General features: G+C 42.8%; 1 protein-coding gene across 1 annotated transcript; it reads right to left on the bottom strand.

Moving 5' to 3' along the window:
* Positions 1-14,162: 14,162 nt before the first annotated feature.
* Positions 14,163-44,069, bottom strand: LOC137503287 (hemolymph lipopolysaccharide-binding protein-like). The gene is made up of 5 exons (XM_068230831.1): positions 44,055-44,069; positions 40,316-40,441; positions 30,740-30,875; positions 23,744-23,968; positions 14,163-14,308 (listed from the first exon to the last, which is right to left on the bottom strand). Exons 1-5 carry the CDS (start codon positions 44,067-44,069, stop codon positions 14,163-14,165), a joined length of 648 nt encoding a protein of 215 aa, XP_068086932.1.
* Positions 44,070-72,089: the final 28,020 nt, after the last annotated feature.

Genomic DNA, 72,089 nt, shown 5'->3' with positions numbered 1-72,089 from the left:
TTTTTATGTGCATTACTCCGTAAGTGTCCCTGAAAATGCGAAGATGGTACATCAGCGTTACAGTGCTTGCAGTGAATAGTTTGAAGTTCATTTTTCCTAGGTCTTTTACTACTAGTACTTTCTACAGCTACATCAGTAGCTGCACGCTTTTTCCCTACTACTACTTGAGGGCAAGTAGATATTTGATGTACCTCTACTAAGTGAGCCTCGTATCGCTCTACGTTAGCGAAATACACACTACAAACTTTACTTAAAGCAGATGTTATGCTAGGGTGTTTTGATTTCATATGGCGCATGAAGTTATCTCGCCTTGTAAACGTTACATTACATTCCTCGCAGCAGGGGAACATCTGAAAAGAGAACGGCCGATTGAGATTAGGCGAAAGTTACGATGTTCGGAAGAAACCAAGTTTCAACTTATAGAGGTCGGACATGGCTGTGAGTTTGAAATTATAAGATTAACCTCTTCTATAGCATGAGGATTGAAGAGAACGACTATTAATGAATAGACTAAAGTTACGATGTTTTAGAAGAAACCAAGTTTCAGCCTGTTGAGGTCAGACATAGCGATGTGTGTTTGAAATTATAAAATTAACCAGGCCTATAGCATGAGGATTGAAGAGAACGACTATTTATCAATAGACTAAAGTTACGATGTTCGGAAGAAACCAAGTTTCAATGTATAGAGGTCGGACATTGCTGTGAGTTTGAAATTATAAGATTAACCTCGTCTATAGCATGAGGATTGAAGAGAACAACTATTTATGATTAGCTTAAAGTTAAGATATTCGTAAGAAACCAAGTTTCAATGTATAGAGGTCGGACATTGCTATGCGTTTGAAATTATAAGATTAACCTCTTCTATGACATGCAGATTAAAGAAAATAACTATTTATCAATAGACTAAAGTTACGATGTTCGGAAGAAACCAAGTTTCAGCCTGTTGAGGTCAGACATAGCTATGTGTGCGTGTTTGAAGTTATAAAATTAACCTCGTCTATAGCATGAGGATTGAAGAGAACGACTATTTATCAATAGACTAAAGTTATGATGTTCGGAAGAAACCAAGTTTCAGCCTGTTGAGGACAGACATAGCTATGTGTGTGTGTTTGAAATTATAAAATTAACCTCGTCTATAGCATGAGGATTGAAGAGAACGACTATTTATCAATAGACTAAAGTTACGATGTTTTAGAAGAAACCAAGTTTCAGCCTGTTGAGGACAGACATAGCTATGTGTGCGTGTTTGAAATTATAAAATTAACCTCGTCTATAGCATAAGGATTGAAGAGAACGACTATTTATCAATAGATCAAAGTTACGATGTTTTAGAAGAAACCAAGTTTCAGCCTGTTGAGGTCAGACATAGCTATGTGTGCGTGTTTGAAATTATAAGATTAACCTCGTTTATAGCATGACGATTGAAGAGAACAACTATTTATGATTAGCTTAAAGTTACGATGTTTTAGAAGAAACCAAGTTTCAGCCTGTTGAGGGCAGACATAGCTATGTGTGTGTTTGAAATTATAAAATTAACTTCGTCTATAGCATGAGGATTGAAGAGAACGACTATTTATCAATAGACTAAAGTTACAATGTTTTAGAAGAAACCAAGTTTCAGCCTGTTGAGGACAGACATAGCTATGTGTGCGTGTTTGAAATTATAAGATTAACCTCGTCTATAGCATGAGGATTGAAGAGAACAACTATTTATGATTAGCTTAAAGTTACGATGTTCGGAAGAAACCAAGTTTCAACGAATAGAGGTCAGACATACCTTAAAATCTTCGCAGTGCAGACTGTTACTCGGATGAATAAAATGCGTACTTTCAAGCCTGTAACTCGAATGATAATATTCTGGTTGTGCCTAAAAGAAAAGAACAAACATATATGAATGTAGTGTAGGGTACATCAGTTAACCTAGCTATCTTTACAACTCAATGTTCGAAAACATACCTTAAAAATGCACGTGCTGCAGACTGTTACTCGGATAAATAAAATGCGTACTTTCAAGCCTGTAACTCGAATGATAATATTCTGGTCGTACGTAAAAGAAAAGAACAAACATATATGAATGTAGTGTAGGGTACATCAATTAACCTAGCTATCCTTACAACTCAAAGTTCGAAAACATACCTTAAAAATGCATGTGCTGCAGACTGTTACTCGAATGAATAAACTGCGTACTTTCAAGCCTGTAACTCGAACGGTACCTAAAAAAAGAAAAGAACAAACATATATGAATGTAGACGTCTATTACCTAGCGTAGAAGTTGCTTTGCGAACAGTAACTAACAGTTCTACCTTACCTTAAGATAAAGGCTGAAGAATAATATTCACAGCAGACAGTACTTAGACGGGAGATGTGTGCGTGATAAACGCATACAGAGAACTGTGAGCGCTTCACGCAGACTGCAGCGAGTACATATGCTGCTTGTTACCAAGCGGATGTGAAAATCGCTGACAACTGCAGTACAGTCGGAACGAAGTGTTTATGCAACAAGAGCTCTCCTGAAGTCCCGCAGGCTGACGTATTTAAGCCGTAATCGAACCTCCTGTTGATGCCGAGGTGTCAGAATTTAAGAGTTCTGCAGCGGATCGAGCCTTGGAAAGTTAGCGCGCGATCCTCGACTTCTGGACTTAAACGGGAGGGTACTAAGCTACATCCGCGGTATTCCTTACATGTAGGTACTTAAAGGTATTGAGCTAAAACTACATTTATCTAGATCATGTTATGACGAACGCGCAGGTCCCCCTCGCCTAGCATTTGCTATTTTTTTACGGCTTCCAGTTCGAACCTGCTATCTCCCGAAGTAGCGGGAATGATTGAAGAGTGTTGAGGGTGATTCATTTGTCGGATGGAGGCGTTAAGCTGTGTGCAGGCTTCTTCGGTAGGAGAAGGCTACGTGCCGGCACTGGGATATCTAGTTATAAAACCCGCTACAACAAATTTATCGCGTATACTGCGATTTAAAATCCTAGTCAGGAAGGGTAACCGGTCGTAAAACTATGGTGTATGATCTAAGAGGCGGGGTGTGCAAAAAAGCCTGCATTAAGTGAGGGCTGTTGATAGGGGGACGTTAAACCTTGTGCAGACTCCTTCGAAAATGATTGTGAGTACAAGAGTGTTGAGGGTGATTCATCTGTCGGATGGAGGCAATAAGCCTTGTGCGGGCTTCTTCGGTAGGAGTAGGCTATATGCCGGTACCGAGATATCTAGGTATAAAACCCGCTATAACAAATTTATCGCTTATACTGCGATTTAAAATCCTAGTCAGGAAGGGCAACCGGTCGTAAAACTATGGTGTATGATCTAAGAGGCGGGGTGTGCAAAAAAGCTAGCATTAAGTAAGGGCTGTTGATGGGGACGTTAAACCTTATGCAGACTCCTTCGAAAATGATTGTGAGTACAAGAGTGTTGAGGGTGATTCATTTGTCGGATGGAGGCGTTAAGCTGTGTGCAGGCTTCTTCGGTAGGAGTAGGCTATGTGCCGGTACCGGGACATCTAGTTATAAAACCCGCTACAACAAATTTATCGCGTATACTGCGATTTAAAATCCTAGTCAGGAAGGGTAACCGGTCGTAAAACTATGGTGTATGATCTAAGAGGCGGGGTGTGCAAAAAAAGCCGGCGTTAAGTAAGGGCTGTTGATAAGGGACGTTAAACCTTATGCAGACTCCTTCGAAAATGATTGTAAGTACAAGAGTGTTGAGGGTGATTCATTTGTCGGATGGAACGCGTTAAGCTGTGTGCAGGCTTCTTCGGTAGGAGTAGGCTATGTGCCTGTACCCGGACATCTAGTTATGAAACCCGCTATAATAAATTTATCGCGTATACTGCGATTTAAAATCCTAGTCAGGAAGGGTAACCGGTCGTAAAACTATGGTGTATGATCTAAGAGGCGGGTGTGCGAAAAAAAAAAGCTAGCGTTAAGTAAGGGCAGTTGATGGCAGTTGTTAAACCTTGTGCAGGCTCCTTCAACAGGAGAAGCCCACATGCCGGCGTCGTGCAGGCTCTTTCGATAGGAGTGGGCTATATGCTGGCACTGTGTTTTAACCTCTCCGTACAATCATGTTAGGAGCTTACACGGTGAGTTACAAGTCGCTCATCAGCACACCGTGTCTTTGTTCAAGGTTAGTGTAGCCGGAAGATACGTGTACAATTTCAGCTAACACATGCATTCCGCAGATCGCTCTGAATGACTGCGCCGATACAACTTCAAAGATAGTGTTCTATGCAGTAGAACAGAAAATGTAACCCGTTCCTAAAGCTTAAAACTGTAAATGTTTGAAGCTCCTGTTTTTACAGCTAGATGTGGTTCCTAACGTAGCAGGGCCGGGATTAAAAATATGTTTTTAAGCCGAGTGCCTCCTCCTGACGCAGGAATTTAAATCGCAAGAATTCGTTTTACGACCGGTTGCCCTTCCTGACGCGAGATTTTAAATCACAAGAATCCGTTTTACAACAGGATGCCCTTCTAGGATTTTAAAAAGCAGTATCTAGCCTCTTACATCATACACTATTGTTTTCGACCGGTTGCCCTTCCTGACGTCAAAGAACTGGGATTAAGAATCTGTTTTACAACTTCTAACACGAGAATCGGGGTTTCACAGCTAGATGCTCTTCTTAGATTTTAAATCGCTGAATCATGAACTATTGTTTTACAGCCGGATGCCCTTCCTAACGCAAAGCTAAGATTTTAAATCGCAAGAATTTGTTTTAAGACTAGTTGCCCTTCCTAACGCAAAACTGGCAGTATCTAGCCTCTGACATCATACACTATTGTTTTCGACCGGTTGCCCTTCCTGACGTTAAAGAACTCGGATTAAGAAACTGTTTTACAACTTCTAACACGAGAATCGGAGATTTACAGCTAGATGCTCTTCTTAGATTTTAAATCGCTGTATCACGAACTATTGTTTTACAGCCGGATGCCCTTCCTGACGCAAAACTAAGATTTTAAATCGCAAGAATTTGTTTTAAGACTAGTTGCCGTTCCTGACGCAAAACTGGCAGTATCTAGCCTCTTACATCATACACTATTGTTTACGACCGGTTGCCCTTCCTGACGTCAAAGAACTCGGATTAAGAATCTGTTTTACAACTTCTAACACGAGAATCGGGGATTTACAGCTAGATGCTCTTCTTAGATTTTAAATCGCTGTATCACGAACTATTGTTTTACAGCTGGATGCCCTTCCTGACGCAAAACTAAGATTTTTAAATCGCAAGAATTTGTTTTAAGACTAGTTGCCCTTCCTGACTCAAAACTAGCAGTATCTAGCCTCTTACATCATACACTATTGTTTTCGACCGGTTGCCCTTCCTAACGTCAAAGAACTCGGATTAAGAAACTGTTTTACAACTTCTAACACGAGAATCGGGGATTTTGCAGCTAGATGCTCTTCTTAGATTTTAAATCGCTGTATCACGAACTATTGTTTTACAGCCGGATGCCCTTCCTGACGCAAAACTAAGATTTTTAAATCGCAAGAATTTGTTTTAAGACTAGTTGCCCTTCCTGACGCAAAACTAGCAGTATCTAGCCTCTTACTTCATACACTATTGTTTTCGACCGGTTGCCCTTCCTGACGTCAAATAACTCGGATTAAGAATCTGTTTTACAACTAGATGCACTTTTAACATGAGAATCGGGGATTTACAGCTTAAAGATGGCGGATGACAGCTGTCAGAAAAGCATATAGGTTTGTAAAGCACGTAGAATTTACCGCCACCACATTTCAAAGGTGAGTAGCTAAAGAGGGGGCAGCACGGTGATTAAAGATGGCGGTTGACAGCTGTCAAAAAAGCATGTTGCTTTGTTTCCAAACAAGAGCACGTGGGATTTGCCGCCACCACATAGAGGGTAGCACTGTTCTCTCTGGATTAAAGATGGCGGATGACAGCTGTCAGAAAAGCATATAGGTTTGTAAAGCACGTGGAATTTGCCACCGCCACAAAGAGGGCAGCACGGTGATTAAAGATGGCGGTTGATAGCTGTAAAAAAAAGCATGTTGATTTGTTTCCAAACAAGAGCACGTGGAATTTGCCGCCACCACATAGAGGGCAGCACTGATCTCTCTGGATTAAAGATGGCGGATGACAGCTGTCAAAGGTAAGTAGCTAAAGAGGGGGAAGCACGGTGATTAAAGATGGCGGTTGACAGCTGTCAAAAAAAGCATGTTGATTTGTTTCCAAACAAGAGCACGTGGAATTTGCCGCCTCCACATAGAGGGCAGCACTGTTCTCTCTGGATTAAAGATGGCGGATGACAGCTGTCAGAAAAGCATATAGGTTTGTAAAGCACGTGGAATTTACCGCCGCCACATAGAGGGCAGCACGGTGATTAAAGATGGCTGCTGTCAAAAAAGCATTTTTCAAATTATCCGCCACCACAAAGAGGGCAGCACTGCGCTCTATAGATTAAAGATGGCTGGTGACAGCTGCACGTGGCTTTGTTTATCTCACGCTAGTTAGGTTAAGTTGGTAACACTAAGGTATTGGCCCGTCAAGATGGCAGTACTGAGGTTAGTGATGCGTTGTTGTCTGTCAAAAAGCACGTGGCTGTCAAAAAACACGTGGCTTTGTTTACCTCGCACTAGTTAGGTTAAGTTGGCACTACTGAGGTTTAGGCCCGTCAAGATGGCAGTACTGAGGTTAGCGATGCGTTGTTGTCTGTCAAAAAGTACGTGGCTGTCCAAAAAAACACGTGGCTTTGTTTACCTCACGCTAGTTAGGTTAATTTGGCACTACTGAGGTTTAGGCCCGTCAAGATGGCAGCAGTGAGGTTAGCGATGCGTTGTTGTCGATGACAGCTGTCAAAAAGCACGTGGCTTTGTTTACAAATTCAAATCTCGCGCCAAAATTCAAATTTCCCGCCAAAATTCAAATTTCCCGCCAGAATTCAAATTTCCCGCGGGAGGAGGCGCCCGAACCATCCAATTATACTACTCGAAATGGTGAAAAAAATAGTTGACTGTACTAACAATTACATAAGTAAAATTCAGCCTCAGTTTGTCAGAGAAAGGGATGCTACGCCCACTGATTCCCGAGAAATTCGTGCAATGATTGGTATATTATATCTTGCTGGGGTTTTGAAGGCTGGAAGAAGAAGCGTATTTGAAATGTGGGATAATTCACACGGCACGGTAGTAGAGGCTGTTTATGTAACCATGAGGTTTCGATTTCTTTTACGTTGTCTGAGATTTGATAACGTACACAACAGAGATCAAAGAACATATTTTGACAAACTAGCTGCTTTTCAAGAAATCTTTGAGATGTTCCTGCTCAATTGCAAGAATGCATACAAACCAGCCGACTATCTTACCATTGATGAACAGCTAGTTGCATTTAGAGGAAACTGTCCCTTCCGGGTGTATATGCCTCGTAAATCTACAAAGTATGGGATAAAGATCTTTGCTATGGTTTCCACAACAACCTTCCATGAATTCCCAACTTTCGCTAGTAAGCGGCAGCCCTAAACCTTCTCCTCAGGAAAAGTGTCAGGTTTGATTTGGGTCTTCGCAGCAAGCTGCGTTTAAGGATCTGAAATTAGCTCTGTATAACGCATCGGTCTTGGCAGTGCCATATTTCCCAAGAATTCAATTTTACAGACAGACGCCTCTTCATCTCAGGTCGCGGCGGTTCTGTTTTAGGAATATGAACTCGGAAGGTGGCGAATTGCCAATGCGTCTAGAAACTTGTCACTTCAATAGGCCAAGTATTGTATAAGTCCTATACGAGTTTAGGACTGGCCGTACTATTTGCCTCAGAAAAATTCCATCTTCACCTTGAGCGCGTTAAATTTGATTTGGAGACCAACAAACAGGCTCTGAACTGTGTTATACATACGCCCCGTCGTACCGAGTGCATCGCACGATGGGCAACTAGGATTTCAGCTTTTCAGTTTGACGTGCGACACATTCGGGGGTCCGAGAATGTAGTCGCAGGTGCCTTAAGGCGAATGTTTTCCGGCGATTCTAATTATGTTGAACCGGAGGAAAGACCTTCACCTTCTATTTTCAAACCAACTAGCATAAGTGCCATTTTGATTGATGCCTCTTTCTTATTTCACGATATAGCCAAATATCAACGTGAAGATCCGGTGCATGCTCCTATTATCCCTTTGTTGCCTGACGGTACTTTAAAGTATCATCTCATATTTCATGGCTTTGTAATTATTCAATAAATCATACCCTTGTATTTTCCTCATGGTACTTTCAAGTACCTAATTCTTGAAAGAGAGATATTTCATTTTTGAGGTTGGTATTGATGAAAAACGTGGGAGATCGTTTTATTCTTAGGAGTGTAGTCAGTGTTACCACTGTATACAAGTGACATTTTGATTGATTATTTCTTAGCTCCTATTGTTACATTCGACCTGCAAGTAATCTTAGTACATGTAAGTTTGCTTCTGTAATGCAATAAAATACCCAATTCGATGAAATTTGCAACTGGTGCGGATATATAGCTAATAAATGGCGAGGTACTTAGAAGTACCGTTAGGTCATATTGAGGGTCTCCTGTTAGTCATATCCAAAACCGAAAGTAATGCTCTACTGATGCAAAATATTCGGCATTTATGAAGTTTTCTAGATAATTTAAGAATATTTCTCGAAATATTAAGACATACTGCATCTCAAATAAAAGTACTAGTATCTATTACATTACAGGTTTGCAATATGTGTGACAAAGCAGCCAGGTTGACTGATGACGATATCTGTAAGATAAAAATAGAGGACTTGCCCGAAGGTGATTCGGAAAATACTGATGTAGAGGAGGAGGAGGAAGAAGAAGATGATCCTAGTGCAGTTACGACCAATAGTTTTACTTTATTTGATGCCATTTTTTATAATGAAGTGGATGCGATAACTTATGAAGCTGAGGACGGAAATGTTGGAAACTTCCCACGAGAATCGGACGTAGCCTATCAAAGCCATTCTGGGGACAACACAGAAAATTGTACTTTGATAACTATTTTACTCCTCTCCCACTTCTTGAAAGGTTGAAAGAGGAAAACACTCTAGCATGTGGTACCATTAGAATGACTAGAAAGGGAATCCCACAGAATTTTATGCCTGAAAAAGAAATGAAAAGCGATGTTCTGACCATAGAATTTCCTCGATGGACATCAGTGTTTTTCTATGGAAAGATAGTAAACGTGTGTGCTTAGCATCTAATTTCCATGGAACAGAAGGATGGAAGTAATGTTACTGTTGATTGCCCCGTTGTTGTGCACACATGGTTGGAATGGACCATGCTGACAGATGGTTTGGACCGTCGATCCAAAAAATGGTGGCAAAGATTATTTTGGGGGATGATTGAGATAGTATTTGTCAATGCCTACATCATATACTGTAATATGAATGAAAAAGTCCCTCTAATGGCATTCCGGCGTAATGTGGCGTAGGACTGACGAATCTGAAAGAAATTCCTCTTCCAGGAAAACTTTCACGTGATATGAGGTCACCAAAGTCACCAGAGCAAACTTGTCTACCAAAAAGGAGGAAAACAGAATATTCTGTGCCCAGTGATGTCAGACTAAGTAATCGTGGAAATCATTTTGTTGTTTTTTCAAAAAAACCATGGTCGGTGTGAGGTGTGTTCGAGAAAGAAGATGCAGTCAAGGCCGCATTCAAAGTGTACTACATGTAGTGTTTTTCTTTGCTGCAATGAAAAAAAGAACTGCTTTGCAGAGTATCATAATGTCTCAGTTGTATAGGATGTATGAAAGATGTTCTACATATGAACAATAATATTAGGAAACTTCACTCTTATTACACATATTTGCTTTAAATTTTGCTTTTACATTTTTGTAATAGTTTTGGGTGTGAAAAACATGTTCTACTAATATTTTGAGACAATAAACGTGATATAATTTCAAAATGTGAACATTCTTATCTACCCGAATATGAAGCCTCCTATATGCCTGACGGTACTTAAAAGTACCAGTCCCCCCAAACATACCAAAAATTAAAATTATGATTTGAAAGTATTAGCATTTATTATTTGAACATATTCCATTAGAATAAGGTGAAAAAATCAAGTATACATAGTATTTTTCACTATTCAGGCAACAAAGGGTGAGGGAACCCTTTCACCTGGGGAATATGTCGTCCCTTGCGTTTTGAGGAATGGAGTTCTGTGTTGCCCTTCGAGGCACGATCAGGATATGAACATTTTCGTTCCAACAGTGCTATTACCTATGATTTTGAAGTACTACATAGAGACCGCATTAGGGGGACATCTTGGCATCTATAAAACAAGATAGAAGATAAGAGGGACGTTTATCTGGAAGAGTATGGATGGCGAGATTTGGGAACTGGTCAAAGCATGAAAGTCTTGTTTGTTTAGCAAGCTCACGTTGTCTTCCTATTTAGGACTATTGTCCTCACACCAAGCATCTCGCCGTATAGCGCGAGTGTACATTTATTACGTCGGAATCTTCCCTTAATCAAAAAGGAATGGGAATAAATTAATTCGTGTGTGTGTGAATGGTTTCACACGGTTCTCATGGCTTTTTTCCGAGTAGGCTTGTCACTGCTCAGTCCTCTATTACTCAATGCTGTTTCGTCATCTTTTGGACCCTGTCAATATATTGTTTCTGATAACGCTGAGACGTTCCCCTCTAATTTATTCCCTAAGTTCTGTTTCGATCTCTCTATCGCACATGTCACGACGTCTGCGTACCACCCACAGTCACAGCCACAGCTGAGCGGGTTAATCATAATCCTCGATCTACCCTTATTGCTTTCATCCATGAAGATCACTCTGGTTGGGACACTTTATTACACTGGTGATTATTAGCATTTAACTCGGTCGTTCATGAGTCCGACAAGTTTTCTCCACTTTCACTTATGTTGAAGTTTGTCCCAAATACTCCTTTGTCAAAATTTGTAGTCGATCAAAGAACTTTTGCCAGAGACAATAGATCCAGAGTATCCGGGATTTATGGAGAAAAGCTAGAAATAATCTTAAGGCCTCTCATCAGAGAGTAAATATGAAGTATGATCGTGGACAAAGACCCACCAATTAAATTAACTGGAGATCAGGTTATGGTTAAACGTTTTGTTCCCGCGGGCAAGCTTGCCCCCAGATTTCATGGACCTTGGATTATCCTTGATTTCTTTACTCCTGTCACCATTTTGGTGAGTATCCAGGTGTGTGCAGTGGTCGTCAACCAGCGATCCCAAATCAAGAACCTTTAGGGCTACTTTTAGACGTCTCTTACGAAAGGTAGGATTAACTTGGTTGTTATCAATCGCCTCCACCCACAGGGGGTGTGACCCAACCAGGCCGTTAATTCTGCCATCTGACTATTGCTATGCCAATAAAAATTGAAGAGTGTCCTTTTAGTGTCAGATGTACATTGCCCCGCAGAAGCTCAAGAGGTTGTAGCAAAGCTGCAGAGTGGAAGTCTGTTAGCTTACTGATAGAGAACCATCCTAAACCCAGCAATGTTCAATGTCAAAAAGACGGTACAAAATTCCTCTAACGAGAACATTCCGAGAGTTCAGTCAGCGGAACTGTGCATCTCAGCACCTGTTTACTCAAGCCTAACCGCATCAATCCAAAGAGGAAACATAATTCTCCCGCATGACCACTGTCTACCTGAAGGTCAAGGAAAGGCTTCCTCAGGTTCCTCAAGGCTCCATGGAACCAACTGAGTCAGTAAGTGGCAGGAAAACGGAACGACAAGACCAACAGTTCTAACTTCGTTTTAAGTAGAAAAGTAGAATTATTTCATCTCTTTCATCAGTGAACAGCGCCAGCCCTCACTTTGGGAGACCTGCAGATTTTAGTGATGCAAGCAAACGATTAGGCAATTTGCTGAATTTAGGTTGTGCTACTTTTGTCTTGAAACCTGAAGTACGTAATTCTTCTTGGATTCCCTGTAGTCACACTGGAGTACTTTCCAGTTGCGTTCCTTCCCTAGCTCTTCAATGTAACGCAAACTCAGATAACATCACCATAGCAAATGGATGGCGGTAACAAGACAGTCCGAAGTGCCGAAACACGGCCTACCTCGTGGGAAAACTGGCCGTAATTTTCCAAACGCCAAGTGATTGCGGGTCTGTTGAAAACCACGCTGGGAATTGCGACTGCGGCAGAACAAACAAGTGTTTCCTCCTCCGGCATCTCTCGCAATTAGTCAGATGACCAGACATATAGCAATTAAACACCTACGGGCTAAAGGATTCGAGATGGCAGGTATAGTATGTGTCATACGTGACGGCACATACTCCATCATCGCAAGTGTGGGCAGACCTCCCGCGTATCGTCGGAGTACACAATTCACCTACTCATCTCCATCTCCCGTCACTTTCGGCAGGTATGTTCAGTTTTGGCCATAAAGCGCGACGTTGTGGCACAGCATCTCAGGCGCCCTTCATGGAGATGGACTCGAGGAGTGCAGCAAAGCGACTCCTGGGCCGTACAAAATCCATAACCATTTGAGTGACTGATCAACAGCATATGGCGTAAGGGCACTGGGATTCCAATTGCCGAGCCAGGTAAAGATTATTGCCCAACAAATGGCCTCTGAAAGCTGCCTGTAGGGATGGATAATGGAAGACACTTGCGGGCCTTCGATGAGCGAGGTTTCTTGACGTGTGTGACGGTCTGCCGTGGATCACAATTCAGGAGGCTGCTCTTCGGCAGTAGCACTTAGTCGCCGTGTTTTATTTTTACCTGGGAATGTCTTAGAACGGTACCTGGTGGTATTTTCACCTTAAAACAGAGGGGATTGCGGGGACTTCAGGTCCCTCATGCGTTTTCCGGTTCGTGTATCACGTTCAAAATCATGGAGATCTTTACTGAGTGCCGCTCTGTTCGCAGTCGTTCCATCGCTGTGCGTAGACTGTCAGCTCTACATTTGAGCTCCAGAATGATGACGGTCCCTGAGTAAAGTGTCGAACGAGTCGAGAGTCAGTAGAGAAAACCACAGTTGCACACTTCTATCAACAATGGCGTGAAACCTCAATGCCCACTACATTTGCCAGATGGCCTTGTATTTTATAAAAGAAGGTAACCCATTACATGTCTCATAACTTTGTTGTTTTTAAGGGAAAGCTGAACTTTACGTGTCTGATGACCTTGCTGATTTTCAGGGAAGGTAGAACATCATGTGTCTGGTGACCATGTTGTTTTTAAAGGTTGATAGAGCATTACATTTCTGATGACCTTGTTGTTTTTAAGGGAAGGTAGAACATTACATGTCTCATAACTTTGTCGTTTTTAAGGGAAGGCTGAAAATAACGTGTCTAGTGACCTTGTTGTTTTAAAGGAAGGAAGAACATTATGTGTGTGATGACCTTGTTGTTTTTAAGGGACATAGATAATTGCATGCCTGATGACATTGTTGTATTTAAGGGATGGTAGAATTTTAGATGTCCCATGACCTTGTAGTTTCTAACAGAATATAGAATATCACATGTATAATGACCTTGTTGTTTTAGGGAAGGTAGAGCATTACATGTCTGATGGCCTTTTTTTTAAGGGAAGGTAGGACATTACCTATCTGATGACCTTGTTGTTTTTGAGGGAAGGCAGAACATTACATATCTGATGACTTCGTTACTTTTGACAGAAGGTAGAACATTACATACCTGGTGACCTTGTTGTTTTTAAAGGAAGGCAGAATATTACATGTCTGATGACCTTGCTGTTTTTAAAGGAAGGTAGAACATTATATATATGGTGACCTTGATGTTTTTGAGGGAAGGTAGAATATTAGATGTCTGATGACCTTGTTGTTTCTGAGGGAGGGTTGAACATTACATGTCTGGTGACCTTGTTACTTTTGAGGGAATGTAGAACATTACATGTCCGATGACCTTGTTGTTTTGAGGGAAGGTAAAACTTTACATGTCTGATGACCATGTTGTTTTTAAAGGAAGGCAGAACATTATATGTCTGGTGACCTTGTTACTTTTGAGGGAATGTAGAAAATTACATGTCCGATGACCTTGATGTTTTAAGGAAAGGTAGAATATTAGATGTCTGATTACCTTGTTGTTTTTAAGGGAACGTAGAACATACACGACTGATGACCTCGCTGTTCTGTGAAGTTTCCCAGTAGTTAGTGTTGAAACAGGAGAAAGAAAGTCACGACTAATTTACAAGTATCTTTTTATATATCAACACTGTACATGAGATCTGTTTACAGCGGGATCTCGCAGATGAAGTGCTGGCGTTCTGCACAATCGTAGTTATACAGCAGACCTGTGTTGTAAGCACGGGCGCACTTCCTACCAGCACTGTTATCCGGGTAACCATCCTGCCACCAACTTCTGAGAGCAGGCTCACCTGAAACACAGGAAGTGTCGTACAGTAGATCCATAACACTTTATCTTTCTTCAGATTATACCAGTTATTTCCGATGTCACTGGAACACCCCAGGCTCATTTTGGTTTTCGCCTCAGATTTACGGCCAGATGGACTTCCTGACAACACGCGCATTTCTGAAAATATCAACCCAGTATAGAGCGGGATTCGAACCTCAGCCTTCAGGACCCCCAGTGGATTTGGGAGTTAGAAGAGCATCCACGTTATCCCCTGTTTGTCGTAAGAGGACACTAAAAGGTCAACCACTGAATCTCACTTGAGACCGTGGTTTGACGACCACGGTTCCTCTAGCTGAGCCTGGCGTTTTCCCCACTAAATTCTTGTCAGGCTCCTCTCTCTTATCTTCCTTGTGCGACCTCTCTGGGTCAACACTTGTTCTAGTCCGACACCGACGGCCTTGGGAGTCTTTCATAATCACGACCGTCGTGGGGATTCTCTATCTTTCCGGTACCTTCAATTTTTAGAAGTGCCGGACCGCTTCTCATTGGTGTTAATAGAGGATGGTCTCCCAGTGGTATTCCTATTAGAACAATATTCACTGATGTTCTACTTGACTGCACTGTTAAGCCACCAGTAATCTTATTCTAATAATAATTTCTATTGATGGCAACAACTTACCACGTGAGTGGTTCGTCAAACTGGTATTACATATTGCTATCATGAAGTCAACCAGGTCCGTGTAAATGAGATCGGAATATGTTCACAGATCCACGAATTGGAGCGATGTCAATTTTATCTACGCTTTTCACAGGCAGTTGAAGCACTTTGTGGAAATTTATAAAGAAGTCTTGGATGTTATTTCGTGCTCCAGTTATCAATCCGATAACTTTGATGTTACGAAGCTGGTACTTCATGTCGATACGTCGTGTGCTGCCAGTCAACTTCTTCCTGCACCTGGACTCTATTACGTGCATTCCCACATTCTGTTCCGCTCTTCTGTATTGAATTGTATTCCCTATCATTACGCACCGCGGTATTTCTATTCTGATTTGATGTACTTATTCTTACAATTCTATTAATAAATAGTCTGTCCCTTATAAGACACATTCATCGCTTTCGGTATATTTTCAACATTTTCAAGTTTCGTAATTCTTATCCGTGTGTTTTGAGGTTGCGACAACATTGTTGTTTTATTTTTCCGATAAGTACGACCCTGTGGGTAGGGACCATAGGATACATCCATGGTATTCCCTGCCAATCGTAAGAGGATAATAAAATGCGCCCCAAGAGCTCTTCATTTTGGAGCGTGACTTAGTGACCGTGGGGAAGTTAGCTGAGTCCTGGCATTACTTCCACATAATTTTGTCAGGCTCCTCACGTTCATCTATCCTTGGTTAACTCTCGTTCTTGTCCGACCACGGCGATATTACATTTTCGTTACCTGAGGAGACTTTCATCTCCCCCTTCCCTTTCTTAGGCCGATACCTTCATCTCTACCTTCATCTCTCGAAGTGTGAGACCTTTTCATTCTTTTGCTCCATTAGTGGATGGCTGCCAAATTTTAGTTCCTCATGAAATACAAATACCACCATACCACCACCCAATAACTGAAAATAGTAATAAGTAACAAATGCCGACATGAAATATTGACCGAGCTGCCTCAGAGGCGATGAAGTCTTGTCGCTATAACGTACCACAGTGGTTCGAGTGATTGAATAGGCCAGAGAAGAAGTTGAAGTACATGCTGATGCTCCTCAAACCAAGATCAAATCCACTATGCCTGGAGCACTGTCGTCTGAAGAAGATGTGGCACTGCCTTGTTATACATCTGTTGACCTAAAATGTCCACTTAGTAAGAATCGCGGCGTTCTGTCAGAAACTCACAACATTATAAACGACTAGTGCTGTATGACAAGTAATTGGAAATAAGAACCACACATGTTAATGTATTTATGAAACAAAAGACAGATAGTCGTTACCCCTGGAAGTACTGAACGCTGAAAGGCATAACAGTCCATAATGATAATGTATGTATTTTAATAGTCTTTAATACATACTATGGAGATAACATGGTTTGCATAGTGCAAATGATCAATTCACTGAGAGATAGTATTTAACACGTAACAGTTCGAGATCTTGTAATGTGTAACTGGTGCCAATGATTCCCGTTTCCTCAGTAACATTGTGTAAGGCAACAGAAGTGCCGTTGTAGCTATGTACATCATCACACGAGGCAATCACTTCGCAGAAATGAGCGTCTGTATAGACGATATAACAGTCTATAACTGTTGAAACATTCTCATTATTTCAATATCGCCCTGAATGACAAACAAAATAGGGATTTAATACATGAAAGATCTGGCCAAGGTATCCTTACAGCCACCGATCTCTAGCACTCGGCGTGCTGGTAGCACCTGGATATCGTAACGTGCCAGGCTGTGTTCCACTGAGTAACATCAGAGATAAACAAGACTCCTTCATGCGATGCTTTTTTGGGAGGTTCCTTCCCATCCGTAATTTTTCTACTTTCATTAAGCACGCCCACTGACGAAACTATGCCCATCCCGATCTGTCACCCGTAGTACACATTTTATAACAGACACGAACATATCTCAAATCAATACAAACCAGTGAACCACCCAAAAGTCAGCCAAAGTGAAGCGATGAGAATCATAATTGCGACGAACGAAATACTCAAAGGCACAGTGCAAATATCACCCCCAGTGGAGTGATAGTGTCAGACTGTACTTGTTGGTGGCTGCAGGGAATAAAGTGATGCGAAACGTGCAAGTCGCAGACTCAAAGAGCAACGGAGATTGTAGTAGCTGCAATAAGGAAGCTGAAAAGGGAGCACAGTGAAATTCACAACAAATTCGAGCACTTTCTTTTATTATAACTGAGAAGAAACGGGAAGGAGATGGCTTCAAATATCACAAAAAATATGAAAATTCAAGCGCACCAGAAAGTAGAAACTGCTTCGGGAGTCGATGATGTGAAGGTGAAGAGAGCAAGTACATATGTACCGATTAGTTAACCTGAGGTCAAGTGAAGACACCGCGGTTCACGTCTAGACGTCATCTGTTCAGAAGAAAACATTTCCGGGATAAAATCGCAGAGACTATTAGAACAGCGAAGTTGGCTTTGGTCGTCTTACTATCGACGATGTCTGTACTTGGTCTGAGGTTCAGGAGGTTCCGTAGTCGTTAGCAAGGATATGGATGATATTGCCACACAACTTTCATTCTATGTCTCTGAAGTGTTAGCATCTCAATTTGTAAATTACTGTTCACGATCGAGTACAGAGAGACACCATTGAGTTCTTGGCGATTACGACGAAGTTAGGAACTCTACGTATCTATTATACTTTCACGACGAGACATGTGGGCACTTTTAATTAATTAATTAATAAGAGCATACAAATGCACATAGGGAAGTGTGGGTGTTTATTCTCTGGTATAATGTAGTAGGTTTCTCTTGCGATTCTTGCAACAGGAGAAGTATTATTTGTCACACAAACTACACGAAGAGTCCTTGTTGGGTTCATGGTATTTCGTATTCTTGCATATTCTGTGGTGGTATCCACGTATCGCCAGGCTTGTCAGTGCAGATCGCACGTTGTGGTTTCCTTTTGTCCATCCTCTATCAATCATGGCATCTGTAGAGTAGAAATTCTCTTCTACATTCGTCCGCTTGTCTCGTCGGAGGGTCAATAATTATTTTCTTGGCTGGTTGATGGCAGCATTAAGTGACATCTCAAGTCCTCATTGAAGGAGGTTTCTCTTGCAGGTTCATACGCAAGCCTTGAGGGCGCTTTTTGGCAATTCCGAGGGCTCATTTTAGGAAGCGAGCTTTTACTTTTTCTATTGTCTCTAGAAATTCCCAGATCAGTTCCAAGTCGTACGTGATAATTGGTACTATTTTAGCGCTGAACAGAGTCATAGCTGTGTTCTTCAGATCGTACGTGGCTCTTATCGCTCTTTCCCTGATGTGGATCCTGTATGACGTTCCTGAGTCTTCGGTCGGTAACCTGCCCCTCTTCGAAAAACCATATGTATACTTTTTCCTGGTTTATGACGAATTTGTTGTTTTCAGATCAAATGTTCAGTTTGTTTAAGGCTTCTTTAAGGTCATTATCGGTCTGCGAACCTAGGACCATGTCATGAGGATACATATAGAGCGACACCGATTTCAGATTTTCAATGGATTTTCTGCGTCAGATGTGGCAATGTTAAACAGGAGGGGACTAACTGGGTCACCTTGAATTACTCAAATTGTTTGAAGGATTTCTTTTGATATACTTATCCCGTCGTTTATCGCTACATTGCTTTGTCATAGGAGTTTCCTATGAGTTTTACAATTGCCTTGTCTTCTGTCATGGGGTCCATACTGTTCCTGTCCAACATGTCGAATGTGAAGAATGTACAGTATTGGTCTTTGGGGTGTCTTAGCCGCCCAGATGTCTTCTTGTAGACATTTTATAGCCTGTGAAGGTGATCGTTTACTTCTTACTCTTATATTTGATGGTCAGTGACGTTCGTTTGTCCTTCTGATATTATACTCCAGAGCAATCCCTCGTTATGAGATTGGTTTGTCGGCTTGTCCTTTCCTTTATATCATGTCTTTATTCTAAATTCCCTCCAGTCCTCGGAGATTATTCCGCTTTGTAGACATTTGCTGAACAAAAAGATCCATATATTTGCAAGATGTTGTGCACTTCTTGAGACCAAGGAATCCTAATTCAGATGGTCTGAAGATATGAATACCTTATTTACATCAATAATTTGAAAAACTCAAGCACAAAACACACCAGGGAGTTTCTCAGCGGAGGTTTACGAAAACTTGGTCCTTGTCCACTGTGAGATGCATTCGGTACTTCTCAAAATCTGGTTTCCGTTTTGTCCTCGCAAGAAACTTTTCAGCTCACACAATAGAGAACACCTCTCCCACATCAGGGAGGCCATCCGGCTGTAAAATTGTGTGGCCCCACCAGAGAGTAGATATGACCTCCTATGTGTCTCAGGAGGATGTGATGACCAAACAAGTGCTCTTTCATCCCCACCGGAATTGTTCATCGTCTCTGAGTGCAAACGGTAAGGACAAGGCCACACATTCTACCAATCAGAAATGAGAAAATCTGCGACAAAACACATGACTGCGTTTCTGCATTTGTGACGGAGATAAATCATCATAGTGGAGGAATATAAAGTTCTGGCTATGATGTAAATGAGACCTGGTAATCTGGCAATCTAGAAGTTGTTGCTTGCTGCTTGTGAGAACTGTTAAAGTCTGCGAGGGCTCATCAAACATTTTCACGTGTCAAAGTAAAGACATTCCTGCTCTGGCTCTGCTCAGTAATATCAATGACGCTGGGAACGGTGATACGCGTATCCTTCTAGGTAATTCTCGGTGATATAAATCCTGAAACAGAGACAGCATTTACATACGGTCGTCATCGTTCAAAAGCGTTCGTTATAATTATATAAAAATATTGTTTTCGAGATCATCTGAGAGAGTACCGAAAAGTACATTCTAGCCGTGAAAATGGAAATATGGATGTTCTAAGCAAGTTTCTGGGCCCTGCCTCACGAATTACTTCAAGTGATTCAGAGAAAATATGGAAATGTTTAGTAATCGGTAAAACACAACGTCAACTAAAAATAGAGATCGGAGTAACTGACAGCTGCTGGTGATTGGTAGTGTGTATGAAAAAGAGAATAATAAAATATGACGACAGGCAGTACATTTAAACAGGAAGCGACACATTCTTATTCACTCGGGCTGTTTGTCTACGAGCTTTACCTGTAATACTTATCGTCGCACATGAGTGTGTTGATGATCAAGAAACACCCTGTACCTGCTAGTTGGTAGTAACATTTCTCACAACGAGAAATCCGTGACGAGGATTTCTTATTAAATAGGATGTGCATCACTAAATGCAATTCATTCTTCTTCGCGATGCAGGAGCATTCGCACCCATTTCCCAGGTGATCGACCGTCTGATGGTGAGAAATATTCCAAGGCGTTTTTGACGGCTGCTTCGTTATTGAACCTCTTTCGTGTCCAACCATGACCCCAGGGTACTGTTGTCGTGTGAGTGACTGCAGTCACGTCCGAGTACTTGAACTATGGGCAACGACTGAGGGGACGAGTAAGTGCTACTGAGAGTCGGGTGTAGTATTGAGCACCTCGGACATACTCTGAGTCATCGCCCTCCTTGAGTCGGGAGTAGTATTGGGCACCTCGGACATATTCTGAGTCATGGCCCTCCTTGAGTCGGGAGTAGTATTGGGCACCTCGGACATACTCTGAGTTATGGTCCTCCTTGAGTCGAGAGTAGTATTGGGGACCTCGGACATATTCTGAGTCATGGCCCTCCTTGAGTCGGGAGTAGTATTGGGCACCTCGGACATATTCTGAGTCATGGTCCTCCTTGAGTGGGGAGTAGTATTGGGCACCTCGGACATACTCTGAGTCATGGTCCTCCTTGAGTCGGGAGTAGTATTGGGCACCTCGGACATATTCTGAGTCATGGCCCTCCTTGAGTCGAGGGTAGTATTGGGGACCTCGGACATATTCTGAGTCATGGCCCTCCTTGTGCTCAAGAGGCGAGGACTATACAATCAACCGTAGGTCGCTAACTTGTCAGAGAAGAGGCTCTCACTTGGACTATGTGTAAGTAGATGAGCAGCCTGCTTCACATAATTTACCGAGCTGAGATTATTTTAATTAAGCCTCCGCGAGTAAAGGATTTCCAATTAGTTTTGACAGTGCAGGATTCTTTGGAAGCAAAGAGGTGAAGGAAATGGTATTCGATATTAATCTATCAACCCACAGTAATGGGGAAAACATAACAAATAAAGTAGGAATGGGCGAGTTAGGAAGAGTTAGGAAATAATGATATTTCGGCAAGCGGTGATAACGATTAAGGGACAGGAGGAAATCAAATGCTTTTAACAAGTGTTGAAAAAGGATGGGCAGTTTGTGATGTACGGAGGGAAAAAGGAAAAAAAATTGGATTAATCTGGTAAACTCATAGTACTTCCGAACAGATAATGGTACAGGTGGATGGAATATAAGAGGAAATATTCATCCTGACGTCGCGAACCACCAAGCCGACAGAGTAATAAAGTGAGCCTGGAAAGTTAGTAAAGGTCCTTCTGATTTGACGAAAACAGTAATTGCACCTATTTGTAAGCAAGAGGACTGCTAGAACCTTCAAGGAACTTCAACGACACTGATGATGGTGATTCCTTCGTGCACCGGGCAAGGTATTCACTAGTATTTTTGGAGGGAGAAACCAATAAATATTTTATGCTATGTTGGATGAGACCAGTGTGGTTTCAGACCTCAGAGGGGTTTTCATGGTTAGGTCTTCAGTATTCGTCACATAAGTAAAAAGTGCTACGATATGAATAGCAAGTTTTGTTTATGTTTCGTAGATCTAGATAAGGCATATGAGAGAGTACTTCAGGGAAGGATGTCAGCCACACTGGGAGAATATGGGATTAAGCCTAGATTATTGGGAGCAATAAAACTCACTTATGTTCACATTGATAGTGGATGGCAGAACGAGTTCTTGATTCAAGGTACTTATAGGGATGGGATATGGCTGAAATCTTCAATGTTGTTGTTCATAGTTTACAAGGATGATCTACTGGAAGGTATAAAGCGCCAGGGATGCTGAAATGTCGTGTTAATGGCAGACAGAGCTGAAAGCCTGCAGTCTAATTTCTTGGAAAATAAAATAGGTGCAGTGAGTCCGACATTAATATTGGCATTCCCATGAATAAAGGGGCTCCCTGGCCGAGGCGGTAAAGGCGTACTCGGTTCGCCCGGAAGGACGTGGGTTCGAATCCACGTCAGAAAGTCGTAAAATTTAGGAAATTAGATTTCTACTTCCGGAGGTGCATATGGCCCTGAGGTTCACTCATCCTACGCCAAAAATTAGTACCAGGTTAATTCTTGGGGGCAAAGGCGGCCGGGCGTAGAGCTAACAACTCTACCCCATCAAGTGCCGAGGTTACGAATAGTGGAAGCCTTTACCTTCCACCACTCCCAGGGCCTTCGTGGCCTGTACGGAGATGTCTTTGCTTTTTTTTATTGCCAAGAAGAAAGTCATGTCAGTGGGGAAGAAAGTTCCGAAAACTGAATGTCAGGTCGGAGATACAAAACTGGAACTTCTCCCAGGAAGCAAGGTGCAGCATAATTAATGCAGTGAGCTCTGGGATGGAACGGTCTGTTTTCAGGAAATCTTCGCTGCATGGGAGTGCAAGCTGGTAGGACTCTGGATATCTCGTCCATACGTTAGTTGTAATATACATTGGAATAACGAGAATGAAGTCTAGAAACACCGGGTGGGAACAATGGCAGGAAGGTACCCAGAATGAGAAGATAAATGCTAAGTGATGCATAAGCTCCATTGATGAAGCGGTACTCCGGTGTTGGGGTCGCGTGAGGTAAATGGAGGCTGATGGGTTACCTGCGAGAATAACGGAGTCAGCCATCGAGGGTAAGAGCAGTAGAGGAGATCAGGACTCAGTTTCTAATTATTTAAAAGCAAGAGGTGTGGAACCAAACGAGGGTACAGCAGTCTATAATGATGATGTCCCTACCACGACCCCAGTGTGTCCTACTCTCTAGTTGACGTCCGGACGTCCGTGATAAACCTGCACGCCTTGATGCGGCACATAGCCTACTCCTGTCAAAGAACACCGAGAGGTCTGCTCAAGGATTAACGTCTCCATCCGACCGATGAATGTCCTCATACCCTCACTTTACGACTCTTTCCATTCATTTAGACATAAGTAATATTATTCACTTTATGTTCCAGTAACTACGTTCCTGTGATTATAAGATCTGCGGCTGTGAAAGCCTTTTTTGATGTTGTATCTCCAATGGGGGAGCATTTTTTGAACGGAGAAATCTTTTCTCCTTTAGCAGGTTAGCAAACTTGATTTGCTAACACGGCGGGGCCACACAGTTTGGTCTGCCACTGCTAAGCAGAGTCCTGGAGGGGCGTGCCATTCCAGCTGATGAGTCCAAATGGCACGTCTGGACGAAACTCTGCATTATGCACACGGCCTAACCACCCAAAAGCTGGTTCTATTCCTGTGATTATACATTCGTATAGTTTGGGAGACGCCAACGTGCCGGAAGTTTATCCATTAGGGTTTATTTTATGTGCCAGTAAATCTACGGACATGAGACTGACATACCACCGAACTGAGCGAGGATCGAACCTGCCAAGTTGGGCTCAGAACGCCAGCGACCTACCGCTTAGACTACTGAGGGCAAGACTTCTTCATTCCTCCCCTGATTATAGGCAATACGGTGTGGTCGTCAGCCAGTGACATCGCTAACTACAGCTAAATGTAGGCTTCTGTTGTTTAATATGACAAATGTCTTCCGTCCGACATTCGGTAATTCATGAGGAGAAGAGAGCTAGAGAGAACTCACCTTTCACAGACACCCAACGATCTTCACCTTCGGGTTTGTAAACTCCCATCCAGGGGTTCCAGCTCACACTCTTGAACATTGTAGGGAACACCTCGCTTCTCTCCCGTTCACTTTCCAGTACCATGAGATCACCTCCGTCAGTCTTGCACTGCTCCCTGGCGTCACTCCAGATCTTCCTTTCACTGTACGTCTTATAACAGTTCAAACCTTCAAACAGTCGGTAACCTGTGGGCAGATAGAACATTACACGTTCATATTTTAGACCATCCTACGAGTGAAAATGACGATCCTTCATTATTTGTCCTACTCTTTGATGCACGACATGGGCAGGAGACACCGTAGCGTACAGAAGAGGAGATAATGAGATGAAGTGAAGGACGTGATGTACGATAGCAGAAAAGGAGAGGGTGAAACGCGGTGCCGACATGCAGCCTACTTCGGTCATAAAACAGCAAGCGATTTGCTCAAGGCTCAACTTCGCCCTCAATCTAAATGAGCAATGTGGTGAGGTTTGTAATGAATCCAAGCTTTTGTACGCAATCTACCAGCACCTCTCCCACCCGGCTGGCCAACATTGTGGTGGTGAAAATTGTTTCGACCAATGGGACGCCTTAAGCATCTTGCCCAGCAGGCGGACCAGTGCTTCTATCTACGTGATAAACTGATTTGTGCGGCTCATTTCCGGAGCTGGACCGTTCGGAGTATTTTCGAGATGATTTAGCTGTCTTGGAAATAGCCAGCTCTCTTCGTATTCCGGAGATGTGAAAAATGAATAATCAACAATATCACCGTCGTATTTTCTGTACTTGGTCATGGATACTTAAATATGTGTGGCGCGTCTGAAAGTGCCCAGTTTTCAGCTGAGTAACTTGGATTGGAAATTGGGCGTATTAGATTCTATATGTTGCCGGATATTCCTAACGATTTCCATAACGTTTTATTCTACTGGCTACCACGTGACTTGAAACCAATGATTCCTACACATGCCTGCTCTAATTGTATGATGATATGAATTAGAATGTTTGCAATTATATCAACAGGGGTGACGTTCAGTCCAGCATGCATTGCTTTGAGCTGGATCCAGCTGTACTCACAGGGAACGAACATGAAACCAGGCCATGATATGCCAACTGATCTTCATTTTTCTGAGATAAATGCTTCCTAATAAGAAAACCTTCACTTGTAATGATTCACAGTTAAACATACTTCCTTCTGTAAGCTTTAGCTCGTGTAATATCAACGTCCATGCTCCTTCTTCCACTCAAACATTGCACTATGGCAGCAGTAGCACGATCATTTAAGGCCCTTCACTCAAATGAGCTTCGGTAGGCAAAGTGGCGGTAAGTCGTGATGATTAAGCGGTGCCGAAAACCACTGGGAGATTTTGTTTTAAAAGAAGAGAATCCAAGGCAATGCATTCAATTCTTAACTTTCAGTTGATATTTCTTTAACATTGTATAGAATATAATTATTTCCTATTCTTGTTGATTTATGTTCAGATTCGGGATTTTTATAGTGACATCTGTCCGCGTGGATTGCCCCTTCTCTGGAGAGTTACGTTTCCTAACTGTCCTCGGGAGAAATTTCATCGATCTCCGTAAATTACTTTATTTTTATCAAGAAGTAATGCTAAAAATTGGTATCACATATAAAAAGAAATTATGAGTCGGATTTGTGTCCTTTCCTCGGACAGCCTTCTCCCACTGCTCTAAATGGCTACCGGAAGATGATCGGTTATGTGTACGAAACATGCGGCAGTGTCTTCAAGCGCAGTAAGACATAACTCAAGACGCACTATGTATTAATGACTTCCTCTTGAATTTAGTTGCATTTCCCCTGTTTTGTTGCCACCTCCATTTGCTCACTATTAATAACTCTGGAGCCGCCTAAATCTACATTAATCATTCATTAGAGGGGGATTTTCTCCAACTGAAAAGTTTCTACTATGTACAGTGTTTCCAATAGTTGCGAGCAATAGAACCACTAGAATGTGGTTCACATTGGATTTCTTAAAAGTGAACGACATATTACTAACTTCATCATTTGTACAAATTTTGGTTAAATTACACGAGTCGTTATTTTGCAATATTTTAAAAGTTAAATCTCAGCGGTTGGCAACACTGCATTTATCAGTATTTCTACCTCATTACGTCTTGATTAGTCACAAAATGCAGCTGTTTTGTGTTGGCCTGCGAGGCCCATGTTATACATTAGTGTAGAATAAACGAGCACTTACACAAAACAGGAGCACATATGACAGTCAGTAAAACTGAGAACATCAGCACTGATCAACGGCATCCACACTTGGGAAGAACCGTCGTTCTCAGGACGAATTATGAGAATACTGTGAAAGAAATCAAAGGCCAAGTCATATCGTATTAGAACGTCCTGAACCCGCACATATTGTGCCACTCATCGGAAAGGCATCCGCAGTTGTACCAAGTAAAATAATAAGAGTTACCGAGCGCAAGGGATAAATGGAGAACTTCTTCTTGACCACTGTCTACCTCAAGGTCTATAAAGTGCTCCCACATGTTCTCCACCTGCCCAGGGAACCGCGAGGGAAGAATGGAATAACTGACAGAGGGATGACCTATAATTCAAACTTCAGCAAGTTTTATATACAAAAAAATTCACATGATTCACGTGTCTCTTGATTTAATATTTCAGAAAAATGTCTTGATAATTATTCTTTTCATACGTAATATTGATCATCTTTATGTTTGTGTAATTCAAATTGAAACATGGCGGGACATGCGTCACTGGTGTGTAACCATTCAGGGTTCTGTGATAGGGTGTATGTGACTTTAGGGTCTTCAAAAGGACTAATTCTCTTTAGGGAGACATAAACAGTTATCCGCGTTAACGTTATGTTCACTGAAAAGTATGATGAAAGAGAAGTTGTAGCAATTACAAGTTTCGATCGAATCGTTCACATACGACTTAAGTCAGAAAATGATGTTCTGAGAAAAACAAGATCAAAGTTTTAGAATCTCTGCCAAACGAACACGCATATATACCGGCTATTATTTTGAAGTTATATCACTAGTATAATTCTTTCCTAGGGTTAGTAGGTATTTACATTAACTCGAAATATTGTTTATTTAGTACATATGCTTAATCACAAAAGAAATAAGTAAAGTAACTGTTATGGCACCTCGCCCAATTACTCTGTCATTTTGATGAAGGCGGTGCCCTTCAGAGTTTTTCTTAATGTTAATATTATTTAGTCAGCGAATCTACCAAAAGGGCCCTTTGCTACCTCCTGCCTTTGGTGTATTTATCAATGTTAAACTTTTTCTCTAATTAACTGCTATTGGCATTTTACCAGTTTTTTTCTCTCGTTATAACGAAGGCTGTGCCTCCAACTAAAATTACCAAATGTAAAATTTATGCAGCGCAGGTTTTGACAAATTGCAAGTCATTAAATTAAACTTAACCTGGCAACGTTTCATGTAAAAATATTATCCTCTGTTTTTTGTCAGACATATAAGATGACTTGTTTTCGGATGGTGTTGTAAGGCTTTCGACGTATTTGCTATTCAATTATTCATGTGAAAAAATATCAATGATAAAACTTTTTTTGTAAACTAAGTGATAATTTTAAATCTGTGGTTCTGGCATCCGTTCTCTCCAGTGGATCCCCCAGTGGATCCCCCACGGGTTTTGTTTCCTGTTTCAGTCAAAAACCCCTACAAGTGGAATTCTCCATTCGAGGAACGGTTACAATCCTAATGTGTACTGTTCGCAGTTCTCAAGAGCGCCCCGAATAAGTTGAGGAGGGAGACGAGCCTTTCTCTGAGAGTCCTGCGGAGTTCAGCAAGAACTGATAAGGATGGTTGCTAAATTTTGTACGTATTGCAATTCACCTGGAAACAAAAGGTATGTATGGATTCCTGGTAGTTTTATTGAAGTAGTTTCCAGTTGCTTTCCTGCCCAAAATCGTGAATCAATCTTAGATAATAATATTATGACTGCGTGCTGTAGGAAAGAGCCATAAAGGGGAAGGTGCCTTACTAAATGTGCACATCCAGATATTTGTCTCATGCAAAACTGAGAAGCCACGGAATCACCTTGAGGGATGTCGAACCCACAACCTCTACGTGATAGTATCATCGGCTCGCGTGTGGGGCGCTGTGCCGTACGCTGCGATATGTGGAACACTCACCGGGTCCCGCCTTCACTTCGGACCCAAGACGCTCTCATTTCTCATATTCTCTCTACTCGTGCACTCGCTCTGCAGACTGCTGCTCCAAGCAAACACCTACACAGTAACTACAGGGTGAGTACTTTATCTGTGGAACGTGGAATACAACGATTAAGAGCTTTACTTTTCTATCTGAACAAACTAGATCCAAATCTCCAAGAAACACATGTACGTTCGTCTCTCGTACACGACTCATAGATAATATGATTAACTTCTTGAGAGTTTATCACTCACCTGAATGAGGACAGGACCTTGGTTTCGTAGTAGTAGTAGTACTAGCTGGTGTAGTAGTAGTAGTTGGAGCAGTGGTGGTAGCTGGTGTAGTAGTTGCAGGTGTGACTGGCTTCATATATTGAGACGTCGAAGTAACTGGAACAAAAATACGCATGAAATATGCAATTTCTGATAAATAATAATCCTGAAAATCTATCGCAAACTGTGCAAATAAAATCCGTATGGAATCATTTTATGGTCTGCGACAAGGCCTACTTCAGATTATGGTTATGTTCCAAAAATCGCCTGTACCAATATTATTAAAATAGTGCGTGTGTCTCTTACTTGTAATGATTCTATTTTGTCCAGTTGAAACACTACTCATCATGATAATGCCGCTCCAGAAAGGTGTATATGGTTTGTTGTATCATAGATGAAAGTGAAGAAAGGTTAGATTCCTTACTTAGGTCCTTTTGAACACAATCACGAGTTTGAGAAGGAGGAGATTAATTTTGATTTGATGACAAATAACGATAAGCTATTTACACTTTATATTATTACTGTATTTTCAAAGCAGAGTCACACAGCAACGGACATGATATAATTTAGATCTCCTAGACACATGGCATTCATTCCAGAAGGAAACTCAGTTTGACAGCCAGATTTAAATTGGCTACTGATGCCACGCTTCCCACATCGCTGATTACTCAGTGAAATATTCCGCGTCTGCATCAATTCATCCGTACCTGTACACCGCAAAGAGATGAGCCCTATACCTAGAACTTAATGTTTCTCATCTTTAACTTTTCCATACCATAAAAATACTTCTTCCGCCGGTATAAATACTCACCCACCTATCGATTTTATCTCATCTCTACAAAAACACTCCAGTTTTGGAAGAATCTTCGCATCCAATACGTCACTTCTCAACCATGAAACAATTCCTTATACAATATCTGGTAAATATGAATGTAGAGAATTACTTAATAATAACCACTATGTCCCCGTACTTTCACTTCCGCTGCCTAGTCCGCCATGTATCCCTTCTAAACAACACACGCACTCCCAGTCTCCCCACATAAATACCTCGTAGTTTCATTTAAAGTCCCACTGATAATAACTTCCTCTCCATTCAACTTCATAACAGATCCCACACTATGTCGTACGTTGTTCGTACCAACATGGAAAACTACCACACACTTTCCCCATCTTCTGTCTTAACGTAATTCCTCTATCTTGGTTCCCTTTCCTCCGTGCACTTTCTCCCCGAGCCTAACTATGGAGTCCTCGATGACCAGAGTCTCGACCTCACTTACTTCATTATATCCGCTTCCCTACTAGTCTCAATAGTCTTCCCTGATGTTTGCTGACCATACCTTCCCCTCCATTTCCTCCTCTTCGTGACCATGTTCCACCCCCACTTCCCCTCCTCCTACTGTACCTTTTCTCTTACCCCCACATTCCTGAAACAAGTTCATTTCCCCCTATATCCCTCTGTGTTTACCAGCGGTTACTCACGGATACCCTAGTGATAACTGCCCTTGACTTTATCCCTTTGTCCTCAGTTTCCTCCCCCTTAAACTATTAGCATATCTGTCTTTCAGATCTTCTCCTCCCACCGCACCCTGTACATTGTTCCTGTTCTCCGTCAGCAGCCTAAACACTTTTTCATACTTATCCCATATCTCCCTCCCGTCACCTGCTCTTTGTTTGGGCTATGATCGTCCAATCTCACCTCAAACTCCGTAGAGTTACGGTTAGCACAATTACTTGCAAAGCACGTGGTCTACGCGTTTTCCCACTACTTTGAGAAATGTAATGTTGGCAGGACTGCAGGTAGGTAGTTAAATATGATCACCTCGATTATGAGTGCTGCTGGAAAGAACTGCATCACCACGAGGCAAGGACATGAGTTCCCATTATTACCAAAAGCATTGTTCTGTAACACCACATTTCAAAGGCCTCTACTCTATTTCTCTACTTAGCATGACTCTAACGTTACAGACAAATACTTCGGCAAACGACGGCCTGAATTGTATATTTATGGTGAGTATAATGTTTCATTTACAAGATGGCTTCCTTTAGCAAATATTCTTCTTCGGTAATGGACGGATAGTTTCTCCTTTCATTCGTTATGTTACTTCCCAGCCACCCAAATTCCTCCACTTCCTTTATCAGTGCATTTCCTAGTCTTATATCACGTGCTTCATCTGACCTTATCTACTACATTCAACTGCCCTTGACATCCTCCAACAATGACGTTCCTCCATATCCATATTGCCTGCTCTATACACACATTTAACTGAAGGAGAGGCATACCACGCACCTGCCTCGCTCGCTGACCACTGCAGTTTGTGTTACTCTTCGTTCCCTGTAATTCCAATCCTCTCAAGCATTTCAGAACGCCTAGTCCCGTAGACAATATCGAATAGGGAGGAGACTGACGCAGGCACGTTCCCTAGCAGATTGCCCCTGGACACGGAGGAGATACCGCCCACAAACACTGCAGTCCTACTTCTTTGGGGTAAGGAACACCAAGTGTGAATGAGAGTTCTATGACAACGATCAGGTCTTACCGTGTACTGGTGGATGTACAGAAGTCACCGAAACAAGCTGCTCAACTTCACTGCTATCACATGATCTTCTTTCTTGGTGGACATTCACGGCTAATTCCCATTGGTTCTCCGTCGATGTCAATCGCCGCGTATCAACCTGTAACGAATATTGAACTCTTAAGACATAGAAAATTGTAGCCCACATTCAGTTCACAATCCACTATAATTCCAAGGTGAGTATGAAGCACCCATTTGAAACAACCCTTCCTACTCACATTCCTGTTTCCTTCTTCGCACGTCACATGAGATGCCATTATGCCCAACTACCACACCATACAACCACAATTGGTGCTTTACTCGGAGTTTCGCCGCACCATATAGTGGCAATCGGAGCCGTAACTTACGGAAAACCTATAACGTACTCCCAGAGATGCTGTTTGTTCGTTATTCTTAGATATTACTAAAACATCCCAGTTTGATTTAATTCGGTAAGTAGTATAATACAGGGATTCTGCGGCCACCTCCACCTCAGGCTCTCGGAAGAGGCCTCCACCTCCCGCGGGAAATTTGAATTTTGGCGGGAAATTTGAATTTTGGCGCGAGATTTGAATTTGTAAACAAAGCCACGTGCTTTTTGACAGCTGTCATCGACAACAACGCATCGCTAACCTCACTGCTGCCATCTTGACGGGCCTAAACCTCACTAGTGCCAACTTAACCTAACTACCATGAGGTAAACAAAGCCACGTGTTTTTTGACAGCCACGTGCTTTTTGACGGACAACAACGCATCGCAAACCTCAGTACTGCCATCTTGACGGGCCTAAACCTCAGTAGTGCCAACTTAACCTAACTAGCATGAGGTAAACAAAGCCACGTGCTTTTTGACAGCCACGTGCTTTTTGACAGATTTGTAAACAAAGCCACGTGCTTTTTGACAGACAACAACGCATCGCAAACCTCAGTACTGCCATCTTGACGGGCCTAAACCATAGTGGTACCAACTTAACCTAACTAGCGCGAGGTAAACAAAGCCACGTGCTTTTTGTCAGCCACGTGTTTTTTGACAGCTGTCATCCGCCATCTTTGAGCACCGTGCTGCCCTCTTTATCGTAGTAGATGTAAATTCATCACCTGTCATCGGCAGTGCCGCCATCTTGACGGGTCTAAACCTTAGTGCTACCAACTTAACCTCACTAGCGCGAGATAAACAAATCCACGTGCAGCTGTCATCCGCCATCTTTGAGCATCGTGCTGCCCTCTTTAGCTACTTACCTTTGAAATGTGGTACGTTATCCGCCATCTTGCATCCGAAACCTCAGTGCTGCGCTCTATGTAGTGGCGGCAAATTCCATGTGCTCTTGTTTGGAAACAAAGCCACGTGCAGCTGTCATCCACCATCTTTAATCACCGTGCTACCCTCTTTAGCTACTTACCTTTGACAGTTGTCATCCGCCATCTTGCATCGCCAACCTCAGTGCCGCACTCTATGTAGTGGCGGCAAATTCCACGTGCTCTTGTTTGGAAACAAATTCACGTGCTATTTTTCTGACAGCTGTCATCCGCCATCTTTGAGCACCGTGCTGCCCTCTTTAGCTACTTACCTTTGAAATGTGGTACGTCACAGCTGTCATCCGCCATCTTTAATCCAGAGAGAACAGTGCTGCAATCTATGTGGTGGCGGCAAATTCCACGTGCTTTACAAATCAACATGCTTTTTTGACAGCTGTCAACCGCCATCTTTAATCACCGTGCTGCCATCTATGTGGTGGCGGTAAATTCCACATGCTTTACAAACCTATATGCTTTTCTGACAGCTGTCATCCGCCATCTTTAATCCAGAGAGAACAGTGCTGCCCTCTATGTGGTGGTGGTAAATTCCACGTGGAAACAAAGCCATGTGCAGCTGTCATCCGCCATCTTTGAGCACCGTGCTGCGAGCAATTTCGTCAGTTGTCATCCGCCATCTTTAATCTACAGAACACCGTGCTGCCCTCTTTATGGCTACTACCTTAAGCACGTAGTAGCGGGCAATTTGAAAAGTTCTGTTAGCTATCATCCGCCATCTTTAATCACCGTGCTGCCATCTTTAGCTAGATAACTTTGAAATGTGGCGGCGGATAATTTGAAAAATGCTTTTAACAGCAGCTATCTTTGAGCACCGTGCTACCCTCTATGTGGTGGCGGCAAATTCTACATGCTTTACAAACCCACGCGCTTTTTTTTTGTCAGCCATCTTTAAGCAACAGAGTACAGTGCTGCCCTCTTTGTTGTGGCGGCAAATTCCACGTGCTCTACAAAGCCACATGCTCTTTTGACAGCTGTCACCCGCCATCTTTAACCAACAGAGCACTATGCTGCGGGCAATTTCGTTAGCTGTCATCCGACATCTTTAATCAACAGAGCACCGTGCTGCCCTCATGCGGGGTAATTTCGTTAGCTGCCATCCACCATCTTTAAACACCGTGCTGCCCTCTTTATGACTACTACCTTAAGCACGTAGTAGCGGGCAATTTCGTTAGCTGTCATCCGCTATCTTTGAGCACCGTGCTGCTCTCTGTAGTAGCGGGTAATTTGAAAAGTTCTGTTAGCTGTCATCCGCCATCTTTGAGCACCGTGCTGCCCGGTGGCGGCAAATTCCACATGCTTTACAAACTCACGCGCAGCTGTCATCCACCATCTTACATCGCAAACCTCAGTGCTACACTCTATGTGGTAGCGGATAATTTTAAAAAGAAAAATTCTACAGCAGCCATCTCTCGACGCTAATTGCACAAGATGGTAGCTATACATGACTCCTTAAAGGTGCTCATGCAAGATGATCGCTATACATAGACGCCCTTGGGATGCTTGCGCAAGATGGCGGTTATACAAGGCTCCTTATGAGGGATGCTTGCGCGAGATGGTGGTTGCTCTTATGAGGCGGCTCAAGGATCCATGGCTAGAGACGCCCTAAGGATGCTTGCGCAAGATGGCGGATGCAAGATGGCGGCTATACATAGCTCCTTATGAGACAGCCAGTACAACATGTGATCAGAACATTGATTGATGTGTTCAGAACACAAAATAAGTAGAATCGAACACTGTACTCGATACAACATGTGATTAAAACATTGTGTGGTGTGTTCAGAACACTAATCGAACGCTGTATTAGGGGATACCTTTGTTTAGATTGAAACATAACAAGAGTAGAATTGAACACTGCACATTGATTGATGTGTTCAGAACACAAAATAAGTAGAATCGAACACTGTACTCGATGTCGTTAACTTCAACATGTGATTAAAACATTGGCTGGTGTGTTCAGAACACTACATAAGTAGAATCGAACGCTGTATTAGGGGATACCTTTGTTTAGATTGAAACATAACAAGACTAGAATTGAACACTGCACTCGATGTCGGAAGATCAGATTGAAACATAACAAGACTAGAATTGAACACTGTACATTGATTGATGTGTTCAGAACACAAAATAAGTAGAATCGAACACTGTACTCGATGTCGTTAACTTCAACATGTGATTAAAACATTGTCTGGTGTGTTCAGAACACTACATAAGTAGAATCGAACGCTGTATTAGGGGATACCTTTGTTCTAAGAAGATCAGATTGAAACATAACAAGACTAGAATTGAACACTGCACTCGATGTCGTTACATGTGATCAGAACAATGATTGATGTGTTCAGATCACTAAACAAGTAGAACCGAACACTGTACAACATGTTAGGGGGATACCTTTGTTTAGATTGAAACATAACAAGACTAGAATTGAACACTGCACTCGATGTCGTTACATGTGATCAGAACAATGATTGATGTGTTCAGATCACGAAACAAGTAGAACCGAACACTGTACAACATGTTAGGGGATACCTTTGTTTAGATTGAAACTAACAAGACTAGAATCGAACACTGCACTCGATGTCGTTACATGTGACCCGATACAACATGTTAGGGGGTACCTTTATCCTAAGAACCGAACACTGTACAACATGTTAGGGGATACCTTTGTTTAGATTGAAACTAACAAGACTAGAATCGAACACTGCACTCGATGTCGTTACATGTGATCCGATACAACATGTTAGGGGATACCTTTGTTTAGATTGAAACATAGCAAGCCTAGAATCGAACATTGTTTGATGTGTTCAGTACAACTTCAATGATTAACATACACACTGTGCACATATCGCATAGCTAAAAACACACTGTGCACATATCGCATACCTAACACTTCAAATGATTTGCTTAGTACGAAAATAAAAATAAAAAATCTATACCGCGTAGCTAACTCGTTCATCACACTGCTAAGACGCTTAGTAATTGTGAATACACTCATACGAAAATCAAGAAAGCACACTGCGTAGCCAACTCGCTCGGCATGAAAAAATCTATACCGCGTAGCTAACTCGTTCATCACACTGCTAAGACGCTTAGTAATTGTGAATACACTCATACGAAAATCAAGAAAGCACACTGCGTAGCCAACTCGCTCGGCATGAAAAAAAATCTATACCGCGTAGCTAACTCGTTCATCACACTGCTAAGACGCTTAGTAATTGTGAATACACTCATACGAAAATCAAGAAAGCACACTGCGTAGCCAACTCGCTCGGCATGAAAAAAATCTATACCGCGTAGCTAACTCGTTCATCACACTGCTAAGACGCTTAGTAATTGTGAATACACTCATACGAAAATCAAGAAAGCACACTGCGTAGCCAACTCGCTCGGCACGAAAAAAAAATCTATACCGCGTAGCTAACTCGTTCATCACACTGCTAAGACGCTTAGTAATTGTGAATACACTCATACGAAAATCAAGAAAGCACACTGCGTAGCCAACTCGCTCGGCTCACTCGCTTAGTAATTGCAACACACACGGATAAGAATGTTCCGAGATACTTACATGTTTTTTAAGGGGGGTGAAAGATCATAAATTATATGTACACACATGCTGTCTCCTCCAAGTTGTAAGATGAAATAGACGCAGTACTGCGAGTTTCCGCTCTAGCTGGCGAACGGAAGTAGCATGATATCTCAGCAAAAAATAAAAATACGCGTGAGCTTGCAAGTCAGACACAATGATGGATACCGCGATTCAAATCCTGGTAACTTATTCCGTCGGGAAGGGCATCCGGCTAGATCATGTAATGATGATCGCACAGGTCCCACGCCTAGCATTTACAGCTTCCAGTTCGAACCCGCTATCATCCGAAGTAGCGAGAATGATTGAAGAGTGTTTTAGTGTGATTCATTTGTTGGATGGAGGCGTTAAGCTGCCTTCTTCGGTGGGAGTAGGCTATGTCGGGATATCGATTTAAAATCCTAGTCAGGAAGGGCAGCCGGTCGTAAAACTATGGTGTGAGGCGGGGTGTGCAAAAAAGCTAGCAATTAGTAAGGGCTGTTGATGGGGGCGTTAAACCTTGTGCAGACTCCTTCGAAAATTATTTTTTGAGTACAAGAGTGTTGATGCTGATTCATTTGTCGGATGGAGGCAATAAGCCTTGTGCAGGCTTCTTCAGTGGAGTAGGCTATGTATCGGTACCAGGATATCTAGTTTTAGTCACATGTTGAAGTTAACGACATCGAGTACAGTGTTCGATTCTACTTATTTTGTGTTCTGAACACATCAATCAATGTGCAGTGTTCAATTCTAGTCTTGTTATGTTTCAATCTAAACAAAGGTATCCCCTAATACAGCGTTCGATTAGTGTTCTGAACACACCACACAATGTTTTAATCACATGTTGTATCGAGTACAGTGTTCGATTCTACTTATTTTGTGTTCTGAACACATCAATCAATGTTCTGATCACATGTTGTACTGGCTGTCTCATAAGGAGCTATGTATAGCCGCCATCTTGCATCCGCCATCTTGCGCAAGCATCCTTAGGGCGTCTCTAGCCATGGATCCTTGAGCCGCCTCATAAGAGCAACCACCATCTCGCGCAAGCATCCCTCATAAGGAGCCTTGTATAACCGCCATCTTGCGCAAGCATCCCAAGGGCGTCTATGTATAGCGATCATCTTGCATGAGCACCTTTAAGGAGTCATGTATAGCTACCATCTTGTGCAATTAGCGTCGAGAGATGGCTGCTGTAGAATTTTTCTTTTTAAAATTATCCGCTACCACATAGAGTGTAGCACTGAGGTTTGCGATGTAAGATGGTGGATGACAGCTGCGCGTGAGTTTGTAAAGCATGTGGAATTTGCCGCCACCGGGCAGCACGGTGCTCAAAGATGGCGGATGACAGCTAACAGAACTTTTCAAATTACCCGCTACTACAGAGAGCAGCACGGTGCTCAAAGATAGCGGATGACAGCTAACGAAATTGCCCGCTACTACGTGCTTAAGGTAGTAGTCATAAAGAGGGCAGCACGGTGTTTAAAGATGGTGGATGGCAGCTAACGAAATTACCCCGCATGAGGGCAGCACGGTGCTCTGTTGATTAAAGATGTCGGATGACAGCTAACGAAATTGCCCGCAGCATAGTGCTCTGTTGGTTAAAGATGGCGGGTGACAGCTGTCAAAAGAGCATGTGGCTTTGTAGAGCACGTGGAATTTGCCGCCACAACAAAGAGGGCAGCACTGTACTCTGTTGCTTAAAGATGGCTGACAAAAAAAAAAGCGCGTGGGTTTGTAAAGCATGTAGAATTTGCCGCCACCACATAGAGGGTAGCACGGTGCTCAAAGATAGCTGCTGTCAAAAGCATTTTTCAAATTATCGCCGCCACATTTCAAAGGTATCTAGCTAAAGATGGCAGCACGGTGATTAAAGATGGCGGATGATAGCTAACAGAACTTTTCAAATTGCCCGCTACTACGTGCTTAAGGTAGTAGCCATAAAGAGGGCAGCACGGTGTTCTGTAGATTAAAGATGGCGGATGACAACTGACGAAATTGCTCGCAGCACGGTGCTCAAAGATGGCGGATGACAGCTGCACATGGCTTTGTTTCCACGTGGAATTTACCACCACCACATAGAGGGCAGCACTGTTCTCTCTGGATTAAAGATGGCGGATGACAGCTGTCAGAAAAGCATATAGGTTTGTAAAGCATGTGGAATTTACCGCCACCACATAGATGGCAGCACGGTGATTAAAGATGGCGGTTGACAGCTGTCAAAAAAGCATGTTGATTTGTAAAGCACGTGGAATTTGCCGCCACCACATAGATTGCAGCACTGTTCTCTCTGGATTAAAGATGGCGGATGACAGCTGTGACGTACCACATTTCAAAGATAAGTAGCTAAAGAGGGCAGCACGGTGCTCAAAGATGGCGGATGACAGCTGTCAGAAAAATAGCACGTGAATTTGTTTCCAAACAAGAGCACGTGGAATTTGCCGCCACTACATAGAGTGCGGCACTGAGGTTGGCGATGCAAGATGGCGGATGACAACTGTCAAAGGTAAGTAGCTAAAGAGGGCAGCACGGTGATTAAAGATGGTGGATGACAGCTGCACGTGGCTTTGTTTCCAAACAAGAGCACATGGAATTTGCCGCCACTACATAGAGCGCAGCACTGAGGTTTCGGATGCAAGATGGCGGATAACGTACCACATTTCAAAGGTAAGTAGCTAAAGAGGGCAGCACGATGCTCAAAGATGGCGGATGACAGCTGCACGTGGATTTGTTTATCTCGCGCTAGTGAGGTTAAGTTGGTAGCACTAAGGTTTAGACCCGTCAAGATGGCGGCACTGCCGATGACAGGTGATGAATTTACATCTACTACGATAAAGAGGGCAGCACGGTGCTCAAAGATGGCGGATGACAGCTGTCAAAAAACACGTGGCTGACAAAAAGCACGTGGCTTTGTTTACCTCGCGCTAGTTAGGTTAAGTTGGTACCACTATGGTTTAGGCCCGTCAAGATGGCAGTACTGAGGTTTGCGATGCGTTGTTGTCTGTCAAAAAGCACGTGGCTTTGTTTACAAATCTGTCAAAAAGCACGTGGCTGTCAAAAAGCACGTGGCTTTGTTTACCTCATGCTAGTTAGGTTAAGTTGGCACTACTGAGGTTTAGGCCCGTCAAGATGGCAGTACTGAGGTTTGCGATGCGTTGTTGTCCGTCAAAAAGCACGTGGCTGTCAAAAAACACGTGGCTTTGTTTACCTCATGGTAGTTAGGTTAAGTTGGCACTAGTGAGGTTTAGGCCCGTCAAGATGGCAGCAGTGAGGTTAGCGATGCGTTGTTGTCGATGACAGCTGTCAAAAAGCACGTGGCTTTGTTTACAAATTCAAATCTCGCGCCAAAATTCAAATTTCCCGCCAAAATTCAAATTTCCCGCGGGAGGTGGAGGCCTCTTCCGAGAGCCTGAGGTGGAGGTGGCCGCAGAATCCCTGTATTATACTACTTCGGTACAATTGTTCGTGTGTTTTAAACTGAATGTTTAAAGCACGGAATTTCGGTATTTCTTGACATCATTCTCGTGCTGTAAAAAGAGACAATATGTCCAAAAAGAAATTTATTTTTCAAACGAGACTTCCGATGTCTCCAAGCCCGGCTTCAGTGACCATAGTTTCGAGATAAAGGAAGTGGAGTGGACGAAATCACAATCACATATCAGAGTGAATATAACGGAGAGATTCAGGGATCGGTTCGGGAATACGGTACCGTAGACGTAGATGCGTTTCCAGGCGGTGTAGCAGTAGATATGACCTGGCTGGACTACTTCCTATGGCTCCAGGCAGTGTAGCAGTAGATATGACCTGGCTCGACTACTTCTTACGGCTCCAGGCAGTGTAGCAGTAGATATGACCTGGCTGGACTACTACCTGTGGCTCCAGGCATTGTAGCAGTAGATATGACCTGGCTGGGCTTATTCTTACTGCTCAAGGCAATATTGCACTAGATATCGATTGGCAGGACTTCTTCATTAAACCCAAGACGGCGGCAGTCTCCACTTCCACGGAGCTCTTTTTTTTCCTCAGGGTCTCCATCTGGGCCGGACAAACTTTTCAGACTTCATCGTAAATCAGGGGGGGGAACATTACGAGACATTTCCAGCCAGACCGATGCTCCTGGAATGATTTCTTAAAGGAAAGGTCTAGTTTCTACTTTATTTATTTTCCATATACCCACAACCTGTGTGTTACCGTTATTATATTATTTAACAAGTTCAGTGCGGGATTAACATAGGCTGTTGTCACAAAGACAAACTGTGTGAAATGTCTGTGAAATATAAATTCAGTAAACGACTAAGTTCTAGCGCCTCCTGTGACGATCTCTCGAACTAGCTGGCTGCTTGTCTTGGGGCAAGCATATTATAAACATGCATATATTATTTTAAACACGGGATTTTTTCCCAGCAATAACAACACAATCGTGAGTAATTACGTCTGCTATGAGTTACTCCACTTTCTTAAGCCGTTAGTGGTTAGCACATGCAAAGCAGGTTAGTGTTTGGTGCACTATGATATCAAGGACATATTAGATTACTTCCGCAAACTGTACTGTGGTTTGAAAGTTGGTTGAAATTTGAATGGTGCATGCATATATTTATTATACACAGCACTAAGTTACGTGTATTAATCACATACAATATTATCCATCCAACACGGAAACACAACTCTGAATTTGATAATACACGGTACCGTTATTATCCAATGTCCACTGGCGTTCTTGTGGCCATGCACAGACAGGTCCAACTTCGAGCCCACAGATGATGCACAGTGGTCTGTGCTCGCCAGTGAAATTGCTAGCGCCAGGAGCAAGAGAACCTGGAACAAGTACAGAGTTCAACAGTTAACTATGACTAAAATTACATCCTAAAGGGGGTTATGACAGAAAATATGGTACTTCAATACAGAATACTGATTTCAGCTTCATTCGCTATCCATCCTCAGTCAAACAAACACATTACCTTAGATCGTCAGCCCCACTTGAAAACTTTGACGGTCAGTTAAGAAAACAGCCCGCAATATTTTACTGTGTAAATTAATCGTCCGCTCCCCTTTACAATTTTAAGTATTCTGACAGGATTTATTAACATGTTCCTAAGTATTTGTTAATTATTGTGACGAGAGCTTCATGAGCTTGGTTCTAAGTACATGCTAAATGATCTGACCATTCCACAGCCCTTGATACATTTTCCTCTGTCGTGGCCAATATTCCTATAACGGAGCCTTGAAAACTAGAGCCCCGACTAGTCCAAGTAACGAGTGCCTTGTGCAGAGACTCACTGTAGTTAGGGACAGTGGCTGGAACGTGAACCAACAAGTGGAAATGTAGAATGAGGAGCTCGAAATCTCTGATACTTTACAACATATCTGCGTCTATCACAGTCTGATGACCCGCAGGCTTGCCTTTACAAATTGGAAAGACATAATTCACAAAAAGAAGCCGTAGCTTCCAAAGCACATTACCTAGGTCGGGTCTCGAATCGAGAAGTTCACTTTACATTTGGGTTTAAAAAAGGTACTCAGAATCGGTAGGAGCAGTTGCTTCTAGTTTTACATTAGACGGGGCTTGAACCTCCAATTTTAGTTCACAATGATTTTACAATACGCCCGTTGTCGGGGCTGTAAAGTACGTTACACAGACCCTTAAAGCAGAAGGGGTGTATTACTCACATAATTAGTTATACCTGGTTATCCTCTCTGTATTAGTGGAACCAAACAGCAGAGGATGGGACCTTCATGAATTTTATGGAAATGCGGACACACTAACTGTTACAAGCTTACTAAAATTTCTAAATCCTCCCGAGTTTCACACGCAGAATTTTCACATAATTACATTTCGGCCATACCTTGTTAATTACCTGCTCTCCCGTCTCCTCTCCCTTATTACACACACAAGTCAATCAGTACCAGACACATTTAAATATAGTATTAGCCGATGTTTCCTGAAGGATTTACTTTCATACAATTTGAGTGAATAATCAATTTGATATTATATCATTTGGTGGGCTGATTGAATTGATCACAGTTTTGATAAGTTCTGAATGATTAAAAGAATAACTGAGTGCTGATAGGTTACCCAACTTCAAAATACCAGTTCTCTCCCAGGCTGATAAAGTGCTTTTAACACCAGGGAGCAGTCCAAAATCGATGCTAGGGACATATTGTCCCGGAAGTCAAACTACTAGAATATCTGACGGTTTTAGGCATTTCACACAGGTAAAAGCATAGTCAACTTCACGAGGCCGTAATATCGATACAGTGAATATAAATGCCGGGAATGCCTACAAGTTGTTCTGTAGGATTCCACCATACACCTCTCTAAATGTGCCATAATTGGGCATAACTACTTATTTACCTTGGAGCACCTCCCCATTTACTGTACTTCACTGTTTGCTATATGAAATTAGCTCAGAGTTGCTATAGTATCCCCAGTTTACAAAAGACTAAGTGACGAACATATAAAGGGGATAGTTATAGCCCAGATAGCTTGACATGTGATGCACGTAAGATAAGGAAAGCATTCCTTCTTGTTACATTGCACACAATGTTTCAAACTGCTCTGATAGAAGGAAATGTGTGTTTAGGAAAAGTCATTCCACTAAGGAAGGGTTCAAGCAAGATATGGCAGATATTTTATATTCAGGAGGCCAAATGGACTGCAACGGTATTGACCTAATCAACGTCTATTGGGAGAGCAGAACAAGGAACAGACGGCCTTTGGACCGGACAAGGTGTAACTGAATAGGTGGCAACATTTCCAGAAAGCAAACTCAATGTCTTAGAATAGGTGGAACGCTGTCGGGTTATACTATGATTAAGAGTGGATCCCGCAAGGCAATGTTACTGTTTTCTTGCATGTTAATTACTGCGTCGATGCTGTGAAAGCAGCACATGGGGATCACTGCAAGTACCAAGGTGATCTTTACAGATCTCTTCATATGGTTATGGGTGTATTTAGGAGTTGTAGTAAGAATGTAAGACAGAGGCGTATAAGTCACTGGCAAGACCCATTCAGCGTACGAGAGACACACCAGATTACTTGACTCAAGAACAACATGAAAAGATCCAGATGAGAACAGCGCAATTTGCTCTGGGTGGCGTCCGACAAAGAGCAGTGTTATGTTGGGAAGACTTGAGAGTAAGGAGACGAACATTTTCAACATTATTTTGATTAGCAATACATCACCACACTTAACTCTATACATGGAAATTGTCAGGGATAGAGTTTTAAGTGTTATGCCTGCATGACCTAAGCGCCATCACAGTCCTGGCTCTGTGGCCTCTTAGCACACTTAGTACTCATATTCTTTGAGGAAAGAATGCTGTGGAAACAGACTGATGACGTGCAGCAGATCTTGATGAAAGTTGTGGAGACATGTGAAAACCTTGGTCTACACCTGAACTTAAAGAGGACCCAATACATTATTATGAGCAAGGCCCTGTGGGTCAACGGAGCTCCGATAGTGAGGATCGAGAATATCGCCGTCAACGAGCGCTGCAGCTTCGTCTTAGGATAGCGCGGAGCTGTGTGTGTGGAGGAAAGATTAGGAGCGTTTGAAATATGGGTCTACTGTATTGACCACGATGTGTAGAAATGCGTTGGGCTGTTAAGATCATGAAGCTCCCCTACTCTGGTCATATCATGAGGCGCCCTCCTCCAAATAAATGTGCAAGGGAACATCGAGAGAAGAGGGGTCCTGCGAGACCCCGCACGTCTTGACTGGGGAACCAGCGACTGTGGTTAAGCCAACGCCAAAAGTAAGATTACCAACGTCCGATGACGGATACGGCACTAGGACTCGGTCCAGTGTGATGCTAATTATTCCGGTAGACTGAGCGTCCAAAGAGACGGGAGGATAAAAGTGGAAAATGCATTGAATAATGTACTCTTAACAACGGATTGTCCCTCTATTACTCGGGTGGAGAGACCGCACTTAACTGTATAGCTTGGTGCCTGCTGAAAGCCTCTCTCTGCTCTCCTCCGACATATCTCCTACACTGACAGTACACTCACGTTCCCTTGTTTGAGCATTCATCAATCACAAATTATCCCACTCAAATTCTATGAAAATTCCATTACTCTAAAGAGATATTCCATCCTTAAATTACCAAGTTCCATGGTGAAATGGTTTGGTACAACGGGTACCGGGTTCGATTAGCTGCCGTGTCGAGATTTAAACCTTATTCGGTTAATCGGGGGCTATGTGTTTGTCACGTCTTCTTAAGTAGGAGCCGCATGCCCAGAGACATGGAGATCGTTCATAAGACCTGCACAAGGCCTGCTCGGGGGACATTCGCCGTTATTATTATTATTATTATTATTATTATTATTATTATTATTATTATTATTATTAAATTTCCACTCCAAGCCTGACAACAACTCATCCTTGACCCCTTGTTATCAGCTACAGGGAAATAAACAAACACTCACCAAGAGAAGCGACATCCTTACGAGTTCTGATAGTGGTATCTTTAGCTCTGGCTTGCTATTTATTTCATTGACTTGAGTTGTAAGAAAGTCCCGCATGCTGAAAGCAGCCAGCTTGTTGGCCGACTCGATGACCTCTGAGAACCTTTGCCGTCATGTTCCGATAACCGAGAGGAGGTTTACCACGTAAAAAACTCACTGTGCGAGCCTGTAACAAAAACTACGAATAATGAGCAGATTTTAACGAAACTCTTTCATTCTGTGACTAGAAAAGTTACATATAGTCTATATTAAGTTAATAATTAGTTTAACATTAGGTTTGATTCGATCAGTAGCAAAATATGTGCGGCTCTTTAAACTGTGTAGGCCTGAACCCTCGGTGTCGGCATTCTTTCCTAAATTTACAACTTTGTGGCTTTGTTAATGAGTTCTCGAGCTCGGCTCACAATATTTGTACCCTAAACCAGCAGCGTCTTTGTCTGTGAAGTAAGATGTAGGTACGAGGGCGACCGAGAAGTTTGATTTATGGAACATTGACAGAAAGAGGTGCAAGTGTAATTTAGTAGCGAATATTCCACGCAAAATCTTCGTTTACCGCTGCCGTTTTTACCACCTACATTTACCTCAAAAACCAACTGAACAAATCCTGCGAGTCTTAAGATATGTCCGATCATCCTGCTCCTTCTTCTTCTGATCAAATTTTGTTAAATCGTCCTTCTCTCGTCTATCCGATTCAGTATCCCTTCATTCTTGAGTCGATCTATCCAACTCATCTTCTATAGCACCACATTTCAAAAGCTTCTATTCTCTTTCTTTATCTACCATGTTTCACTTCCGTACAATGCCATGCTCCTTAATTCCTATATTATTGTTAGAAGTGGGACTTCCTTGCTTGCGCTAGTCTGCTCCTTACTTATTCCTTTCCTAATCTGCACTCCATTTCTTTGAACCTCTTGTACTCCTCCAAGACTCTGTCCATACCATTCACTAAATTCTCCAGATTCAGATAAAATATCATCGACAAACCTCAGAGTTAATACTTCTTCTTCTAGGATAGCGATTTATTTCCCAAATTCCCCTTCTGTTTCATTATTGCCTGCTCTATATAGACATTGAAAAGGAGACGGGACGAACTGCAGCCTTTCCTGACTCTTTTCTGGACTGCTGCTTATTTTTTTCACAGCCTACGATTCTTATCTGTACAGGCTGCTTTTTGTACAGATCGTAGAATCATTCTTGGTATCCGTACGCGATCAGCTTCAGAATATCGAATAACTTGGTCTTATCAACATTAACGATTTTTTTCTACATCTGCTAATGACTTGCACGTGGGATTGTCTTCCTTAATTCGGTCCTGTAAGATCATAAGTAAAGTCTGGATTGCTTCAGATGTTCCTACATCTCTTTTGAAGCCAAACTGATGTTCTGCCAACTGAGGTTCAACTTGTCTTTCCATTCTTCTGTAAATAATACTGGTTACCTTTTGCAGGCGTGGGATACTGAACTAATGGTGCGGTAGTTTTAACACTTGTAAGCACCTGGTATAACAATATTCTGTATAAAATCGGATGGCACTTCGCCTGTATCATACATCTCCACCTTTTCCTATAGCAGAGGATGTCATCAGTTCCAGGTGCCTTGTTCCTATTTAGAACTCGCAGAGTTCTGTCCAGTCCTGACCTCAAACTCCCATTTCACCAGCATCAACAGCTTCTTCTTCTGCTTGATACAATTATTCAGTTCCCGCATCTTTCTGCCCTGTCTTATTTACCCAGAGGTGGTTACGAGCTGAGTTCGTTCTTCCTTAGCTCTCCTGCACTTTATATCTTCTTCGTTCTTTAATCGCTTGCATTCTTTTCTTCCCTCCTCAGTTTTTGTGTTCTTGTTCATCAATCAGGTCGAATATCTCTGATTCTTACTTGATCTTAACTTCCTTCCTAAATTATTTTAAGCTGATCTACTGATCTTCTCCTTCACGATTGTCCATTCTTCCTCTTCAGCCTTGTTATGAACGAAATCTGACTGAATCTGAGCGTTATTAGACGCGATGCTCATTGTGTTACTCGTATCCTTAATTTTCTAGATACGTCAACCAAACTTCATATTTAGCATCTACCTATCCAAGGTATGTTTCGAGGTTCATGGTCCCGGAATGGGCTGGGGATTTATTGGAAACCGAAATAGTGATTTAACTCTTCCACATTGTATACAAGACTTACCTGACTGGCAATCGACCAATGAGAAAAAGTGTTTAGAAATTTATTTCCATTAAGGCGAGCAGATTTCAATTAAGTTTGGTTGTGTATATTTTGTGGGAGTGCAAAATCACGGTCTCGATTTCGTATAAACCCGCAGTGAATTCAGTGATTTAGAAACAATATGTTTGGTTCTATAACATTTTCTCCTATCTCACACATTTATGGGTTAAATTGAGTCCGAAAATTTGAATAGGGTGAAATTTGGGTACATTTTTACGCTTTGCAATATTTTTTGTGTACTGATGTATAAGCTAGACTCATGAAATTTGGTTCACATGTGGCCTTCAATAGTGCCAATGTGCGCACCAAACTTGATGACTCTATCTTCCTTGTAAGTGTGTCAAACAGTGAAATATACAGCAAAAATAACCGTATTTACGAACAATCCAGAAATACAGCCAAATCTAATGTATAAGGGAGAGAGATACGACAAAAAGTCATAGCACCAAAGTTGTAGATCACTCCAAATTGAGCAGAGCTCGTGCCATCCGTTTTGTGATACGACTTATGGTTTAGCCAGCAAATAGCTCAAAAGAATGTCTGCACAGTCATTAAAATTGCGTCCACATTTCGATATTTTTGGGAGTAAAACGTGAAAATGTTTAACATATTGGATTTTTTCCATCGGTTACAGGCTAAAAGCTGTAATTTAGCCAAATTTGAATATCCTAGCTCGTCAGGCAGATTGTGCAGCGACCTTGATTTTTTGGGGGAAGGGGAAATTTAGGAAATTCAAGAAATTTTTGTAAGCCCAAAATTTGGAGGCCTCCAACGTGCTCCCTTCGAGGAATTTTGAGAATTTTCGATTTTTCTAGGGGTCCTGGGATCGCCAGCTTCTCCGGTACAAAGTTTCTAATTTCTGAGATTTCTGGAAGTGCCTCACAAATTCGCGGCAATTTTCTTTTTTTTATACGTTTATATATAGATCGCTCCAGACCGACCTGCTTATATATAGATGACTAAGGGCCGTATATTTTGGTGAAATATATTTGTTGATTTCGGTGTCAAAACTGACCTATTTCGGTCGGTATTTCGTGAAATAAATTGTCATAGTGATCTGTGCTTCTCGTGATTACTTCCTTATAGTATGGGGTAAAACTAACTGATTTTGTGATCAGGGGTTTTAAAGTGAACTCTTGTAATGTGTTGTGATTATTGGGATTTGATTATTTGGACTCGGAAGACGGTGATAAATTATGTATGTAAAGGATTTATTCAATTGTTTGTTTTGGTTTTCCTCAGTATGTGAATTTTGGAATTGTTTAATTTGTTTGAAGTCGATATGATTTTAAAATTATTTGATTGTCATTGTAATTCTGGCATACTGCAACCTCTCCAAAGGGTAAGGTTACAATTAATAGGTTTAAAGAAGAGAAAATGTTTGCTACCGTAATGCTTTCACCAAAAGTACTGTACACTAGGCATGTAAACATGTACGAAATTAAATTTGCAAGCACATAAATCACAGGAAATAAACAAACAGTTTAAACAACATGACTATTAAGAAAGGATAACCGGGAAGCGGCTGGGAACCATATCCAGGCGGTGGAAGGTATTGGTAACACTGAAGAAGCGAAGTCAATGTAATCCTAAACTTTACTTAACAAGTTAGATTTGATTTCATATATAAAGCAATAACCAAGATACAATTAAAATAATGACGGCATAATTTCAACAACCATTACAATTTACATGAGGGTAGCTTTTAGTAATTAAATTTATTTTACACCGGAACATCACACATGACGTTCCACTGTCGTGGCGTTACCTTTAAAAACCCAAAACAGTTCGAAATAAATAAAGGAAGGTAACGTTATACTAAAGTGAAGAGATACATCTAAGGAGGAAAAATAATTTACGTATAATCATGGAGCAGAGCATCTTCAGTGGGTAGCCCCCTCAAAAACACTTCTGAGTAAGGGTACCCGACCTAAAGATGAATATTCCATGATGAAGCGGAATTAATGAGATAGTCCCGAGAAAAATATTACTGATAAGGATTACTTCCAAAGGCGTATAACATTTAATTTACAAAACAACAAACGGGAACTATCTCTTAACAAGGTGAGGTGACTTACCGAAACAGCTAAGTCATAATTATAACATTTGGAAGCAGAAGGAAACACGGGTACGCTCCGGCAAGATAAATTAAATGAAACACTACATCTGAAACTGAATACCAGAAAAGTTAAAAAATAATAATCAGTGCTTACCGGATGGTGGGGCCCAGAAGACCCGTACCTTGGAAGGTGACCGTTCCCTTCAGTGGTCAAACAGAAAAGACGCCCTCGCAGAGCAAGGCTCCAGCGACAACGCTTCTCCCCGGAAATTATGAAATATTACCACGGCCAATGAGCGTACGATGATTTCCTTCACCTACCAATCACATTTCCTTTTATTTTCACCAATAGGAGCGCAGAAAAAATAGTGCTGACAAAGAACATTTAGGAAGCCTCTAGAAAAATTACGAAATTTGTGCAACTTTACGAAACCGGAAATCTCATTTGTGCAACTTTACGAAACCGGAAATCTCCCACGCCGATGTGGCGCGTGTGGTACAGGATGCACCAGAATTACAATGACAATCAAATAATTTTAAAATCATATCGACTTCAAACAAATTAAACAATTCCAAAATTCACATACTGAGGAAAACCAAAACAAACAATTGAATAAATCCTTTACATACATAATTTATCACCGTCTTCCGAGTCCAAATAATCAAATCCCAATAATCACAACATAATGTATTAAATTGTTATTGAATCATAGAACAACTAAATATACAAAATGTCAGAGAAATAAGTACTGGTATATAAACCACTGACACCTCGAAATGAAGTTAGTTGGTCTGCCTGTGATATGAATTTTTACATAGCCTACATATTTTGCATTACTTGTCTACAAAGTTCGAACTAAGCATGGTTTCAACGTTATGAGGATGCAGAGATGTGCGACAGTCAGAAAGTATCTTTGTGTGACCACATTAGAGACGAACACTTGGATGCAAATTCACTGTGGTCTTCTCTCAAAGCTCCTAAACTTCATTAATACTGTCTTCGTCTGTACCAGATGTGTTTTCACAGCCCTGGAAGATGTTCGTGGATAGGCTGGTGCTGCCCGACCAGGGATGTGTAGCTCAGACGGTTAAGGCGCTGTTCAGTCCGGTGGTATTTGAAGGTGCTCAAATACGTCAGCCCTGTCAAGTACGGGACAATATTTCGGCATCTCGGAGCCTCCGAGGACAAAAGCAATAACATTATTACTGCTAATACCGTCGTATTTTACGAGAAAGACAGTATTATTTATCTTTCCTTTTATAATCATCCATGTCCTCATGCCAGGATTATCCAGTTTCTCTATAGGAATGCTGGCTTGCATGAATGCTTTTGTTTGGTCTATTACCAACTGCTGGATATCACTTTTCAACTTCCTTGCGATGTGTAAAGTATCGCCGAATATTATTTGTCGCTTATTTGCTTCATTCGTCTTTTTTGTGTGTTTCTGATTCTCTGTTTCTCTCACCTGTCTTCTCGTTTCGACTTAATACGAACATTAGAGTACTTACACATTGGAATCTTTCTTGCAGCACCAAACTCATAGAACGCCTCAGTGCTGTATTCATCGGGCCTGGAAAAAAAAAACTGTTGTGACTTTAGTTTTCCGCATTTTTGTCCATAAATGGTGGACATTTTCCAGTAGCGAACTCTCACTGCCAAAGAGTATAATACGCACTGCTGTATCTACAACCGCAACGCCATTGGCTGTAATCGATAATATATACCGATTTCGATTGATTGCCTTAGAGACCGCGGAACTGAATACACAGTCCTCATCGCTTTGTGTGGAGAATATACAGCCTATCAAGCAACAGACAGGACACTAATGTTATATATAGGAAAGAAAGAAGATATGAAAAAATTCGTGCTTAAATACGTCAGCTCCGTGTCGGTAGGTTTACCGCCAGAACTCCTACATTCTGACACCTCGGCGTCTCCGAAAACAGCAGGTTTGATCATGACAGTCTGGTAGTGCTTAAATACGTCAGCTCCGTGTCGGTAGGTTTACCGCCAGAACTCCTACATTCTGACACCTCGGCTTCTTGTGTTGTTAACATGGCAGGTTCAATGCTGGCTTAGTCTAGTAGTGCTTAAATACGTCAGCCTCGTGTCGGTAGATTTACTGGCAGAACTCCTATATTCTGACACCTCGGCTTCTTGTGTTGTTAACATGGCAGGTTCAATCCTAGCTTAGTCTAGTAGTGCTTAAATACGTCAGCCTCGTGTCGGTAGATTTACTGGAAGAAGTCCTCTATTCTGACACCTCAGCGTTTCCGGAAACAGCAGGTTCGATCCTGGCTCAGTCCGATGGTGCTCAAATACATCAGCTTTGTGTCGGTAGATTTACTGGCAGAACACCTACATTCCGGCACCTTGGCGTCTCGTGTTGTTCTCGGCCCAGCACAACGGCCCTAAGAGGTTACAGGCAGGGGATATCGTAGATGATACCCCTTTTCTTTACGATCCCTGAGCCAGGATCGAACCTGCTGTTTGACCGCTTCTTTGAGGAAGAAAGTCAGTGCATAAACTTTTGTTACAACTGTACTGCAAACGTATGCAACTTGCTTTGCTGCATAGTAACAAGTCACAGTCCACCGGATGTAGTCTGTGTGAAACGCACGGCAGTTGCAGTCCACCCGTGTGTGTGTAATCGTGTGTGCATATAGGGAATATGCTGGATACCCTCACCTTCAACGAAGCTGACTATCGAAATTCATATCTGCTAAAAAAATTAAGTTTAATTCTTTGAATATTATTATTATTATTGTTATTATTATTATTATTATTATTATTATTATTATTATTATTATTATTATTATTATTTCGAATTTTTACATTTTTTTTTTTTTTTAGAATATCATCGTCTGCCGTCAACATTATTCAAGTGAGCATTCTTCAGTTTGCAGTGTTCAACTTAAGGTAAGCCAAAGCTGTTGGTTGGTGCCAGGCAGTTCTGTTAACAATCCAAATAACGTTCGAGCGCTTCCATTACTATGTGCGATGCAAATGCTGTGCTAATCTCAGGCAGTAACAACAGGCTACCTATTAACGAGCTTGTGCCCTTTCCTATCCTATGATCGCTATGTGCGATGCAAGTACTGTGCTACACTTAGGCAGTAACAACAGGCTACCTGTTAACAAGCTCGTGCCCTTTCCTATATATGATCGCTATTGCGATGCAAGTGCTGTGCTACTCTCAGGCAGTAACAACAGGCTACCTGTTAACAAGCTCGTGCCCTTTCCTATCCTATGATCGCTATGGGCGATGCAAGTGCTGTGCTACTCTCGGGCAGTAACAACAGGCTACCTGTTAACAAACTCGTGCCCTTTCCTATCCTATGATCGCTATTGCGATGCAAGTGCTGTGCTACTCTCGGGCAGTAACAACAGGCTACCTGTTAACAAACTCGTGCCCTTTCCTATCCTATGATCGCTATGGGCGATGCAAGTGCTGTGCTACTCTCAGGCAGTAACAACAGGCTACCTGTTAACAAGCTCGTGCCCTTTCCTATCCTATGATCGCTATTGCGATGCAAGTGCTGTGCTACTCTCAGGCAGTAACAACAGGCTACCTGTTAAGAAGCTCGTGCCCTTTCCTGTCCTATGATCGCTATGTGCGACGCAAGTGCTAAGTTTACCTTTCTAGGATATCTTTCAGACATACATTAATATTTTTTTGTTTTCTTCTAGGTACATCAAGAATTATTGTTGTCATTCATCCGAGTTGCAGTTCGCAGTCTTTAATCGTCCCTCATCTGGGTCGCAGTCTGGAAACGAGCACGTCTTAAGGTATGTTTTAATCTTTTTAACGATCTCATATGTTTACATGGTTTTTAAAAATCTAAAAAGTAGAATTCCGCTTTTATTGTAGAAAAATCAAACGGACTATGCAGACGGCTCAGCATACTTCAGCGATTTAAAATTAGGAGGAAAGTTTTTTCCGTGCCTGTGACGACTTCTACTCAGTGTGCTAACTGATTTTAGAACTAAATCTTGTGTCATTAGTTTTGTTGGTGCGTAATTATGACCATGAATTCGGAAACTGTACATACATCTTTTTCATCGCGTGTTCTAAGCGGCATGATACGAAATTCATTAAATATTCTAGATCCAAATTCATTTTTACTCTCTTGCTATAATGTTTTCGAAGAAAAAGTCAGTGTTTGATGTCTATGTATACGGCGCTTAAACTAGACGCTAGTCTTGCATGTTCTTTTATTTTCAAAGATAATCATGAAAATCGTGAAACATTTTACATTTCTTCTAAAATGACGAAACTCTTACGTTCAGACGATATTTCGATATGGTTTCGCAAACAATCGTTGACATACTGCTAGCTAAATTTCAAACATTTGAAGGAGGAGCGAGGAATAAGGCACTTGAAAGTGTTTTACATCTTCAAGTTAACGTGTACAAATTTGACCCTTTCAATTCAGGTAGGCGACACATTAAAGTTCCTCCAGCGATTGTAAATAAAAGAGCAGTCATCAATATTCAGATTAACGATGATTATTGCTTCTTATGGCGCATTGCCATGGTCTTGAAACCAGCAACACGTCATCATTCTAGAACTTCTCAGTACAAGGATATGTTTATCCAGTTACAACAGACATTAAATTTTGAAGGTGTTTCTTTTCCTATGGATTTAGTAAACACATCTACGTTTTCCTTTCCTGTATACGGTGTTGACGGAGACCGTATTGCAGTGCCACTTTAGTCCGCTTCTCCTCCCAAACAACATCATCTTCATCTTTTATACGTTTGCAATGAAACCACAAGGCACTACTGCTTTCCCGTCTGTTAAACTCTCATCTTTCAATACACCATGGGAAAAAATTTATTTGTGAGCGATGTTTGCAGTACTTTACGACAGATAGTTTGTTAGCTACACATGTCAATAATTGTACAACACATCCTGCCGTAAAACTTGTTCTGCCAACCACGGAAAATGCAGGAATAAAGTTTGAGAATTATTATCGACAGGAACCTGTTCCCTTCACTGTATATGGAGATTTTGAATGTTTTACTGTTCCTTTTCAATGTTGCCAACCCGACTTGAGCGAACCTTACACGGATTATGTGCAAAGCACACTCCGTTTTCAGTAGCTTACAAAGTCGTTGTTCGTACGATGCATCTCTATCCTTTTTTAAGGTGTATCGAGGCGAAAACTGTACGGCATGGTTTTTCAATGAATTGAAGGTGTTGGCGGAACGCGTTCATACGCTTATTTCGCAACCAGTGCCCATTCAAATGACGCTAGGAGAAATGATTTTGCATGATGAAACTGATAAATGTCACATCTGTAAACAGCCCATTATTTCCCCACAGATTAAGGTTAGAGACCACTGTCACTTCACCGGGAAATATCGTGGACCTGCACATGATTCGTGCAATCTTTTATATCGTGTACCTAAATTTATTCCATGCCTTTTCCATTACATGTCAGGTTACAACAGTCACTATATCGTTCGTGAATTTGGGCAATTAAATTGTACAAAGTTCACTGTGATTGCGCAAAATCATGAACGGTTTGTTTCATTCAGTTATCGTGTAGGCGATATTAGCATTCGCTTTCGAGATTCTGTATAAATTTATGAACTTTTACTTGATACACTTGTAAATGGGATTTCCAGCGACGACTTGAAGTACATTCGTGAGTATTTTCCAGATCCTGAGCAATTTATACCTTGTATAAGGAAAGGGGTTCTGCCCTATGACTACATTCAGAGCTTTCAAACATTAGAAGAAGCAAAATTACCTCCTCAGTCTGCATTTTCAAGTGTGTTAAGTGAATGTAACACGCCGTCACTCAGCTCATCGTCATACGATAAGCATACGGTATCTGTTTCTGATGAAGACTATTTGCATGCCTGCCAGGTGTGGTCAACGTTTCAGCTACAGACCTTAGGTCAATATTTGAAGATAGATACACTTTTACTCTGTGATGTGTTTGAGAAGTTTCGTAAAAGGTGTTAACTATTTACGGATTAGACCCTTGCTCTTACTACACAACACCCGGTCGGTCGTGGGATGCGATGCTCAAGTTTACCGGTGTTCAACTTGATCTTCTAACGGATGTCGACATGCTTTTGCTTTTTGAACGCGGCATTCGCGGCGGACTCGTTTCGCTTGTCAACAGGCATGCTATCGCGAATAATATCTACCTCGACAACTATAATCCAGAGAAACAAGATTCTTACCTGATGTATTTCGATGTCAATAATCTGTATGGGTGGGTCATGTCACAGCCATTACCGTGTAAGAATTTTGTATGGCTAACAGAAACTGAAATTCAACATTTAGATGTTTTTGAGGCTGCAAGAGATCCTCATCGCGGCTACGTGCTGGAAGCTTCTCTTGCATACCCTTCTCATCTGCATGATTCACATTCTGACCTTCCTTTTTGTGTTGAAAATATGATTCCACCTAACTATACGTCGAAACACACTAAACTGCTAGCCAGTCTTTTTCGAAAAAGCGCTATGTTATTCACATACAATGCCTTGTTCAATGTCTCGAATACGTTTTACAGTTAGAGTGCATTCATCGTATCGTTGCGTTTAAGCAGGAAGCATGAAAGATTAGACAGCGGCGTGTTGGGAATAAATTTAAACATGAGAGAGGCGGGAGTGAACTTGTGGGACTGATGAACAGCCGAATTTAAAGTAAAACCTAACCAATGCAGAGAAGTATCCCACTTGGAATGATCTCCATGAAGAAAAGTGGTCAACGCAGATCGAAGATTACGATTGATCCCCTCAGCCAGAGATGGTTGAGGGTTATAAGCGGAATTTGTTACATGGGATATGGACAGATTAAAACAGTATTTCCGGAATAGGTTAGATGTGAAAGCCTTTGCATTATCAGAAACTATGTTTTGACGGACCAAAAGAACGGTAGTCAGCTTAGTGGGGAACAATCATGAAAATCTAGTGAAGCCGTCTACACATTACAATAATAAATTTATTCCCGTGCCCCTTTGATCCCTAATGGGGTCTCATGATAATATTTGAAGATCATTGGCACAAGAACTGTCATCTTCTGATCATGCCTCGAAGGGCAACACAAAACCCCGTTCCTCAATACATAAGGGACAACACGTTCCCCAGAAGAAATGGTTTCCATTATCGGAGCCTGCACGGGATCTTCTGGTTGATAATTCTCAGTGTCACGAAACAGAGTAGGGGCATCCGTCAGAATAGCATTAATACTAGGAGGTGTGGGCATAGAAAGAGAAGAACTAACTTCCTGTTCACTGGTCTCAATATCACTAGAAAACATGTGACTTAGTCCATCAGCAACTACATTTTCTGATCCCCTAATGTGTCGTACATCACATAGGAAAGCTGAGATCCTGAGAGCCCGACGGGCGTTACGAGGCCACCTTAAGGCTGCTTGTGTCTTTCTAATTCAAATTTGACATGTTCCAGATAAAGGCGTAAATTCTCCAGGGCAAACAACACTGCCAAAGCCTCTAATTCATAGCTAGAATACTTTACTTCTCGAGCCGATAAGGTCCTAGACGCATAGAAGGTATGCCGCTTTCCGAGTTCCGTCTCCTGAAAAAGAACAGCAGCCACAGCAGATGAATAGGCATCACTTTGGACAGTGAATTTCTTAGAGAAATCGGGCATGGCTTGTACAGGGACGTTACAAAGAGCTAATTTAAGGTCTTCAAAAGCTGCTGGCTGCGACGGCCCCCATTCAAATTTTACACCTTTCTTGCGAAGTAAGTTCAAGGGCGCCGCCCTAATAGCAAAGTTAGGAATACATTTCCTGAAAAAATCACTATGCCTATGAATCTAGCGATTCCCTTTATGTCCTTCGGAGGCTTGAAGTCTGTGTTCTTGAATGGTCAATATATACACCATCGGGCGACACAGTATGCCCTAAGAACAAGGATTAGCAAAGGCTACCTTAGATAATTTAACAGTCAACCCAGGCTTCCGAAGGCGATTGAGGACTTCCGTGAGATGATCTAAGTGCTCTTCGGAGGTCACTGAAAACACGACGACATCATCGAGGTAATGTTTCAGATATTCGAATTTGATATCGGAGAAGACCCTCTTCAGCTGTCTAGTAAGGGCAGCTGCACACGTGTGGATCCCGAAGGGTTCAGAAGGGGATGCTACTTTTTTAGAGGACGTATAATGCCCACTTTCCATATTTCGGGAAATGTGCTCTCTACAAGGGAAGAGTTAAATTTGTTAATTAGTGCAGGAAATATCACATCCACAATAATTTTTATCATCTCTATTCCCATACTGTCATTTCCTTTTGCCGCTGATGTTATCCGATTTATAGCAAACCTGACTTTTGAGTGGATTGTTGGACGGAAGTAGAAGTTTTCTCTATTTGTTCGCGTCTTTTCATAATTCGCGTCTAGAACTATCTGTTTCAGGGCTGCATTTAATGTGTAGTTAGATGAAAAATAATCGTTCAGTTTTTCCATGGGTATATTTTTTTCGTCGTCGTCTCGTCCTTTGGTAATTCCAAAGCTCTTTATGGATTTCCACAATACAGCTGTTGAAGCATTTCTTTGAATTAAACTGTGAGCGTGTCGTAGTTTAGCGTTTCTAATCTGTTGGGTCGTAGCGTTTCTTAGTCTCTTATAGTTCAGTAGATTGTCAGCAGTGCAATGTTTCTTAACTCGTCTATAAGCAGCATCGCGTTCAGCCATTAGTGCTCTAATCTCATCTGAGAGCCAGGGAGCTGGCTTTCGCGTAACTCGAGCCTTTTTTTTCAGGGGCATGTCTATCGTACAGTTCAGTCATATGTTGATTGAAGAGAGTCACTTTGTCATTTAAGTCTTTAAATTTAAATGTCATGCCATGGCACTGCAACTGTGTCTTGTAAAAGTTTATTATCAATTCTTCGTAGATCTCGATATGAAATTATTTTCGGTTTGAACTTGGGACTTTTAATAGAATAGGCCATAAATATAGCATCATGTCGCGATATGCCTGGGGCACTAATTTTACCGCGATGAAGAACTAATTCAGGTTGGTTAGTGGTAATGAGATCAATTAAAGTGTGTGATGTGTCTGTGTGATGTGTAGCGTTGAGAGGGAGAAACGTTAAATCGCAAGCTTTAAAAGAAGTTAATACGTGGGTTGTCTGAGGAGAGTTAGGTTCAAGAAGATGTATGTTGAAGTCGCCCGTTATAATTATATTTGAGTAATCAGGGACTTAATCTTGTATTTGATTCTCTAGATCGCATAAAATCCCGCTTTCGGTGGTTTATATACTACACCCAGAAGACATTTTACTTCACTCACAGTTATTTCCAACATGAACTCAGGTTTTCATTCGTACGGACCTGGAGACCTACAGATTATTTTAAGGCGTAAGCCGGTCATAACATACAGTATGCGGCAGTACCCCCGGAGGGATTACTTAATCTGTCGGATCTGAGAAATATATAACCCGCCAGCTGCAGTCTTTCTATTGCGTGGTGTGGTTTTAACCAAGATTCAGTGATTAACACGTTGGGTGCCACGTGCCGCCATATGGCGTCACGCTGGTCTTCAAATTTGAGATGGCTTGACGCCATATGGCGGCACACCGTTCTTGAAATCAGAGTTGGCGTGACGCCATATGGCGGCACAGTTGAGTTTCAGGCGATGCGCCGTAGATAATCAGCTGTAACATCTATGCGCGTAAAATTGGTACTACGTGAAGGGCGAACTTCAGGGTCTATTCCAGCTATGTATTTTTACTGTATGCCACCATATGGCGCCACAGTATTCTTCCGAAGCCACTGAGTGGCCTGTGGTCGTTGTCACAGGTGAAAGCGCGCCAGGCATTGTTTATTCCTCGTTTACGTACGTATTATCACTCAATTTATATAGTTGTGCAAAAATATAAAAAGTGGAAGATATTGGTTATAATCTTACGAGGGAACACATACATGTGTTACACTCGGATTCGGTTGAAATTTGGTAGGAATATTCGTGGGAGACAGTAGAATGCTAAGGTGAAAACTGCATGTACCCAGCGGAAGTTTAAACGCCAAAATTGAACAAATAAATAGTCATAAAATTAGAAGTGCCGCGGGAGTATCGGGGTGTGGCGGAGAGGTAGGGAGGAGTGAAGCAGCGGACGTGAACCAACCTGGCTGTAACGAGCTGCGCCAGCACCCAGGTAGCGTAAGGTTAGCGCGTTGCCCTTAACTTCCCGATCAGATGTGCAAAACGTAAATATGAAAACAGCACATGAAACAAGTGTACAAAGGACGATGTTTGAACAACGATGCCAATAAGGTTTGAAAAATTACAGCGAGTAACAAGAACTCGGGCGTGCCGAGACGCATATTTTCAATGTTTAGAGTTATCAGAAAACTGTTATCAACAATATGTAATGTAATATAAGTACTTGTTTTGCATTTTTCTAGGTTTTCATAAATATTGCGTTAATTTGAATTAGCAAATAAATATCTCGTATTTGAAATTCGTATTGCACATTCCATGTCAAAAACTTCTGTGATACCATATGGCGTCACGCTATATTTTATCTTTCCTAAAAATTGATGTGACACCATGTGGCGTCACACATGACCATGGTATGGTGAGATAAAATTTACTTAGTACATCATATAAATATATCCCAAGATTATATAAACAGACTACAACGCGTACAATTGCTTTGGCACCAGCGGAATGCAATTCAAAAACAAGCCTGGCACCAGTGGAATAGTGTGCTACAATCGGCTCGGCACTCAACGTGTTAATATTGCGTGGAAACTGGGAGGCTTTTATTTCATCCATTCGCGCCTCCGCAAGGAAGCTTTGAGCGTTTATATTGCAAATATTTAAAGCATTACTGTACGCAGAGAGCTGGTGGTTCATGATGTCCCTTGTCGACTGGGAATGGCAAGAAAGATCAGATGACAATAGGTGTGTGTTGCCTGCACAGCTGGTTCCAGCGACAGTGTAGGAGGGTGGAGTAAATGAAAGGTTTTGAGGAATGTTTGCAAGGAAGAGGGGAGCATGTTCGTTTGTCTCAAGTTCATCAGGGGGACTGTAACTTACGTTGTTCTCAGTTACGTTGGAGATGATTATGACAATAATGGGAATGGGAATAACAATTTACAACGATCAATACGATACTGGCAATGTGTCAATAATGCAAGTGGAAATAAACACGACAAAAATAAGGCACTGAACCAAGTCTGCTGCTACTAACACCAATCTACCACTACGGCGAGCAAAAGTAAACTATATTAGTAATTACGTTCTAATAGAGAGTTAATGTTAAAAATTACGATATACTATAAGGATAACTCTAAAATTAAACTACAATAGAAAGTTACAAAATGTTGTGACCATTTCTCCCGAATATCACTTTAGTTTATTTAACTGTTCCATAGTGCACACTTTATACTTATTTGATCCTATTTTTATATTAATTAGCCCATCAATGGTCCATACCTGGCACACAATAACGCGAAACACAAACAGACAGTTCTTGAATTAAAATAGAACAGAGTGTTTTAGGCAAGTAGAAATAATAAGTTAGGAGTATGGCCTCCAGTAACTTAGAAGTAGTCGTAGAAAACCAGTTTGAAAGATGAGCATGATGTGACACTAATTTCTACAGCGATAGCCAGTCCAAAACATAAATGGGGAAGGCTAAAATCGTTACCTCGGTAACAGTGTGAGACACCTCCACGGTTCTGCTAGCTCAGTCTTGTGTGAGGCTTCTCCACGGTTCCGCTAGCTCAGTCTTGTGTGAGCCCCTCCATGGTTCCGCTAGCTGAGTCTTGTGTGAGGCTCATCCACTGTTCCGCTAGCTCGGTCTTGTGTGAGGATCCTCCACGATTCCGCTAGCTCAGTCTTGTGTGAGGTTCCTCCACGATTCCGCTAGCTCAGTCTTGTGTGAGGCTCATCCACTGTTCCGCTAGCTGAGTCTTGTGTGAGGCTCCTCCACTGTTCCGTTGGCTGGCTCTTGTGTGAGGCTCCTCCACTGTTCCGCTAGCTCGGTCTTGTGTAAGGCTCCTCCACTGTTCCGCAAGCTGAGTCTTGTGTGAGGCTCCTTCACTGTTCCGCTAGCTGAGTCTTGTGTGAGGCTCCTCCACTGTTCCGTTGGCTGGCTCTTGTGTGAGGCTACTCCACGGTTCCGCTAGCTCGGTCTTGTGTGAGGCTCCTCCACTGTTCCGCTAGCTGGCTCTTGTGTGAGGTTCCTCCACGATTCCGCTAGCTCAGTCTTGTGTGAGGCTCCTCCACGATTCCGCTAGCTCACTCTTGTGTGAGGATCCTCCACGGTTCCGCTAGCTGAGTCTTGTGTGAGGCTCCGCCACGATTCCGCTAGTTGAGTCTTGTGTGAGGCTCCGCCACGATTCCGCTAGTTGAGTCTTGTGTGAGGCTCCTCCACGGTTCCGCTAGTTGAGTCTTGTGTGAGGCTCCTCCACTGTTCCGCTAGCTGAGTCTTGTGTGAGGCTCTTCCACAGTTCCGCTAGTTGAGTCTTGTGTGAGGCTCCTCCACAGTTCCGCTAGTTGAGTCTTGTGTGAGGCTCCTTCACTCTTTTGCTTGCTGACCCTTGTGTGAGGCTTCTCCACGATTCCGCTAGCTCAGTCTTGTGTGAGGCTCATCCGCGGTTCCGCTAGCTGGCTCTTGTGTGAGGCTCCTCCACTGTTCCGCTAGCTGGCTCTTGTGTGAGGTTCCTCCACGATTCCGCTAGCTCAGTCTTGTGTGAGGCTCCTCCACGATTCCGCTAGCTCACTCTTGTGTGAGGATCCTCCACTGTTCCGCTAGCTGGCTCTTGTGTGAGGCTACTCCACGGTTCCGCTAGCTCGGTCTTGTGTGAGGCTCCTCCACTGTTCCGCTAGCTGGCTCTTGTGTGAGGTTCCTCCACGATTCCGCTAGCTCAGTCTTGTGTGAGGCTCCTCCACGATTCCGCTAGCTCACTCTTGTGTGAGGATCCTCCACGGTTCCGCTAGCTGAGTCTTGTGTGAGGCTCCGCCACGATTCCGCTAGTTGAGTCTTGTGTGAGGCTCCGCCACGATTCCGCTAGTTGAGTCTTGTGTGAGGCTCCTCCACGGTTCCGCTAGTTGAGTCTTGTGTGAGGCTCCTCCACTGTTCCGCTAGCTGAGTCTTGTGTGAGGCTCTTCCACAGTTCCGCTAGTTGAGTCTTGTGTGAGGCTCCTCCACAGTTCCGCTAGTTGAGTCTTGTGTGAGGCTCCTTCACTCTTCTGCTTGCTGACCCTTGTGTGAGGCTTCTCCACGATTCCGCTAGCTCAGTCTTGTGTGAGGCTCATCCGCGGTTCCGCTAGCTGGCTCTTGTGTGAGGCTCCTCCACTGTTCCGCTAGCTGGCTCTTGTGTGAGGTTCCTCCACGATTCCGCTAGCTCAGTCTTGTGTGAGGCTCCTCCACGATTCCGCTAGCTCACTCTTGTGTGAGGCTCCTCCACTGTTCCGCTAGCTGGCTCTTGTGTGAGGTTCCTCCACGATTCCGCTAGCTCAGTCTTGTGTGAGGCTCCTCCACGATTCCGCTAGCTCACTCTTGTGTGAGGATCCTCCACGGTTCCGCTAGCTGAGTCTTGTGTGAGGCTCCGCCACGATTCCGCTAGTTGAGTCTTGTGTGAGGCTCCGCCACGATTCCGCTAGTTGAGTCTTGTGTGAGGCTCCTCCACGGTTCCGCTAGTTGAGTCTTGTGTGAGGCTCCTCCACTGTTCCGCTAGCTGAGTCTTGTGTGAGGCTCTTCCACAGTTCCGCTAGTTGAGTCTTGTGTGAGGCTCCTCCACAGTTCCGCTAGTTGAGTCTTGTGTGAGGCTCCTTCACTCTTCTGCTTGCTGACCCTTGTGTGAGGCTTCTCCACGATTCCGCTAGCTCAGTCTTGTGTGAGGCTCATCCGCGGTTCCGCTAGCTGGCTCTTGTGTGAGGCTCCTCCACTGTTCCGCTAGCTGGCTCTTGTGTGAGGCTCCTCCACGATTCCGCTAGCTGGCTCTTGTGTGAGGATCCTCCACGGTTCCGCTAGCTGAGTCTTGTGTGAGGCTCCGCCACGATTCCGCTAGTTGAGTCTTGTGTGAGGCTCCGCCACGATTCCGCTAGTTGAGTCTTGTGTGAGGCTCCTCCACGGTTCCGCTAGTTGAGTCTTGTGTGAGGCTCCTCCACTGTTCCGCTAGCTGAGTCTTGTGTGAGGCTCTTCCACAGTTCCGCTAGTTGAGTCTTGTGTGAGGCTCCTCCACAGTTCCGCTAGTTGAGTCTTGTGTGAGGCTCCTTCACTCTTCTGCTTGCTGACCCTTGTGTGAGGCTTCTCCACGATTCCGCTAGCTCAGTCTTGTGTGAGGCTCATCCGCGGTTCCGCTAGCTGGCTCTTGTGTGAGGCTCCTCCACTGTTCCGCTAGCTGGCTCTTGTGTGAGGCTCCTCCACGATTCCGCTAGCTCACTCTTGTGTGAGGATCCTCCACGGTTCCGCTAGCTGAGTCTTGTGTGAGGCTCCGCCACGATTCCGCTAGTTGAGTCTTGTGTGAGGCTCCGCCACGATTCCGCTAGTTGAGTCTTGTGTGAGGCTCCTCCACAGTTCCGCTAGTTGAGTCTTGTGTGAGGCTCCTCCACTGTTCCGCTAGCTGAGTCTTGTGTGAGGCTCTTCCACAGTTCCGCTAGTTGAGTCTTGTGTGAGGCTCCTCCACTGTTCCGCTAGCTGAGTCTTGTGTGAGGCTCCTCCACTGTTCCGCTAGCTGAGTCTTGTGTGAGGCTCTTTCACAGTTCCGCTAGTTGAGTCTTGTGTGAGGCTCCTCCACTGTTCCGCTAGCTGGCTCTTGTGTGAGGCTCCTCCACGATTCCGCTAGCTGGCTCTTGTATGAGGCTCCTCCACGGCTCCGCTACCTCAGTCTTATGTGAGCCCCTCCACGGTTCCGCTAGTTGGCTCTTGTGTAAGGCTCCTCCACGGTTCCGCTAGCTGAGTCTTGTGTGAGTCTCTTCCACGGTTTTTTGAGGTGCTCGAGTCCTATGGAGTCCACTCTTTCTTTTGCCGATACCTTTAAATGTCATATCTCCTCCATTTTCCTTCTGCTTAGTGTTAATAGAGGATGGTTGTCCAGTTGTACTTCCTCTGAAAACAATAATCACCACCACCGTCTGAACAATGTAGTACACGATTACCTAAATCTCAACAAGCTGCGAGTGCTGGGGCTCCAAAGTTACCAAGCTCTTGTTGCGATGTATCTCGATTACTACAATGTAACGATTACAATGTTAATTTCAGAAGTGAATTACGAGTAAAAATTACAAATAAAGTCATTTTTACATGTAATTCAATAACTTGCCAATTTTGGAAGCCAGCTCTTCATAAATGTAGTGTTCGTGCTCCTTACAAAGTATGGATTGTGACCAGGACGGTACAGCGCGCAGGTAAAACAAAAGAGAAAATAGAATGCAATGAAGACATGTCTACAGAAAATGAGGGATTCACTGTGTGTCAGAAGAGACCAGAACTTTACCAAGAGATATCGGACAGGGAGAGGGGAAACATTGTCTTACCCAGCTCGTGATTCCACGGTCGCCTCTCTGACCTAACACCCCTTCTCTGGCTGCAATACGAAGCTCATCATTTTTAAATGTAGTATACAAACAACCAGACTGAACAGAATCACCCTGAGCGCGCTCGTAAGGAAGGACTTAAAGGGGTGCCTAACTCTATGTAACCACCAAGTTATCTGATTAGTGATGTGACATGTTGAACTGATAGGGGACAGCTGTAGAAAAGATCGTCCGTCTCTGAATCACATAATCCTAAGTAGGAGAAAGAAGAGGTAACCTCTCCTTGACTCTACGCTTGGTGACCACTAAACTCGTAGCTGAGTCTAACACACTATCTAGTTATTTTTGTGAGCCCCCTAACTTTCGTATTCACTGTCCGATCTTCCTTACTCAACTCCTAATCTTTTCCGACTCTGACGCTATTAGGTTTGTGTCTTCCCTTCCTTTTATCGATAGCTTCATTGTCCTCCGATTGGTGTTAAGAGAGGAAGGTTGTCATCAGTTCTGTAACAATCTGTTCCCGATCTCCTGGTGCTCTGCCATGAGCATAACTCTCTCTTCCTATCGTTCAATTACTTGACTGATACTGACAATCTTGTGCTCTCAGCCCACACACTGCCTGTGACTGATCAACGAAATATCTTCCCTCCATCTCCCTTGCTCATGGATTGGTGTTCGCTAGAGGATCTCTTTCCAAATGCCCAATACAAAGGGCACTTGGAAAGTTTTGCTATGTGAGTGAACGCTTTAGACTTTTTCAAAATAATTTCCACCCCACTCAATTTACTTCTACATACGTCGAAACCAGTCACTGAACCAACTCTGCCATTTTTCTTCGATTACATTTTCGCACTCTTGATCCCATGCTGCCAGAAGCTCCTAGTCGGATGCAAATCGCCTCCCTTTCAGTTTCATCACTTCTGGGAAGAGTGCGAATTCACAAGGGCATGATCAGGACTGTATGGACGGCGATCAAGCACAGACAACCCTGATCTGGCAAGAAAATCCATTGTTGTATTAGCACGATGTCCCTCTTGCTGCAACATTTTCCTCACAGCTTCAATGTTTTCCTCAGTCACTGATTCAGACTGTCGTCCAGTATGAAGATCGTTTTCAACCCCAAAATTTCCCCTCTGGAACTCCTTATACCAACGGAAAATTGTATGTGCTGGAGCATTGTCGTGATGCAAGAGCCAAGTGTTGAGCCGTGACCTTGGACGGAGCTGCTTCAGAACCTGGGTGACCTGAGGCAGACAAGTCTCACTGTACCACTTCGCAGTAACGGCCCTTTGTGTTTCTAGCACAACCCGAGTCAGAATGACCCCTTCAGTGAAGAATACTGCAATCATCCTTTTCTTCACTGACCTTGACTTTCGCTCAGTCACAGGAGTACCCTCATCTTCATACAGGCACACCTTGTTCTGGGATTTTGTTGGGACATCGTAACAATAGAGTCAAGTTTTGTCACCTGTAACGATGCTATTGGTGTTACGCGAAGTCTCATTTTCAAACTGTTTAAGCATTTTTCGGTACCATTTCACTCGATGTGCCCTTTGCTCTGAAAGTGAATGGGGCATCCAAAGTGAACAAACCTTTCTAGCATGGAGATGGTCGTGTAGAATTGAATGAATAGCTGGTGCAGGAATGTGGAAGGTCTCTTCTACCTGCCGATATGCCATCCGCCCCTCTTGCTTCAACATTTTCTTCAGAGCTTCAATGTTTTCCTCAGTCACTGATTCAAAGGGTCGCCCAGAACGAGGATCGTCTTGAACCCCAAAATTTCCCCTCTGGAACTGCTTATACCAGCGGAAAATTGGTGTCCGATGTGGACAGTCTTTCCCCAGCACCGGAGTCATTTCCTCCAGGCACTGGTCAACAGTTAATACACGAGCAAAATTGTAGCAGATATTTGCGCGATATTCACCCTTAGACCACCCTTAAAACAACTGGTGTGAAGGTCGTGCCTTGCTGTCTTCTAGACCGGTTTTAACCCCTCTTTTCATCCCTCACCATAACTGCGGTGTCCGCCCAACTGGTTCTGCGTATTGCAAAACTTTCCTAGTGCCCACTATTAAGTTCATGATCCGAGTGAGTGTTTCTATTATTCGTATCAGAAGTGCTTACAATCGAGTAATAGAACTAATATAACACGAAAATAAACAATGTGGACCATTACGGGATTTAGAAGTAGTTAATTATATTCTAAGTGGTTAAAACAAGCAATTGCCGTACCTGCTCAATGTCCGCTGTGCTATGAATATCTTGTTATTGTTTTCATTGTGATGTATGATGAGATGAGTAGCTCGTGCGGTAAAATGTACCTGAGTTGCAGTTTCTTCAACGTTTGTTAGATGAATATATCTGGATATACTTGGTAGTTCTCATTCCTGTCACGATAAAAACAGATCTACACATTTTCTCATTACAGATACCGTAATGTGAGCTACTTTAAGAAGTACAATCACACCCGCGGTGTACAACTGTTTATTACCAACGCCTTTCTTACGACCAATCTGAGGATATTTCCTAAAGCACCTGTTTGTTCTTGTAACTGCTAAACGCGCAGAGTAAAGTTAAACATTCTTTCATTGTCAAATTACGACGAATAAAATGCAGTCTTATTGTCTATGAACACTTGTGTTGCCGTTAGGCACGCATATTAAATCGCCTCATTGGTAACTCATTGGTCGTCCGAGAGAGGGAGAAATATCCTGAATTTACACCAGTCACCTGTCTTCACAGAATTGAGACTCACCCTTACAGTAAGACCTCTATTTAACAAGGGCTGCATAGCCGAGGTTGCCAACACGTCCTTGATTCTCCTGGGAGGGTGTGAGTTCGAGAAACGTGAGAAAATAGATTTCATTTTCTGGAGCAGCACATGACCCAGAGGTTCACTCAGCCTGCTCCAGAAATGAGTAGCAGGTTAATTCATTGGCCCAAAGTGATTTCGTTCTTCCTCGTAGCTGTTCTAGGGAATGCACCATGCGCTTTGTTCACTTGTAGCCAAATTTCTCTCACTGGTGATGGAGGACATTTATACTCGTATCTCAACGAACAGGAAACATCTAAAAGCAATTGGATTCTCATTCAAAGAGAACTGAGGCGTTGTAATTGGCATTGTTCATTTCTTAGCGCGACGATGTTTACCTTTCCATGGAACTTCCGGTAAGTTGTACGTTCCTAGTAACGGCTAGACTTGATATCGTTACTGAGAGTTCCTCGTTCTCCTGCTAGTAGTTATTAGAACGAACTGAGTTCTCTCACCTCTGGAGTCAGTTCCTGTGGTGAACAGAAACTTTCTCCTGACGTAAGTCAAGCTGAGCGATTGGCACTGACTGAGTCGGTCATCTGGAAAAGGGGACACGTCCAAAATATTGCATTTAACAGGAGAGATACAAAAAGGAATTAACAAACGAAATTTTTGAATTTGCATATAACTAGTAAAAGGCCCTTTATTCCTATAATACGGACTCCAGATCCCATCCCTGAAAGTAAGAAAAATCAAATTTTGTTTTCTGGATGCATACAGTTTTCTAAGTGAACAGAATTTTCTTAGAAATTATAAACGAAATTTTCATCCCTGTCCTTTAGTTTTGATTTTAATTTGAGTTTCCGTTACAATGTCGTTTTTCAATCAACCTATGACATTTAGGAATCAGAGAATTATGAAGTGATCCTAAACAACGGACATATTATAGTTTTAACAAAAAAATCAGCAAACATATTCATTCCGTCTTATAGGACATTACATTCATCAATACGGTTCATGTTCTCTCATCGAGAACTGACCTTGTAACCATTGTAATGAACATATTGCAGTCCCTGACCGTAGGTTAAGAATATAAAACAATAACTGCTAGTAGCTTCTCTTTAAGAGGATCAGAATTCATCTTCATGCAGAGCTTCCTGCTCAGTAATTGGACAGTTGTTGACAGTGTCATGGAAGAAACTGGCATCTTACCACCAATATACACTATAAGTTTCCTCATGTCGTTGACCTTCTTAATATTAATGGGACTTAGTATACCGTATACTGAGAGAACGAACGGAGAATAACGTAAAATAATTGAAGTATTATAAGAAAATTAAGTATCACACTTGACAACTGTTTTTACAACACCAAGGATGTCGTACTTTTCATAAGAATGCAAGTGTATTTTGCACAATTACATCTTCTGACAGGGCACACTTACATTCAGTGAATTCATATATATCAGGAAGTGTATTTTCAGCTTCCGCAGTGGACTTCAACTTCGAAGACTGTGTCAATCAGCGGTAAAGGACTAACAGATCCTTGTTATTTTCCTTGGAAATAGGAAGTGCAGTGTTGTAAACATATTTGGCTGTAGTTTATTCGATACAAACAGGTTTGTGTCATCATTCAGTGTGTATTCTGATTTCAGCCGAACTGAAGGATTCACCTGATGAAGAGAAATTTCATTTTTGATCTCTTGTTCTCCTTAATCCTTGGCTAGCTTCAATTTCATTTGTAGAGTTCCACACTTGCGACAAGTTTGAAAGATATTCCCTAGAATATAGAGTGCGACCGACACTGAGTACATAGTGTTCTTCATGCGTAATGAGATTCAAACGAACGAACCTCAGCCACACATCGCATCACCAGGTGACTTTAATATAGAAAACATTTCTCAGCTGACAATGTAGGGTCCCCATACTTCGAAAACCATAAAAGTAGGGAATATCCTCAATTGTGCCGAGAGTTGAGGGGCTAACGTGTTATGTTGTGAGCACTGTAGAGCTCTATCAAACTAAAAAAGCAAATTTCGAAAATCACATCGAGCCTAAAATCGCTTGGTCATTACTCGTTTTCCTACTTGTTCAAATCCTAGCCCAAATATTCTTTCTGTAATGCGTTCCTTGGCTCAGCACTCTCGGGGATCTTTGATTTTTTGAAAAATGGATCACGTCCAGCGCAGGTTTTTCTATACCGGGACATCGATCCTGTACTGCGCACTAACCAAGGGGTGGAGGATGGCTGTTCAGGTGGACAACGCCACCGCTGATGACCTGGTCAACTTGCCGCCCGGTTTCCAGTTTCAGAACCCCACCAGGCTACCCGCGGTCAGTCGCGGCGCTCGCGGGGCCCGTGGGGCGCCATCCGGAGGGACAACCTAGTGACGACGTCTGGGAATTGCCTGCCGCCCAGCACGCCGTACATCAGCCATCACCAGTTGTGTCATGGACTTGTGGAGTGATTCTGTGTATTGTTTTGTTCATTACAGCCTATGCAGCGTTGATCTTATTCTTTTGTTAATGGTATTCTCATGCATAATTTGTTTGTACTAGGTCTTCGGACAGCCCTCCTGTATTCTTTCATGTTAATAAAGCACTTGAAGGTTCCAGCTTGACGCCACAATCGACGGGCCGACTAAGCGAGTTTGGGGAGTACCCTCTGGTCGGACGCCCGATTGTAGGTCTCCAGCGGAGCCTCTCGCCACCGTCGCCCGGACGCGCGCGGCTGCGCCGAATGCTGCCCGGCGGTGGGAATGTGACGCCCCATCGCCCCGAACCGACAGCCGACTGACGTCCCTCCCGGGGAGAGCCTCCTTATATAGAATTGAGGCTCGCGTGTACTGAGGACAGCACTTCCCGGGAGGGAGCGTCAGCAGGATTTTCGGCCGACGCGATGGGCCGCCATGAGAGCCGAACGCCTCGCTGTGCTGCTTTATTGAGAACTTGTACATACAAATCAAGAAGAAATACATTAGAATGGAGGGCAGGTCCGCGGCCCGACTGCAAAGTGTATCGGGCCACGGAACTGTCCGTATACACAAGAACATGATCATAGCCCAAGTGGGCAAAGTCCTGTACGAAGTGATGCACTGCCACGACCGCGGCCACATTGATCCGATGAGGCTGGTGGAATGCCTGTGCTCAGGCCTGGTTCACTGCAGGGCAGACTGCTGCAACGCTTTGTGGGGTGGCGTCGCTGTAGAGAGCCACCGGACATCTGGCGGGGCGTCGACAGGAACTGAGGGGTGAAGAGTCGTCGTACCCAGAAGAACTCGCCTGAAAGGATGTGTTTAGCAGGGAATACCGGCCACCCAGTGACCCAGCAGAGCCAAGAAAAGTAGCCGGCAGCCTGTTGGAGTTGATGTGGGGACTGGTCGTGCAGCTCGCGCACAAGGGAGAGGGCGCGCTGCTGGGTGACATGATGCATGGTCACCTCTTGGCTGGGGATGTCGATGGTGACGCCAAGATACGTCAGTATGGGAGTCGGGTGCAGCACCGACTTGGAATAGTTGAGGGTGATGCCGAGAATCTGGGTAAGATAGACATCGATCTCGCGCATGAGAGCGTCCGTGAGATCGGGGCTATGGATGAGCCAGTCGTCGAGATAAGGGATCATCTGAGGGACTGCAACAGCCCAGCGTTGGCCAGGCTATGTCCCATCGGCAGGCGAGTCCAGCGGTAGAGTACACCGTAGGGGTGTCGGGATCCATGTGGGGCCATATGGACGAAGACTCTGCATAGACTCACATTAGCGCTCGTAGTGGTGCTTAAGTGTCACAATGTATTGGCTCACACTAGCGCTCGTAGTGGTAGACAAAGGCAAACTGCTAAACTAATCGACCGGGTAACGACGATTAAACAAATGGTTGCAGTTTTTAGGAATCAATATAGAATATATTCTCATAGTTTATTATATTTTATTTACTTAACAGTCGTGGCTCATATCGCTAGGATATTTTCAGCATTGAGTTGCTTGCCAGAGGCCTAGAACTGTGGATTTTCCTACCTTTTCTTCTTGCGTTATGCCAGATGTGGAAGCATCTTTGTTCATTACTGCCGATGTGTTTATAGAACATCCTCCGCACACTTTTACTCATACCCCATCTCTCTTAAGATATGAAGCATATGACACAAATCTAAATGTCCCCTCATCAGGATCTCCTGTTCTGTATCAACATGTGGTGTTCTCCCATGCGCACTTTTACTCATACTACATCTGTATTAAGATATGAAACATATGACACAATTCTAAATGTCCCCTCATCAGGATCTCCTGTTCTGTATCAATATGTGGTGTTCTCCCCTGCGCACTTTTACTCATACTACATCTGTCTTAAGATATGAAACACATGACACAATTGTAAATGTCCCCTCATCAGGATCACCTATTCTGTATCAACATGTGGTGTTCTCCCCTGCGCACTTTTACTTATACTACATCTGTCTTAAGATATGAAACACATGACACAATTCTAAATGTCTCCTTATCAGTATCAACATGTGGTGTTCTCTTACCTCTGCTGCAAAGAGACCAATATTCTTTCAATAATGTTTCTCGTACGTCTTCACGAAGTCTCTCTTTACACTTTGATCGATAGTCGCTAAGTGGTTCCATTACTCTGGCTCTAAAGTGGTATAAGATTTTCCCTTTCCGCTGTTTTCAACCTGCGAACAGCATTCTTCTCGCGAAAAACCTGATGGAAAACATTAACATTTTCTCCACTTGAGCTTTCAACTTACACAGGCAGAGAATCTGGATCGTTTCCCTGTTGTCATTCACTTCTTCACTTTCATCTCTGGCCATTGGCTGCAACACTCAAATGACCATTGTTGTACTCCTGAGCACGTAAGCCCGTACACCAAGGGTGCAACCTTACTCTTTCTCCCCTGTAATGTAAAGGTAGTGATTTATAGTTACATTTCTAACTGTTGGGTTTCTATTCAGTGTCGCTCACCATACAGTTTAGGGACCCCACTTTCCGATACGACGTCTGCCACGTTGGCACAATACAGTCTGGATTTATCTCGTGAATTGCCTGAATTACGTATTGCCACTGCAGTCACTAGTCTTACATTTGCGGGTATAATTGTAAATCTGTTTGCCTAATGCCAGGTGGCATTTGATAACGTAGCTTGTGTGAACGCAGCATTTTATTAATTTGGTTTTATTTCGTCCAATACTTACGTAAAGAAATCAGTTAGGATGTCCAACGAGCACGAAATGTCATCAAGGACTCCTACGAAATGAAAGCAACGTTACCTCGTTCACAGAACACTTCAGACCGTGCTACGGGGTATTGAAAAAGGAAGGCGATGAGTTGTCACTCTTATTGATATGGACTTTATGGCAAGAGTTTTACAATTAATTAGGCTAAGTGTTAATTTTAACGTTATTCCTGTGATAAGTTTCTGACAATGAGAATCAGTTGAACTGGAAAAATTCTTCGTTATGAACCTATCCTAACCAAACCTAAGCTAAACAT

The sequence above is a fragment of the Anabrus simplex genome, chromosome X, assembly GCF_040414725.1.
Source record: "Anabrus simplex isolate iqAnaSimp1 chromosome X, ASM4041472v1, whole genome shotgun sequence".
NCBI lineage: Eukaryota > Metazoa > Arthropoda > Insecta > Orthoptera > Tettigoniidae > Anabrus > Anabrus simplex.
The sequence above is the reverse complement of the archived record's forward strand: the minus strand, read 5'-3'. Positions and strand labels throughout refer to the sequence as shown.

Bases quoted from the DNA above. Each gene is read 5' to 3' on its own strand.
- LOC137503287 (XM_068230831.1), bottom strand. The intron at 30,876-40,315 runs GTACCGTGTATT...TATTCGTTACAG, and splicing joins GTGGACATTGGATAATAACG to GTTGATACGCGGCGATTGAC. The intron at 23,969-30,739 runs GTAAGACCTGAT...ATCTGCCCACAG, and splicing joins TGTACATCCACCAGTACACG to GTTACCGACTGTTTGAAGGT.